This window comes from Cynocephalus volans, chromosome 8 (assembly GCF_027409185.1).
Source record: "Cynocephalus volans isolate mCynVol1 chromosome 8, mCynVol1.pri, whole genome shotgun sequence".
Taxonomy (NCBI): domain Eukaryota; kingdom Metazoa; phylum Chordata; class Mammalia; order Dermoptera; family Cynocephalidae; genus Cynocephalus; species Cynocephalus volans.
The window spans coordinates 144,647-209,974 of record NC_084467.1 but is presented as its reverse complement, the minus strand read 5'-3'; the positions used below and the strand labels follow the sequence as shown (position 1 = coordinate 209,974).

At 61.3% G+C, this 65,328-nt stretch overlaps 5 protein-coding genes across 14 annotated transcripts; 2 read left to right on the top strand and 3 right to left on the bottom strand.

Annotated features, from left to right (window-relative positions):
* Nucleotides 1-9,638: 9,638 nt before the first annotated feature.
* PERM1 (PPARGC1 and ESRR induced regulator, muscle 1) lies at nt 9,639-14,899 on the top strand. 4 transcript variants are annotated; one of them, XM_063103812.1, is made up of 4 exons: nt 9,639-9,714; nt 10,679-12,880; nt 13,500-13,625; nt 13,874-14,899. In XM_063103812.1, the coding sequence occupies exons 2-4, from the start codon at nt 10,831-10,833 to the stop codon at nt 14,005-14,007; spliced, it is 2,310 nt and encodes a 769-aa protein (XP_062959882.1). In that variant the 5' UTR covers nt 9,639-9,714; nt 10,679-10,830; the 3' UTR covers nt 14,008-14,899. The 4 variants fall into 4 exon arrangements, with proteins under 4 accessions (XP_062959882.1, XP_062959881.1, XP_062959880.1 ...); XM_063103811.1 differs by having other exon boundaries at nt 9,649-9,714; nt 10,617-12,880; XM_063103810.1 differs by having other exon boundaries at nt 9,670-9,714; nt 9,863-12,880.
* Nucleotides 14,900-14,990: 91 nt separating this feature from the next.
* On the bottom strand, nt 14,991-22,491 carry PLEKHN1 (pleckstrin homology domain containing N1). Of its 5 annotated transcripts, none has more exons than XM_063103813.1 (16): nt 21,885-22,491; nt 21,708-21,786; nt 19,110-19,271; nt 18,947-19,027; nt 18,793-18,865; nt 18,534-18,661; nt 18,331-18,462; nt 18,163-18,243; nt 17,445-17,520; nt 17,157-17,305; nt 16,877-17,026; nt 16,512-16,658; nt 16,240-16,371; nt 15,854-16,081; nt 15,596-15,644; nt 14,991-15,515 (listed from the first exon to the last, which is right to left on the bottom strand). In XM_063103813.1, the coding sequence occupies exons 1-16, from the start codon at nt 21,965-21,967 to the stop codon at nt 15,382-15,384; spliced, it is 1,884 nt and encodes a 627-aa protein (XP_062959883.1). In that variant the 5' UTR covers nt 21,968-22,491; the 3' UTR covers nt 14,991-15,381. The 5 variants fall into 5 exon arrangements, with proteins under 5 accessions (XP_062959883.1, XP_062959885.1, XP_062959886.1 ...); XM_063103815.1 differs by having other exon boundaries at nt 17,169-17,305; XM_063103816.1 differs by having other exon boundaries at nt 19,125-19,271.
* A 265-nt stretch (nt 22,492-22,756) lies between these two features.
* Nucleotides 22,757-28,505, bottom strand: KLHL17 (kelch like family member 17). 2 transcript variants are annotated; one of them, XM_063105078.1, is made up of 12 exons: nt 28,307-28,505; nt 27,410-27,669; nt 27,196-27,317; nt 26,869-27,090; nt 26,299-26,415; nt 25,878-26,091; nt 25,496-25,640; nt 25,246-25,413; nt 24,701-24,789; nt 24,535-24,608; nt 24,165-24,346; nt 22,757-23,785 (listed from the first exon to the last, which is right to left on the bottom strand). In XM_063105078.1, exons 1-12 carry the CDS (start codon nt 28,405-28,407, stop codon nt 23,557-23,559), a joined length of 1,923 nt encoding a protein of 640 aa, XP_062961148.1. In that variant the 5' UTR covers nt 28,408-28,505; the 3' UTR covers nt 22,757-23,556. The 2 variants fall into 2 exon arrangements, with proteins under 2 accessions (XP_062961148.1, XP_062961149.1); XM_063105079.1 differs by lacking the exon at nt 25,246-25,413.
* Nucleotides 28,506-29,424: 919 nt separating this feature from the next.
* Nucleotides 29,425-42,374, top strand: NOC2L (NOC2 like nucleolar associated transcriptional repressor). 2 transcript variants are annotated; one of them, XM_063104187.1, is made up of 19 exons: nt 29,425-29,482; nt 29,602-29,754; nt 30,780-30,954; nt 31,045-31,170; nt 31,761-31,878; nt 31,964-32,054; nt 33,609-33,687; nt 33,780-33,890; nt 34,402-34,515; nt 35,266-35,454; nt 35,722-35,861; nt 36,712-36,823; nt 38,506-38,619; nt 38,816-38,917; nt 40,141-40,284; nt 40,402-40,515; nt 41,034-41,181; nt 41,572-41,640; nt 41,926-42,374. In XM_063104187.1, the coding sequence occupies exons 1-19, from the start codon at nt 29,457-29,459 to the stop codon at nt 42,030-42,032; spliced, it is 2,232 nt and encodes a 743-aa protein (XP_062960257.1). In that variant the 5' UTR covers nt 29,425-29,456; the 3' UTR covers nt 42,033-42,374. The 2 variants fall into 2 exon arrangements, with proteins under 2 accessions (XP_062960257.1, XP_062960256.1); XM_063104186.1 differs by having other exon boundaries at nt 31,758-31,878.
* On the bottom strand, nt 39,912-60,140 carry SAMD11 (sterile alpha motif domain containing 11). Its single transcript, XM_063104184.1, has 14 exons — nt 59,546-60,140; nt 58,741-58,832; nt 54,722-54,900; nt 54,048-54,098; nt 50,166-50,290; nt 47,117-47,203; nt 46,812-46,946; nt 45,179-45,341; nt 44,424-44,539; nt 44,181-44,259; nt 43,609-44,108; nt 43,265-43,389; nt 42,843-42,953; nt 39,912-42,723 (listed from the first exon to the last, which is right to left on the bottom strand). Exons 1-14 carry the CDS (start codon nt 60,051-60,053, stop codon nt 42,478-42,480), a joined length of 2,517 nt encoding a protein of 838 aa, XP_062960254.1. The 5' UTR covers nt 60,054-60,140; the 3' UTR covers nt 39,912-42,477.
* Between the last annotated feature and the right edge of the window lie 5,188 nt (nt 60,141-65,328).

The window sequence follows — 65,328 nt, the reverse complement described above, 5'->3', positions numbered from 1 at the left end:
CATCTCCCCCATGTCAGACAGGGGCCCCTAGGGGGAATGGGCTCTGGGTCATGTTCCTGCCCTTCCCCCTCCCCCAGCTGTTTTTATCTTGCTTTTGTCTTGAATAATAGAAGCATCTTCTTTTGGATGGAGGGGGTGTGGCTAGAGGGCCACTGGTCACTTCCCCCCAGTGCACCCGTGACAGCCTTCTTCCAGCCTGGCATCTGATGGGCGCCGAGGGTCGATAAATGTTTTCTGAGTGCTGGCATGCTGTGGCTGGCCTGTGTGCCTCTGTGGTGTCTGGGTCTGTCTGCCGCCATGGGGCCAGAGCTTGGGGACTTAACAATGACTGCAGATCATAGGTATTTCAAGTCTGGAGAAAGAATCAATACCCTGGTGACAGTGGCTGGCCAGCTCCATTGAGCTCCAGTCACTGGGAAATCGGGGGTTGGGGCAAGGCTGGTGCTCCCTGGAGCCCTGACTCAGAGAGGCGAGGCCTTAGCTCACCACTGAGGCCCCTGTGGTCACCTGGGCCCCAACCCCCTTCTCCCCTCACCTGGCATCCTGTGGTTCTGGAATGTCTCTTTTTTCCTAGAGTCCCACACCTGTGCCTCGCCACTCTTCTGTGCCTGAAGCCCTGGGGGCTATACCCACCCTTGAATGTACCCATCGGCAGGGAAACTGAGGCCTGGAATTGGAGCCTCCCAGATGGCCCGCAATGACCCCCTTCCTGATGTTCACACCTCAGGGCACTAAGGTTGGCCTGGTGATCAATAGGGTCCTGCAAAGGTGATGGGACCTCATTTTGAGGTCAGGTCACAAGTTCGGTCTGGCTGCCTCTCTGCCCCTTTCTTTCTCCATGTTTCTGTCTCTCTCTGCATCTCTGTTTCTCATGTTGGTCATTTGCTCTGGGAGAAGCCAACTGACCTTTCCTGTGGAGAGGCCAGCAGAGTGGGGGCCTGAGGCCTCCCCGCAACAGCAGTGAGAGTTCAGAGTGGACCCTCCAGCCCCGCTGAGCCCTCGGGAGAGACCGCAGCCTCTGCCGGCACCTCGACCTCAGGAAAGACACTGAGCCAGAGCCACCTGCTGAGTTGCTCCCAGATTCCGACCCTCAGAGACTGAGAGAGATCATAAATGCGTGCTGCTAAGTTTTAGGTTAATTTGTTGTGCAGCAACAAATAACAATAGTGATAAACTCTATGTAACATTAAGAAAATATAAATAGCAATAAACAACTAATACAGACTCCGAAGGGTAAGTAACAAGCCCAAAGTCACACAGGAGTCATGGTGTTAGCAGGAGGTTGGTGGGGCTGAGGGCTGGAACTGGGATCCTGACACAGCCTCCCAGCTGTGGTGCTTCGAGGGTTTCATGGTCTGCCCCGCACCCCTGGAAGCAGTTTCCCAGCCCCTGCCAGCCTCCCCTCCAGGCTGACGCTGACCCACCACAGCCAAGCCCCACCTATGGCCCCTGGCAGAGTTGGGGAGTCATGTCTGTGACTGTAACTGAAGGGACATCCTGGATTGGAACACAGGGTTGGGACTCTCAGATTCCAGATCTGGGGGACCCACAGTATCCTGGTGTGGTGCATTCAGGCCACACTATCCTGCCCCTGACTGCAGAGCTGGGTCGCAGTGACAGGAGCATTAACCCTTTCTGCAGCCAGGTATCCATTGTTACCAACGTACGTGGCCCCTGCTGCCTCAAAGAATTCTCCTCCAGTGCCCTGCCAGATCCAGACAGCCACCTCATGACTCTGGGCTCACCCAAAGGACCTGGTGTCTGTGGGGACAGAAGGTCAGGGTTGGAACTTGAAGCCCTGTGCTTGGCCCTCACAAAGCCTTGATCAGGCACTCACAGGAAGGGGGTGCACACACCTGAGGCACAGAAGGCCTCCTGCCCACCCATCCATACCTTCAGGGTGGGCTGGGAAGAGGGTGTCCCCCACAGCTGTGTCCCAAACTGAAGCTGGCAGGTGGGAGAGCTTTCCCAGCTCTATGCCTTCTCACCCAGGGCAAGCTCCACCACCATTGCCCTGTCTCACAGTGAGGGTTAGGGCTCAGCCACCCTGGGCATAAGGAGGCCCCACAATCCTTTCTGGACCCCATTCACACCCCCCAACTTATAGGCACACAAGGGATCCTCCTCAGATGGACACATGGGGTCCCTGTCCAGATGGGCAAACAAGAAGCCCTCCCCAGATGAGTAAACAAAGAAACTTGTCCAGATAGGCACTTGGGGGACCCTCCCCAGATGGGCATGCAGGGGACCCTGTCTTAAATGGTCACATGAGGGACCTTCCCTAGATGGAAACACAAGGGACCCTATCTGGAATGGCACACAGGGGGCCTTGTTTAGATGGTCACACAAGAGGCCCTTTCTAGATGGTCATATGGGGGACCCCCACCAGCTGGGTACACAAGGGACCCTGTCTAGATGGGCACACAGGGGATCTGGTCCAAATGGTCACACGGGGGGGCCCTCACCAGGTGGGCACACAAGGGCCCTCCCCAGTTGGGTAAACAAAGGACCTTGTCCAGATGGGCACAGGGGGGATCTTGTGCACAATTCAATGGGGAAAAGCCTAGTCTTCAACAAATGGTGCTGGGATACCTGAGTATCTGCACACAACGAGTGAAGTTGGACCTCTTACACCACACACAAAAATTAACTCAAAATGAGTGGTAGGTGTAAATGTAAGAGTAAAAAATAAAACTCTTAGAGGAAAATGTGAGTAAATTTGTCATAATCTTGGGTCATGAGAACCTTTGGCAAAGCATTCTTAGATATTATATCAAAAGCTTAGGCTTCCAGTCAAGATGGCAGAATAGACAGTCTCCAGCGTCACTCCCACAAATCAAGCAACTTACAACTATAAAAATGCAACAACAGCCAAGGTGGGGCTGCTAGAGCTTGGGGAAGAGGAGGAGAGACCTACGGAGTTCATGCAGGCTGGAGAAGCCACAATGAGAGAGAGAAAAAACTGCTCAGAGCATTTCGGGATGCAGCCACTTTAAGGCTAGAGCCACTGAGCACATGGTGCAGGAGCCAGCAGAAGCCGCAGCTGTGCCCTTCGGATAGAGTTGCTTGGAGGCAGCAGGGGAGAAGAGGGCCTTGGTGGCCCCCAGGACAGCAAGACCACTAATATGTTCCCCATGGAATCATGCAGGAGTCAGGACCCAGAACAACTGAAAGAAAAAGAGCCATTTAGAGGCTGGTGAGTCATCGCGAGGGACTGGTGCATGGCCCGTCCCATAGGAAATGTTTGGCGCTCGAGCGGTGGTGGAGACAAGCCCACCAGGGGAACACTGGGACACAGCAAGGACAGCCAATCTGTCCCCCAATCAGCGCAGGACCACTCAGAGGAGACTGGTCAGGAATATAGAATTGCATGGAGTGCAGTTTGATGAAAAGACTCAGGCCCAGATCAGAGTTACTACACAACCCAGGTCCACCAGGTCTCTGGAGAGCCAGAAGTACCTATAAGGTCAACCATTAAACCCTGAGCTGCACAAAAAGCCTTCCCTAGGAAATCAGCAGCAAAGCAGCAATTTAGCTCAACCACACAGCTCAAGTACTGGTTCCCACAGGAAGTTCCCCCATGATAGAAGTAAACAAAGGACAGAAAATTAGTTCTGGCCCAGGCACACCACCAGCACCTTGGGGACTACCAGGGGACCTGAGGTATGGAGCCGGGGACTGGACCCCCCACCCACAACCAGGCACTCCACCAACACCAAGGAGCATGCTAGAAACATCACCTCCATGTGGGTGGCCCACCACAGCTACCACAGAACCACAGTGGCTGCAAAAGTGGCTGGATGCCACAACCACCATGCAGATGGTCCCCCAGCCACTGGAGTGCATTGACACAAGGAGGGTCACCAGCAGAGACCAAAGAAAAGAGGATGTCTCTCTCCACAAAGCCCATTCCAGAGTGACAGAAGCAGCATCTGCTCTATGATAATATTGGGGGAACTGATCACACCTCTTGGCATTGGACAGATCATTTGGGCAGCAAATGAACAGAGTAACCATTATTCTTTCAGAGGGAGAGAAGAAATCTAGGGCAATTAGAGGGAGGAAGGGCAAGGGGGAGGGGGAGGGGGAGAGATTGGACAAGGGGCATAAAGAATAATTATGATTTGTAACAATATATATGCTAGTAATATTTACTTGATCAACATATCTCAACATTGAACCCCCAAAATATGTATAATCAATTATGATTCAATAAAATTTTTAAAAAAGAACAAATTCTCAATTCCCTTATTTCTTAGTTGCCTCCTACTATAAAGCCTGAAAAACCCAGATACTTCTTTTTCCAGACTCCCTTGAAGCTAGTCTTGTACATGTGATCTAGCACCCGACGAAACAACCTGATGGTGCGCTTGCTGGGAGGGCTTCTGAATAAGAGTTTTTTACATGATAAAGGAGAAAAGTATGCAAGGAAAGCTCTCTAGCCAGATAGCCCCTGCCTTTGGAAAGAATAATGTGAAGATATCTCATGTAAATCTACAGCAACCGTCTTGTGATCATGAGGGAAATGCCAAGACCATCTCAGAGACCTCAGAGCCCTGCGATGGTCAAGCCGCTGAATCAACCCTGGACTGCCTGCCCCAGACCTTTTGGTATGTGGTTAATTATGTTATTTTCTTATTTAACCCTCTATTAGTTAGTTTTCCTGTTGTTTGCAGCCCTTAGGTATTCCTGCTAATAAAATCATATTGTTAATGTAGGAAAAAAAAAAAAAAGCATAAATGATGAAACAATAGATGAATTGGACTTCATCAAAACTGAAAACTTTTGTGCTTCAAATGGCATTATCAAAAAGTGAAAAGACATCACATAGAATGGGAATATTTGCAAAATCTACATTGACAAGGAACTTATATCTAGAATATATAAAAGACTCTTTCAACTCAAGAATAAAAAGACAAATAACCCAACTAAAAATGAGTGAAAGATCTGAATAGATATTTCTCCAGAGAAGGTATACAAATGGCCAATAAGCACATGAAGAGATGCTAAACATCATTAGCCATTAGGGAAATTCAAATCAAACCACAGTGAGGTAACACATCATACTCACTAGGATATCTCTAATTTAAAAAGGACAGACAGTAACAGGTGTTAGTAAGCATGTGGAGAAACTGGAACGCTCATACATTTCTGGTGAGAATTAAAAAACGGTGCAGCTTCTTTAGTTTTTAGTTTTAGAAAACAGTCTGGCAGTTCCTCGAAAAGTAAGTATACGGTTACCATGTGACCCAGCAGTTCCACTCCTAGCTATATACCCAAGAGAAATAAAAACATATGTCCAAGGGGCTGGCTTGTGGCTCACTTGGGAGAGCATGGTGCTGACAACACCAAGTCAAGGGTCAAGATCCCCTTACTGGTCATCTTTAAAAAAACAAAACAAAACATATGTCCACACAAAAACTTGTGCACAATGTTTATAGCATCATTATTCATAATAGCCAAAAAGTGGAAGCAATTTAAATGCCCATCATCTGATAAATAGATACATAAAATGTGGTCTATCCACACAATGAAATATTTTTTGGCAATAAAAAATGAAGTACAGATACATACTATAATATGGACAGACCTTGAAAATCTTATGCTAAGTTGAAGAAGCCAGTCACAAAAGACCACATGTTGCATGATTCCATTTACACAAAATTTCCAGAATAGGCAAATCAACAGAAAGTAGATCAGTGTTTAGGTAGAACTGGGGTGGGGGCTGGGGGTAACAGTGAATGACTGCTTATGCATATGGGATTTCCTTGTGGGGTGACAAAAACGTTCTAAAATTGATTATGATGATGTTTGCACAACTCTGTGACTATACCCAAAACCATTGAATGTATTTATTTATTTATTTATTTTTATTTTTGGAGTTTGGCTGTTACAGGGATCTAAACCCATGACCTTGGTGTTATAAGGCTGAACTCTAACCAACTGAAAACCATCCAATTTAAATGGATGAATTGTATGGTGTGTGAATTGTGTATCAATAAAGCTGTTAACTTCTTCCCTCAAAAAACAGCAATAATGAGAACATTAAAAAAAAAAAAAAGGACATGTTATATACAGAGGAACAAAGATAAAATGATGGCAGATTTTTGTTGGAACAATGCAAATGAAAAGACAATGGAACATCTTTAAAATACTAAAAGTAAAAGAATTCCAGAAATAGACCCACCCATACATATATAATCAATCGATTTTTGACCAAGACAATTTAGTGCAGAAAAGAGTTTTCAAGAAATGGTTCAGGAACACTTCTTGAATCTTTACATACCATATACACAAATTAACTCAACATGGAGCATAGCCCTAAATGCAAAATCTAACTATAAAACTTTTTGGAAAAGGGGCTGGCCTGTGGCTGACTTGGGAGAGCGTGGCGCTGACAACACCAAGTTAAGGGTTACAATCCCCTTACTGGTTATCTTAAAAAAAAAAAAAAACTTTTTGGAAAAAGCTTAGAAAATCTTCGAGATCTTTGGCTAGGCAAAAACTTCTTAGATGCAATGGCAAAAGAACAGTGCATGAAAGAAAAATGGATAAATTGAACTTCATGAGGAGTAAGAACTTCTGCTTTTCAAGGGACACTGATAAAAAAATGAAAAGACAAAGCACAGACTGGGAGAAAATATATGCAATTCACATATCTGATAAAGGACTTATATGAAGAATATATTTCTAAAAACTCAAAACTCAATAATATGCTAATTAAGAAAATGGGCAAAAGGTTTGATCCGTCATTTCACCAAAGAATATGCATGGAAGACCAATGGATACATGGAAAGATGCTCAACATCACAAGTCATTAGGGAAACGCAATTAAAACCACAGTGAGATACACCGCACACCTATTAGACCAGAACAGCTAAAACCACATGCCACGAGTTGGGGAAGACACAGAGCAAGTGGAAATCTCATAAACCATTGGGGACCAGTGAGAATGAAAAACTGGACTGCCACACTGGAAGATAGTTTGGCAGTTTCTTAAAAAGTTAAATCCCAGTCTATCATATGACCTCGCCATTCCAACCCTAGGTATTTATTCATGGGAAACGAAAGCAAGAGGTCCATACAAAGACTTGCACACAAAATTCATAGCAGCGTCGTATGTAATAGCCCCACAGCAGAAATAACCCGAATGTCCATCGGCAGATGAATGGACAAGCAAATTGTGTTATATCCAACAATGGAACACTTCTCATTAAAAAAGGTAATAACATAAACAATTATTACTACATGTACTAGTGTAGATGAATCTCAAGATAATTATGCTGAGTGACAGAAGTCAGACATAGTGCACTCTGTTGTACCATACAGACAAGTACATACCGTATGATTTCATTTATATAAGATTCTAGACAATGCAATCTACTCTACGTCAGGTTCTGCGAGATGGGGAAGAGAGAGAGACCCGAGCAGGCGCCATTTCAGCCAAAAAGCTTTATTCTGTTAACGTGAAGGGGAGACTGAGTCAGATCGGTTCCCCCGAACCACGGAAAGCAGGGCTTTATAAGGCTTTGAGGGTTCTGGCAGAGTAACGGGCCATTTCGAAATCAGTGGTGTGCAGGTGACAACAGCCCTTGTGGTCTGCTAACACCCGGGTGGTTAGGGCACAGGCTTCTCATTAGTGTCGCTACCACATCAGTGCAAAGCGCTCCAGCCCGGAGCTTGGCTACTGCAGCCCACGACGTTCCTCTGATGATGATGGTCACGTCTGCTCCTTCCCAGGAGAGGAATCCGCTGCTCAGTTCCCAGAGCAGGAAAGGGAAAGGGCAGGGGGGAAGGGGCAGCTGCTTAACCTGGCTGTGCCCATGTCAAGCCGGCCACGAGGCCTAATACTCTATAGTGACAGAAAGCAGGTTAATAGTTGCCCTGGGCCTGCCCGGGACTCACTGGGGAGAGCGTGGTGCTGACAACACCAAGTCAAGGGTTAAGGTCCCCTTACAGGTCATCTTTAAAAAAATAAATAAATAAAGTTGCCGTGAAGGGAGGGGAGAGAATAATCACTGAGGCACAGGCACCTTTGGGAGTGAGGGAGACACTCACTCTCGATCACGGTGATGGATTCCCAGGTGCATACATATATCAAAGCCAAGCAAACTGTACAGTTAAAATATCTGCAGTCTACTGTGCTTTAATTATACTTCAATAGAGCTGTTAAAAATGAAAAGAAAAAACCCCACATCTGAGGACTGTTCAAGACCGCCTGGCACGTAATAGCTGCTCATTGCCAGTTCGCTCTTATTTTTGAGGGCCTACTGCCTCCAGATCAAGGACTCGAAAGGAACTACACGGCTTCAGGAAAGGGGCCCTGGCGACCCTTCAAGAAGCTCCCATCCCACTCCTTTCCCTCCCGGTGAGAGGGGCGGGACCTGGGGGCACGCGCCTGGCAGGGGCAGCGAGACTGAGCTCCGCGCGGCTCCCGGTGGGGTCCTGGCGCCCTCTAGTGGCGTCCAGGGGCACAGCTGGCTGAGCGCCTCATGCACCGTCCTCCCCGCCGAGTCCTCCCCGTAGTCCCTGCCCACTTCCTGGATCCTTAGGTCCATCTGTCCACCCATCCTTCCACCCACCCACTCCTGCCCACTGGCCCAGGTTGTGGACATAGCATTTCCAAAAGAAATGTTCCAGAATGATTACAGCAGCTTTGTTTGTAACAGCTGCAAATCGGAAACAATCCAAATACAGGAAAATGGGTGGAGACCTGCAGCGGCACATTCACACACGGGACGGGCCTGCCACACGGATGGGCCCCGTGTCCCCACGGTCAGGAGGCCTGGAGGGTGGGGTAGGGCCCAACCACTTTGCAGCTGCAGCAGGGCTAAGTACAGGAGACCCAACTCTGCCACTTCCTGGCTGTGTGGCCATGTGCAAGTTGCTCACCCTCTCTGTGCCTCATGATGCTCAATTATAAAAGCAGCGTCCTCCCAGTGCCCCTCCGAGGATGGGTGAGTTTATGGAAACGTGCTCGAGGGGCCTAGCAGGGGATGGCCCAGCACAGAGGCAGAGTCACCACCAGCCTTCTCCTGGAGACTAGTTCGTTGGGGGTGGCAGCACCAGACCCGTTTCCTGGAGGGAGAGACTGTGCCACCACCTCCTGCTTCTTGGGTCCCATTCCCAGAAGCCAAGGTAGGAGAGACACTGATGGGGCATGAAACCACTTTCTTCCCCTGACCCCTCCCAAGTTTCTCCCAAGGCCCAGGGCCTATGCCCACTTGGGGGGCCCCCCACTTGCCCCCCAGCCCCAGTGGCAGGTTCAGCAGTGCCACTAAGGCAGGGCTCACAGAGCCCCTGAGGTCAGACCAGGGGGGCACACCTGCCCAGGTGGCAGTGGCCACCTCCACGTGGGGCGGGAACATTCCAGAGGGAGAGACGGAAGCTGAGTGATCTTTGGCTGGGGAAAGGGAGGCCACGCAGTGCCAATCACTGGCCAGCATCCTCTGGCTGGCATCTGACCTGACCTCAGCTTGGGCAGCCCTGGATCTGGTCCTGTGTCAGGAAGGCGTCCCTCACGTAGCTGGAGGCCTCTCAAATGCCATCTATTTGTGGCCTGGACCTGATGGCTGGCACCAGACACATGTGACACAAGCACGGGGTATTTTTGGCAGCAGGGTGGAGCCTGTGTGGCCTGCCCTGTACCATGCTGCTCTGGGACAGGTGGCTTAGACGTTCAGCTCCACTGCCCTGCTGGCTGCTGGGACCCAGGTAGGACATGGTGAGCTCCTCATTCCTGTCCTAAGGGGTCTCAATGGCAGACAGTCCCCACAGAGACCCCTCGAGGGGCCAAAGAGGAGGGCGACGGTCAGCGGGTGGGGAGCCATGGTGCCCAGGTCTCAAGGCATCTTCCTTTCAGGACTGTCCTAACCAGAGTGACCTCCTGTCCGCTGGGTCCAGCAGTAATTGACCAAAGGCCAAACGGCAGCTCCCTATAGGGGCTCGAGAGGCTGGAAACTCTCAGCCAGCAGGGCCACCATGGTTCCCTGAGAGGGCAGAAGAAGGGGCCTTGGCAGACAGGCAGGCCTGCGTTGGGGTCCCTGAGGATGGCTCGTAGAGGACCGCTGGGGGTCAGCAGGTTCATCTCTGCTCAGTAACCTCCTGCCCGACCCTGCTGACCCCTGAGCTAGCTCTGGCTAGCACCAGCATGACCTTGGCGAGCTAAGGGAAGGCCCGGCGACAGGGGTCATCTCGGTCAGCCTGTCCCAGACAAGGCTGGTGGAGGGTCATCATCAGGCTAGCCACCGGCTGAGCATGGCAGCCCTCCCCCCATGGCCAGCTGCCACCTGGGGCATGTTGGGACAGGCCAGGGCTGACCATCACCCCAGGGAACTGAGCCCCATGGGTGGTCCTTGAAACCACAGTCGGCCTCTGGTGCAGACAAGCTGGAGGAAGGTTGAGGGAGCGACTGGCCGGGCTGAGCAGAAAATGCCCAGAGATGGGAGGCAGAGCCCCGCCGGGGCGAACGCCAGGAACACAGCTCTCTTAGTGCACGTCACCAAAGCAGAGCCGCATTTGATTTTAGGAATGTAGCAATGTGTCATTACAAAGTTGCCATTTGGTGTGCTCGTGGAAACAGGAGAAGTGGGAGCTGAGGCTTTTCTGACTTGCAGGAGGGAGTCAGTCCCGTTTGGAGAAGGCGGCTTTCCCTTCGGACTCTTCTGCTTTCTTCCAGGGTGGAGATGCGGTGCCCGGGAGGTGGGGGGGCACCCCAAGGGCGGGCAGGGTGGTGTCTGCATGTCCGGGTTGGTGCCTGGGGCCTGGATCCGTGAAGACCTCACCTGGCGCCAAGTCCTGCTGCCCCTCCAGTGCCTCTGCTGACCTGAGATGGACAACTTCCAATACAGCGTGCAGCTCAGTGACCAGGAATGGGCCGAGTTCTCGGCCACCGCCGATGAGTGTGGCCTCCTGCAGGCTGGCTTGGCCTCTGGGGATGAGCTCTTGTCCAGTGACCTTGATCAAGGGGACAGCAGCGGCAGCAGTCCTCCTGAGCCTGCGCCCTCCCTCACTGGGCAGCAGGCTCCACGGGGGAGGGGCGAGCAGGGCTTCACGGAGGGCGACCAGCGGGTCAGCAGTTCTCGGTGTGAACCTGTCCTGGCCCTGGGGGCTGGTCAGCAGACACCCAGCACGTCCGCACTCTCGGAAGCTTGGCTGTCCCTCTGCTCTGGTGCCACCCCTCCTGGCCAGTGCTCACCTCTCCTGGGGCCAGTGTCCTCTGGAGACGAGATGCAGAGGCTTCTGCAGGGCTCTGCCTCTACACAACCTGGGGAGCCCCCTCGGAATCCTGAGTCCCCTGGCTGCAGCACCACCCCCCAGAGGCCCGCTGATGGCCCTGGAGCCTCTCCACGGAGCCCCAGCCGGAGGAAGAAGCGTGCTGTGGGTGCCAAGGGGGGAGGGTGCTCGGGAGCCCCAGGCCCTGCCCCTGCCCAGCCAGGTTCCCTGCTGCCTACCATGGCCAGGCCTGAGGAAGGCCTTGGCCTGGCTGGGTCCAGGGGTAAGTGTCCTGTGGCTGGGACAGCAAAGCAGATGGCAGGAACTGGGCCTGACAAGCTGGAGTCAGACCACGCAGGAGCTCCTAAGCCTGGCTGCAGTCTCCCAGAGCAGGTGTCTATACCTGTCCCTATAACTGAGCACGGTACAGACCAAATGAGAATGACCCCCAGTGCTGAGCTGCATACGGCGTCCACACCTGTCCAGGAGGTTCATCCAGGTGTCTCAATGGCTAAGCCAGATGTGGCTCTGTCTACACCTACTTCTGAGCCTCAACCCAACACAGCTTTGTCTACACCTGCCTCCAAGCCTCAACGCGACACGGCTGTGTCTACACCTGCCTCTGAGCCTCAATCCCAAACGGCTCTGTCTACACTCGCCTCCAAACCCAGACTGGATGTGGACCTACCTACAGCAGGCCCAGTGGTCAAGCCAGAGGTAGACCCGTCCACACCTGTCTCCATGGCTGTGCCACCTACAGCTCTGCCCCACTCTAGATCTAAGTCTGACATGGCTGTGTCTAAACCTGCTCCCAGAACTAACACTACCCCCTCCGCCGTTCCCCAGGCTGGGCCTGATGTGTTGGAGACGGAATTTGTTGTGTCTCCAGGGAGGCACCAAGAGAAGCCCAGAGGGGAGCCCACAGCAGAGGCCCCTGGACCCCACTCAGGGGAGCCCCCCCCAGCCCCTGTCCAAGCCCCCAAGAAGAAGAAAGTGCGATTCTCCGTGGCTGTGCCCACCAAGGAGCCTAGGTCGGGAGAGGCCTTGGACTCACCCCCACCAGCCACGGCCCGGCCCTCAGCCCCCAGGACAGCACCTGGGGGCCGCAGGGGGCCCGGAGCCTGGGATGCTGTGGCAGCTGGGCCCCAGCCCCCACAGCCTCGGATCCTGAAGCACTTGCCTCCCCCTGCCCCCTCAGCCTTGGTGGGGCCCGGGCCCAGGCGTTGCTTTGCGGTGACCCTCCCCGAGGCCTATGAGTTCTTTTTCTGTGACACCATCGAGGAGGATGATGAAGGTGCTGAGGCGGCAGCTGCAGACAGCCAGGCCCCGGCTGAGGCCCAGTGGCCGGACATGTGCGAGTTCTTCTTCCGGGACTGCGGAGCCCAGAGGTCGAGGCACTGCGGGGGCTGCTCCCAGGCCCTGTCCTCAAGAGCCGAGCCCATGCCAGCCCCCAGCCCTGGAGACCCTGTGCTGATCTCCATCCCCGAGGCCTACGAACACTTCTTTGGGGAAGACAGGTTTGAGGATGCGCTGGGGCCGGCTGTCCTCCTCCCACCGCAGACCTCAGAGGCCCCCAGGTCGGTCTCTTGGGAGCAGGGGTCTGGGATCCCATCCACGCCTGGCCCAGCCACAGCGGAGCAGCTCAGCCTGGCGATCAGGCAGGCAGGTGTGTGTTGCTTGGGACCCATGGCCCGTCCAGCTCCTGAGAACACGTTGTCCAGGGAGCTCAGCCAAGAGGGTTGTTGGACGGGGGGCCAGGCACGACCCTGGGTCGTCAGTCATCAGCTAGTTGGTGGTGGGGGGAGGATGTTGGGGACCGATTGGGAAGGAAGGACCCACTCCCAGTTATCCCAGGATACAGTCCAGATTGGTAAGTCCAGGCCAGGTGCCCTGGCCATGCAGAGGTCCAGTTCTGCACTAACCATTGCCCTGTATCCAGGCACAGCCTCTATTGGGGAAGGGGTTGGGGGGGACGCTCCGATTCAGGCTTCCCTGCCTTCGGGATCAGGCGCTCCGTGAGACATCTCACATGTCCTCTGGACAGACCAGGAGATGAAGGACCCCAGAGGCAACTCACCCACAATAGCCTGACTCAGCAGTCACACAGCACAGGGAAGACGTGACTCAGATAGACGTGTCCAGGACAGATGTGTGTAGGACAAATATATATAAGATAGACGTGTCCAGGACAGATGTGTCCAGGACAGACATGTATAGGACAGACGTGTACAGGACAGACATGTCTCTGAGTGGAGCGGCTGGAGCTGAGGGTCTCTCTTTCCTAGAGGAGCTCCGGGGTCCCCTCCCCTCATTGACCTTCAGTCAGAAGGACATGTGCCTGGTGTTTGTCGCCTTTGCCACCTGGGCTGTGAAGACGTCAGATCTGCATGCCCCAGACGCCTGGAAAACAGGTTTGCGGCCCTGGGGGCCGTGGGAGCTGGTGATTAGAAGCCACATGGACCAAGTCATTGTGCAGAGTCCCCTGCCAGCCGGTGGCGGGTGGGGATGAGGGTGTGTAGGGAGCCACAGACTTCTCCCCTTGCTGACCTCTGACCCATTGCCGGCCCCACTGGCCTTGTCCTGCCTCTTGAGGGTCACAGGGGCAGAAGGTGGTGGCTGGCTGGAGCTGCCCCCAGGAGACCTCGCGCTTCTCTTGCAGTTTTGCTGGCCAACATCGGTACCATCTCTGCTATCCGTTACTTCCGCCGGCAGGCAAGGCGAGGGCACCGCAGCCGCAGCCGCAGCCCCAGCCCCAGCCCCAGCCCCAGCCCCAGCCCCAGCCCCAGCGCCTAGGAGCCGACCCAGCCCGGGAGGTGACCACAGGTGCCCAGGATGAGGTTCGGCTCTTATCCTTGACTGCTGACCCCGTCTCTACAGCATCTGGGAGGAAGCCGCGTCCCTGGTGCTGGCTCCCTTGGACTCCATGTGAAGGTCCAGCTAGTGGCCAGGGCCAAGGCTGCTCCCCACCCCCGGAGGAGGAAATTCTGGAAGTGTGGGCAGGTAAAGACCCAGCGGGGAGCTAGACAGTAGGGCGGCCAGGTCGACAAATAAAAGCACAGGCATCCAGTTAAGTTTGCATCTCAGAAATGCGACACTTAGGATGTACCTATACTAAGAAATTGTTGCTTATTTGAAATCAAATTTAACTGGGCACCTGGTATTTTACCTGGTGTGTAGCTGGGGGTGAGTGGAAAGATAAGACACTGGAACTTAGAGGGTGTCAGAGCAGCAGTGGGAGGGGGTCCAGGGAGGGGCAGGGGCCAGGATGCTGGGAGGCCTCGGAGCTGGGTGGGGTGACACTGCTTGCTCACACTGGCTGGGCTCGCAACAGCCTCCAAGGCCTCTCTGACCCCTCAGCCCCAAGGGACTGTGGCTGAGGCCCCTTGGGCTCCATCCTGAGCAATGAGCAGGTGCCTAGATGGGCCCCAGCAGTCCCTGCAGAGTGGGGGTCTGTAGGCGGAGCCTCGAGCCCCTTCTCTGGGTTCCCTGGATAAGAGTGCCACAGCAGAGCTCGGGAGCGTTGGGTGGAGGGACCGGGCTGAGAGGAGTCAGAGACAGGTCAGGAAGGTTGGGTGCCCTGCCTAAGCCGCAAGCACAAGGTCCCCAGGATGGGGAGACTCCTGGCTGCTGAATGGAGGACACGTGGACACAAAGCACCAATAAAGTCTCCTTCTCTTTCTTTCTTTCGCTTGGTGGCATCCATGTCTCCCGACCAGCCCTGCCCACACACCCGGCAATGCTGGGACACCCTCCCACCTCCTGACCTCTGACCCTCACCCTCTGACCTCACATACTCTGACCCTCTGACCTTCACACCCATGCCGCCCTCCCACTCCCAGAGCCTCCATTAAGGCCTCTCCCATTCCTTCCCTGGGGGGCAGAGCTGAGGCTTGGCCCCTGGGGATGTCTGGGACCCCTCTGATGGCCCTTTCTGACCTGTGGTCCAGCCACGCCGGCCGGGGCATCCCTATGGATGAGGACCCTCTCCCGGCCCCCCAGCTGAGGTGGAGCCAGAGCCCAGGGAGGGGCCCTTCTGCTCTCAGGGCTCTGGAGGGAGACCCTTTGACCCTGCTGGGCTCAGACCCTGACTCAGAATTTGATGTGGGCCAGAGGGGTGGGTGGCACTGGCAGGGGGGCCGGTGGCTCTGCAGAGCAGCCCCCCGGGCGTCAGATCCACTGGATGAGCCCCCCCTCGGCCTCAGGCCCTCTGAGCCGCGGCCACTTCTGGCGGGAGGGAGATGAGGCCTTGTCCCAGATGTTGTCGTAGCCTGGGCCCTCGCGCTTCTTGGGGGACCCGTCATCTGGAGCGGGGCAGAGATGCATCAGCCTGCAGAAAGCAGCACCAGAGCTCATCCCGAATGCAGGCAGGGCCCTCACTCACCTGGGGGAGGCGGCGGGGGCTCGGGAGAACCTTTCCTGGCAGGGGAGACCTGAGAACCCCAAACCACAAGTCTGAGCACCTGGGCAGGGAGCTTGGAGACCAGCCCACGGATCTGCCGGGCCCACCCCGCCTTTGCGCTGGCCTGTATCATCCCCTGCCAGCCTCCCCTTCCCTGTCCCTGGCCTTGGCCTGCCCTTCCTCCCCCACAGCACCCCTCGAGCCCAGGCTCCTCACACCAGGGCAGGGGCCATTACTCACGAGCTGAAGAGAGTCTGGGGGCCATGGATCCTGGCCCTTGACAGAGCCTCGGTGCCTCTGAGAGGCTCGTGACTGCAGGGCTCCTTTCTTAGAGAGCAAGTGGGGGCCAGGAAGCCCAGGGCAGCTGGCAAGTCCGGAGCCAGGATCAGTGACAGGCACAGATACGGGGACCGAAGGGAAGGGGCTGGAGGGCACAGGCGCAGGGCAGCTCTGCATCACGCTGAGGAACTGCCAGGAAAGTGGGGGTACCTGGAGGCCCTGGGCTGGGACCCCATGAAGCCCAGGGACCCCTGCCCCAGAAACCCCCTTGGACTCCCATCATAGCATGAGCAGACCTCAGGCTGAGGACACATCCAGCCCTTCCTGTCACCCAGAAAGGGACTGACCTCATCCAGTCCCCCAACATCTGTGATCCTGCGGTGGGAGGTGGCAGGTGGGGTGTAGGGATCTGCGTAGAGTGGGGAGTGTGGTGTCTCTGGAGCAGGGTCTGTGGCCTCCGGGCTGCCCGCCAGGCTCAGCTGCAGGGAAGAGGAAAAAACAGGTGTCCTCCAGCTGCGAGAAGCCTGAACCTCCCTTTCTCTGTGCAAGATGCCCCAGAGACAGAGGCCAGGGAGGTGGACTGTTGGACCTTGAGCCAGGGTTGCTGTCCGGGGCCCACCTTGGTCAGGTCTAGGTGCAGGTGCCGGGGGGCGGCTGGGCCAGGGCCCTCCACCCGAGCTTTGCTCCTGGGTGACCAGCTGCTGCCACCATGTCTCAGCTCTGCCCTCCGCCGGCCCACACTGGTGCAGTCAGGGTTGGTCTGGTCCTGTGGGGACCAAGAACCTTCCAGAAAGTTCCCTGAGGCCTCTCTCCCACATAATTCTCTGAGGCTGCACCGAGCTCCCTCCAGTCTGTGTCCCCTCCCCTGAGGAACCGGGGTCCAAGCTTAGGGCGGGGTGGGGGGTACTGTGAGGACTATGCTCCCCAACATGTACTCACCTCGTGACTTCCTGCCCCTTCCCCTGCTATCCCCCTGGTACTCACAGGTGCAGGCTGGGCAGGGCAGCTTGAGTTGGACAGCACCAAGGACTCAGGGCGGGAATGGCTGGTGCGTGTGGAGGCGGGCGCAGGGCATCCTGGGTCCCAGCTGGTCCGTCCATCTGAGGAGAGCGAGCCTCGGCCACCGCCCACCACCTGGGCAGTCAGGGGGTGAGCTGGGTGGCTTGACCCCTCTCCCCACCTACCCACGTCTGGACCCACCCTTATGCCCCTGTTTTAACCACTGCCCAGGACTTCAGCTGTGGGGGGACCTTCTGACCCTCACTTGTGTGGGCACCTGCAGCCCGGGGAAGCTCTCAGGGCTGGGCAGCAGGGCGGCCCCGTCCCTGCAGGAGACAGTCCGGAGGCAGAGCAGCCAGTGGCTGTAGTCCTCGTAGCTGGCACACAGCACCCGGATGGTGTTGATGAGGCGGCCTGGCACACAGACACCATGAGGGGGCCTGGCGGGACGGGAGCAGCCCACAGAGCCCCCTGCTGGGCATCCACCTGGCCTGCACCCGCCCCTCCTGATGGCCAGCCAGACAGCAGAGCAGAGCCTGGGCTCAGGACCCACCTTCAATCAGAAATGAGCGGATCTGCTTCTCTTTCTCCTCCAGGTTGATGTGGATGGCACTGAGCGGGAGCTCGCCCTGTGGGGGCAGCGAGTGAGAACAGGGCTTTCATCTGCGGGGCAACCCTGAGCCCCTGCCCGGCCCCATCTCTCCATCTTGCCCCCCAGAGCTAGGTTGGCCACTTGGACAGCTGAACACTGAAGTCGACACCCCAAGGGAGGCAGGTGGCTCCTGTCTGTCCTGGGGGCATCCACCCTGGCTTCCTGGCGGGGCCTCCACATGGCAGATGCAGACAGATGCTTCTGGGGACTGTACCCTGGGGTCACCCGCAAAGACGGGGTGGGGATCATGGGAAGCCCCCATGTATGTTTCTCACGACTGGAGATTACTGTGCACGCTCACTGTTGACATGCTTTGCACCAGAGTACGAGCGACCATACACCCCTCAGGCGCCAGGACAGACACTGCTCAGAGGCACACGAGTGACTCCCAGCTGGTGGGGGAAACCCCCGGGGTGACATGGGATGCTGGGGCAGAGGCTCCTCCTCCACATCACAGCTGAGACCAGGGTGACCAGGGCAGCGGGGCCAGGAGGGTGGGGCCACACACTCTGCCCCAACAGGCCCCGAAGTACAGGTTCCTCCTGAGTCGCTGCCCCCTCCCCCACGCTCAGGCTCAGGGCACCTCCCTGGGGCGGGCCCATGGTGGGGAGGGGCCCACCTTAAAGCAAAGCCTGTCTGGTTCCTCAGAGAAAATGGCCAGGGAAGTCGGATACAGCACGAGGAGCCGGTCCCATTGCTCCTGCAGGGGTCAAAGGGGGCGTGGGGGCTGGGGCTGCTGTGTGCCCAGGCCTGGCCACCACCCGCCATCCTGCACCCTCCCACCCACCTGTGAGGGCAGATGCTGCAGCTTGACCCTGGAGGCACAAATGGCACTGCCCACCGATTCGCGCCCGGATGCCGTGCGCAGCCGGGTCAGGCGCCGCTGCAGAGTCCAGGGGAGCTCGTCCCCGGGGGGGCCCTGGTGAGGAGGAGGTCAGGCAGGCCAGGAGGGCAGGCAGGGGGAGGGGTGCGGGGGCTCCTGACACTGACCTGTGGTGGTGCCGACTGGCAGTGCTGCAATCCCCTCACGAGGGCCATCTGCTTCTCCAGGTGATAGAGCCAGCAGCCCAGCTCTGCCTCGCTGGGGCATAGCACAAGGAGGGGTGCAGGCAGTGGGCCTGCAGGTGAGGGCGGTGGGGGCTGGAGTAGGCCAGAGCCTGGAGCCCCCAGAAGCCCACAGGACTCCAAGGGTTCCCCGAGGGCTCCACGCAGACTCCAGGGCCTGAGTCGGGAGGCACCCCCCGCATACCTGTGATCTGGAAGCCATGCTCTCTGGACCCCTCCAGTGGGCACACGCTCACCTCTGTCAGTGGTAACAGCCCCTGCCGGGGCACAGGGGAGAAGAGGCTGCAGGGACTCATAGTGAGACATGGCCACCTCCTGCCCTCTGCCACCCGCCTCACCTGGAACGTGAGTCCTTCAGAACCGTGGGCCTGGAAGTACAGGTGGGAGTGGAACAGCTCCAGATAGCAGTCACTGATGTCCTGAGGGGAACAGGCAGCTGTTTGAGCATCTGGGGGCAGGCCCCAGGTTGGTGGAATGTTGGTCCCCTGAGCATGCACCCACCTGCCTGGCCCCCACCTGGCTGTGCTGGAACCGCAGCTGGACCTTGGCGTAGTGCACGACCTTGCCCAGGTTCCTCACAGGCACCCTGCGCCGACCCTTCTTGAATACACTCAGGATTGGCTGCTCCAGGTTTTCCCGCTGACTCTCCAGGCTTGGGATGTCCTGGGGGGCAGGCAGAGCTTAGGGGAGGGGGCCTGACCTGGGCCAGCAGCCCCAGCCAGTGAATAAACAGCCACAGACCTGCAGGCATGGTCTGTCCACCCACAGCCACAGGATACACACGCTAAGAACACATACGCAGATCTTCCCCGCCAGTCAGAGCCACCTGGTCTAGTGCTAAACACGGTGAGGCTTGGGCTCGTCTTCATATTCAGCCTCCTGAGACTTGCCAAAGGAGTTTTGGGGAATCTGGGCAAGATAATGGGCAAAACCCTCCTGTGCCTCCAGTATCAGCTGGCAAATGCTTAACAGCTGGTTCTACAAAAAAACAAAGAAACCAGCCAACCAGCCAAGGCCCTGACTGGTAACAGCTGCAATTTCCTTGGTGTAAATATTCCCAACACTTGATGTCAGTGACAGTGAAGCTGGAAAGAGCCGCTCCAGCAAACCACTGCGTGTCCCTGAACCACACTCACAGTGACTGCCAAGGTCCTGCAAGGACAGGGGTTCTCTATGACACCCCCGGCCCCCAGCAGGGGTCCAGCCTGTGTCAGGGCTTTGCACTTGCTCTTCCCTCTGCTGGGACCACCAGCCCTGTCTCCCTTATCACCTCGCAGGGCCTCATGAGGCCTTTTCTGGATTCTCTTCTGAAACCCCAGCCTCTCCTGATCCTTCCGTGTCACCTTTCTCCTTCGTTTTTCTCCTCAGCGCTAGCCACAGCCAGACCCCCAGTATCTTCTACTAACTTGTCTGCCACCCTCCTCTGCCATGCGAACGGGAGTACCATGAGAACAGGGGCTTGGTCTGTTTTGTCCACGGCTGTATCCCCAGAGCTTTGCACAGGACCTGGGATGTGCTGGTGGCAGAGGGAGGGTTGATGTCCCCACAACACCTACCAATCCTGGCACACAGAGTCCTCTATAAATGGGGGATTTGATTGTCAGATAACCTTTGGCTGGAAAGGGCTGTGACCCACGGGCTCAGGGGTCAGTTGGGCAGGAGTCACACTCCCTTTGAGAGCTGGCATGGGCCACCTGCACGGGATGCTGTGCCCTGGCCAAGCTGAACTGCCCCTTGGGCAAGCCCAGGAATGTGAACAGACAGCCACACAGCTTCCTCGGCCCCCCTGCTCTGGGTGGGGCCTCCTGCACCCACACCCAGTGTGGGAGCTGACGCCCGGATGGCACCCGTGAGAAATAGGCCAGGAATCGGGAAGGGCCTCACAGCTGGCCCTGTGGCCTGCGCTCATCCTTGGGGCCCAGGGGAGGACTCAGCTTGGAACTGTGGCAGAGCCAGCTTGTAGCCTGGGTGCAGAATCGACCACAGAGCCCAGGCACAGGGCCCAGGGAGAATTCACTCCATGACCGGCTCAGAGCTTCTCCCCCTGCCCCACCTCCTGGGGTTCAACGTGTCCTGTCTCCTCTCTGGCTATTGTGTCCTGGCGAGGGAGGACTGGTAGGGCCACCATTCCTCATGGGACTCCAGCAGGGTCACACTGTGTGTCCTGGGCCTAGATAGAGGGAGCTGTGGTCTGAGATGTGACCACATGGAGGGATTCCATCATGGCCCAGCCTGGCACTCTCTCCCTGTCCACTTCTCTGAGGTGGCACCTGCCTGCAGGGAATGCTGGGACCTCAGTGGGCAGGACAGGGAATGGATGGCACAGGCTTCCTAGTCTGATGGGAGCATCGTGGAAAGTTGGGCTCTGGAAGCCCATGCCAGCTGCAACGCCTGTGGGCACCATCCCCCAGGAAGGGGCTGAAGTTGGGTGGTTCCTGTCCTCCCTGCATCCCAGGTTTCTCCTTGTGTTCTCCCAACCCAATGCCAGCCACATCAGGAAAAGGGGTTGGGCATCTCTCCCCTCAGCTAACCCTTAGTCCCACAGGAGCGGGGGGTGGGCATGGGGGTCGTCTTCTACTCCTTCCACAGAAGGGTGGCCCCGTGTGTGCTTGGGAGCCACTTTCTTGCCATGTGGCCTTAATTGAAGGCCGGGGGAAGGAGCAGGGTGCTGCAGCCCGAAGCTGTGAGTACACAGGAGCAGCTTATTGCAAGACACCCCTGGGAGAAACCGAGGCATGCAGTAGGTGACAGCCTGGCCCACTGTTCCCCCGAAGCCCCTTACTGCCTCAAGTGACACCAGCAAAGTGACACCCTACCCCTGCAACCACACAGAGACGCGCATGCTGGGCCCCCGGGAAGCCCCGCCCGGCCCACACCGCCTCAGCCACTGACTCAGTCCCGGGCTCAGTTTCGCCTCTGCCCAGACTTTCGGCCGGACGAGCTCCCCGGGGCGGGGCGGGGTGGTGTCCCCTCCTGTCCGGGCTCTGGACCCGAATCCCCCTATCCCTCTGTACCAGCGTGGGGAGCCCCGGGCTGCTGCGCAGAAACGACACGCGCCCCGGCGGGCACCGCTGCACGGACAGACCACGCTGTGCTCACCGTCCCGGGGATGTAGTGGAAGATCTTGTCGGCAGCGGTGTCCCCGTCGGGGCCTGCCAGCTTCCTGGCGCTGTCTTCTCTAGGGATGAGGGAAGGCGGGCTCAAGGCCTGGCCCTGGAGGCAGGCGAGGGGACCCGGTGCCCGGGTGGTGGAGGCCGCGCCCCCCCCGCCCTTTACCTATTTCCCTTCAGCGAGGGCTTTCTGGAGAAGGAAGCCCGGAGCCTCCTGGGGGCCTGAGGGACGCAGTGGCTGTTCCCCATGGGTGGCGGCGCGGCGGCTGGCAGGAGCCAAGCAGGTCGACGGGTCCGGGTCCCGCTGTCTGGAGCCTCCTGGCCCGCCTCCTGCCGGCGGGCGGGGCCCTGGGATGTCCTGCCCCCTACCCAAGGGCCGGCGAGGGTGGAGCCTTTCCGGGAGGGACTTGGCCCCTACCTGAGCCCGACCCCTCCAGCTGTCTGCCCTGGGTCCTCCAGAAGGGCAGGCCAGGCTTGGGCAGCCCCTCTGGTCCATCCTGCACAGGAGATGCCACGAAGGCCTGGTCTGTGAGCACCTCGCCTGCCTGTGTTCAGGCTGGGGGTGCCTGGGTGCTGAAGCTCAGCAGCGGACCCCCTTCTAGTTGCCCTCACCCTCCCCAGCATGAGCACACATCCTGTTTCCACCTAAATTCCCGTCTCTGAGTCAACAGTGACTGTAGGGGGTGTGTGCTCACTCAGCCGCTGAAATAGGAGTTTGTAACTGGGGAATCCAGAAGTGTCCTCTCAGCCTCATCTCCTGCATGGGGCCAACCCGCAGCTCAGGCCCAAGTCAGGGTCCCCAAGGCCTGACCAGAATCCAGGAAGAAGGCCATATGCCCCCAGGTGCCCAAGACAGCAACGGTGAGGTGTGGGCTATGCTGTCCACACCTGTCCTCTACATGTGCCTCCATCCCAGAGTGAGAAAGGGACCTCTCAGGCTGGCAGCAAACGGTACTCATGGTTGGATGCTGGCCCACACAGACACCACAATCCCTGACCCACCTGGAAGCAAAGGTGCAGCTTTGCAGCCCCCACACCCCAATGCAGCATCTCAACTGCTGCACAACCACCCACAGACCCTCGGCTTGGCTCCCCCGCCAGACAGGACTCTAGGCTACACTACAGCCCCACAAGGCAGAGAGGACAAAAGGGGCCAGAAATGGACGCTCAGCCTCAGGCCCACGAGCCCAAGAAACATTTATTATTGTCCAAGCTGGCTCATATTGCTATTGTAGGGTCTGTGTGCACTTCTGTGCCCAGCTCCACGTAAGATCCAGAAAAGACACCACACTACATGGGACACAAGAAGGAAGCCTGCTTCGCGCCCTTCCAGGGGACAGCGCCTGGCTGGGCGAGGTGAGTGTGGGGAGCAAAGCACGGGCTGGGGGTCTGAACCTGCTGAGAAAGCCCCTGCCCCCTCCTACTCCACCAGCCCAGGCAGGTAGCCCTGCACCCGCCCCGCGGTCTGTAGAGTCCGACTGGGCCGCTGAGCCCCGGGCACCGTGAGGCTCCTCCCCTGTCACTCCTCGCGGCCCCCAAGGCAGGGGGTAGGAGGACATCCGGGGGCAGCTTGATCCCCGGACATTCAGGGGAGCCAGATCCTCCGAGTAAACGCAACACCTGGCAGGTGCAGCTCTACTCCTCCCCCAATAAATAACGAATAAATAAACGAGTAAATAAATAAACGGCACACACACGAACACCGAGGGACGAACAAAGACGCGGACGCACGCGCGGGAGGTCTGTGGTAGGGGCCATGGACCCCGCCCCGGTAAGTGGAGCCGCCCCGTGGGGCTTAAGGCATGTGGGCGGCCGCGGGGCCTCTGTGCAGTCGGAGGTCAGAGGCTGGTGGACGACACGGACAGCGTGGGCGAGGAAGGCGGCGGGAAGTTGAGCAGCTCCAGCACCGCCACGCCCACGCTGCTGCGCCGCGTGAACATGCAGGACGCAGCCACCCACTTGTTGGTCCTCGGGTTGTACTTCTCGATAGAGTTGAGGCTGGAGCTGCCGTCGTTGCCACCCACGGCGTACAGCCAGCCGTCCATGGCCACCAGGTCGTGCGTGCTCCTGCGGGCAGGCGGGCGGACCGGCTGGGTGAGCCTCAGGGGGCGCACCGCAGGGCGGGGCTGGGCTGGAAGGCGGGGCCGTGGGAGGAGCCGGCGGGGGCGGGGCCGTGGGAAGGGCCGGTGGGGCGGGGCTCCTGGAGCTGGAGAGGGCGGGGCTGTGGCTGGAAGGCGGGGCCGTAGGAGGGGCCAGCGGGTCGGGGCCTTGGGAAGAGCCGGCGGGGCTGGAAGACGGGACCGTGGGAAGGGCCGGCCGGGCCACGGGGGACGGTGAGGGCCACCGTAGCCTCCGGTCCGGTCTGTTGGAGGGGGTGGAGGTGGGAGGGCAAGGCCGCTGCACTGGCGAGCCCCCCCAACCGCCCCCGCCTCCCTGGCCCGCGGACCTGCGGATGTTCATGGGCGCCACGCTCTCCCAGGCGCCGGCCTTGGGGCTGTATCTCTCCACCGAGTTGAGGCAGCTGGTGCCGTCGTTGCCCCCCGCCACGTACAGGGCGCCCTCCAGCACGGCCACGCCCGCCGAGCTGCGCCGGCTCAGCATGGAGGCCACAGGCGTCCAGGCGTTCACCTGCCAGGCCATGGGTCAAGCTGGAGTCGGATCCTTCATGGGCATCCCTCCGCCCACAGCATAGACCCTACTCCCGAATGGGGTGTCTGTGGGACAAGGGTGGGATGCAGAGGGCTGACCCTTTAGGGGACGTGGGTGACCCCAGGCAGCACTGGGGAAGGGGTGACTGTGACTGGGAGCGTATGCACCTGGGGCTCGTACTTCTCCACCGTGGCCAGGTGTGAGGAGCTGTCGTAACCACCCACGGCGTACAGGTTCCCATCTGCAGGAAGTCAACATACCCGTGGTGCTCCCACTGGGTGTGTGGTTCCCAGGGTTGGGGGGGCACCCCAAGAAGCAGGCCCTGTCACCCACCGAGCGTGGCCACACGCACATATCGCCTCCGCGTGCTCATGGCAGCGATGGACATCCATGTTCCCGTCAGGGGGTCATAGCGTTCAGCACTGTGGGCACCAGACCGCTGCTGACCCTCAACCAAGGCAGAAAGGCCGTCCTAGCCCCAGGACCTGCCTTCCTCTGTAGAATAACTGAAATCCTGTGCTGACGAGTCATGCATGCAGACTCTGGGCCCAGAGTCTTGCCAGAGTGGACACACAGGGCCTTCTGGGTGGGTACCCACCACTGGCTGACTGAATGATGCTGGGTGAGGTCACTTGGGCCCAGCCCCTGGGATGGTGGGAAGGACCCCAGAGAGGAAAAGAAGGAGCAGCTGGGCCAGCACAGCCAAGAGCCCACCAGGCCTGGTGCTGCCGTGGCCTGAGGTGAAGAGGTCTCGAGGGCCCTGGTGGCCTGAGTCAGGTGAGATCCCCTTCATTCCTATGGTCAGACGTGATATAGCCTCATGTCCCGCTGCTCAGCCAACCCCAAAAAGCCACGGGGGTCCCAACCGTGGCTACTACCTGTTGAGGCAGGAGGCCCCATCGTAGCCACCAGCTGCATACAGAAGCCCGTGCAGGGCGGCCACCCCCAAGCAGCTTCGCCTTGTGCCCATGGACACCTCGGGCTGCCACATGTTGGTCACAGGGTCATATGACTCCACGGTAGCCAGGTCTGAAGTCCCATCGTAGCTGGTGGAGGGGTCCGCTACCAGTCAAGGCTGACCTGGTGAACAGCTGCCCAGCCCCTGACCCAAGACTGGCCTATGCTTACCCGCCTACAGCATACAGCCGGTTCCCGACAGCAGCCACTCCCACCCGCGCCCTCCGCGTGGACATGGAGGCCACCACATGCCAGCGGTCGGTGCGTGTGTCATAGGCTTCACAGTCCCCATGGATGGCAAACAGGCTCCCGCCACCTGGGGAGGGGGAGGTGACCAGGCAGGAGGAGGGGCCAAAGGAGGCAATGGCTGGGGGCTCCAGGGGCAGGTGGAGATGGGGCTTGGCGAGGGCCACACTGGTGGGTCACATCCCACAGGGTCCTGGAGAGGCCCCTGGATGGAGGAGGAAGGGGCAGGGCAGGACCTGACCAGCACAGGCGTGGGGAAAGAAGGCACAGAGCATGGATGTGAGAGCAGGAGAGGGGATGGGCATACCCACAGCAAAGAGCACCGGGCCGGCGCCCTCACAGCGCCGAGGCCGTGTGCGGCTGGTGCCCAGGACACCCCTCTGCTCGGGCAGCAGGTGGAACTTGAGGGCCTCAATGAGCAGGTCCTTGCAGTCTGGATGGTGCCTCACCAGGCTCTCTGCATCCACATGGCCCAGCAGGAAGTCGCGGCTCAGCAGAGGCAGCCGCACACACTTCATTAGCTGGGGAGCAGGGGACACCAAGGTCAGGCGAGCAAGACCCCCACTTCAAATGCCCGTACCACTCGTGTAACAGATTCTTTTTGAGATAGGTGCCTGTACCACCCCCACAGAGTCCCTGAACATGGGAGAGGCCAGGGTACATCCAGGCTCTCAGCCACCTGCACCCCCTCCCCAGATGCTGCAGAAGCCCTCAGGGCCCAGCTTCACCCTCGGGACATGCTGCCTCCGAGAGTCCACGTCATGCTTGACCCAGCTCAGGACCGCACGGTAGACATCCTCCTCGGAAGGCACATTCAGGCTGTCGCTGGAGACCAGTTCCAACACCTAGGGGTGGGGGGCCTCAGACCTGAGATCTGGGGAGGGTCCTATAGGCCCACGGAACTCTGAAGGTACCTGGGAGGGAGAGTCTGGCCCCAGGGGCTCAGTGTTCCTACAGGGAAGGGCCAAGCAGGGTCAGGAACCACAGATTTGATTCCGCAGGGTCCTAGGTCCAGAGTGGTCTTGGGGATGTGGAACCAGGGACTGGGGATTGTAGGTAGGGACACGGTAGGGACAGGATAGGGTCAGGAGTCAAAGACGAAGGCTTGGGTGGACTCAGAAGACGGGGATAGGACGGGAGTGAGCACTAGGGAATGGGTGGTGGGGCTGGGATGTGTGCCAGAGGGTGGGAATGAGGGTTGGAGGGCAAAGGGCCAGGCCTTAAGGGCCAGGTGTCCAAGGGCTGTGTGCTGGAGTCTGGGTCCCATGGCCTGGGTCGAGGTCCGGCTGGCACGTTACCTGCTTCAGTGGCAACAGCATGAATTCCTCGGTCTTGGCCACGTCCACGAAGTGCTGCAGCACGTACCTGTGTGCTGCCTTGAGCAGGTCACTGCAGGAGTGTGTGTCGGCAAAGCCACGGATGCCCAGGCAGTTGGAGGGGTCCAGCTGACTCAGCAGAAACTTGCAGCAGGCGTCTCGGACGCCATTCAGCTGCAGGAGGCTGGCGGCCGGCAGCAGAGTCTGTAGGGCAGGACAAGGGAGCCAGGGAAGCAGACACATAATGGGGGAAGTGGGGAGAGATGCAGGGAGATGCGGCGGGGGAGGGGGCTAGCGAGGCAGGCCCACCTGCACATTGCCCTCGCCCACCACAATTTCAGCCGTGTATGCAAACTGCACCAGCTGGTCCAAGGCCTGAGGGTCGATGTCATGCAGCGTCACGTGAGTCTGGCGGCTCTCGCTCATCTCATCTGTGAGGACAGTGGGTCAGGCTGGTGCCAGTCCTGGGAGAGCCGCAGAGAGCCCCCCAGAGCTGCCCAGACTGCGTGGGGGCGGTACTTGCTTGTAAACATGGCGTGGAAGTAGGGACTACAGGAGGCCAGTACCACTTTGTGTGCGCGGATCTCCTTGGCGGCCACGTGCAGGACGATATCGCACAGGAGGCCGCGCTGCCGCATGCGGCTCATGGCCACGAAGGCGTCGTGGTAGTGCCGCTTGGAGTTGTGGGCCACGCTGTGGCCCTCGCGGGTCAGCAGCTGCACGGTGCCCTCCATGGCGGCTGCAGGCCGGGCCTGCCTGGGACGGGCACGCTCTGCCTCGGGGCTGCAGGTGGGCAGGGCCGGGTCAGGGCTCACCTGTAGGGAGGTGCTCACCCACTTGAGACCCCTGGGCAGGGGTGGAGCAACCAGGGGGGTCACCCCTCCCCCAGCCCATACCCGGCCTCCATCATGACCACCTCCCCACTCAGGGCCACCCTACGGGGCTCAGGACCTCCCTTCCTGTCCAGGGAGCCTCTGTGGAGTCCCCAAGGCTCTGCTCTGAACGTGCTCCCAGCGGGCGGGCTGTGGGGACCTGATGCCCTGACTGCTGAGCCTGGCCGGCTTTCTCTGCCCGCAACTCCTCTCCAGGAGCCACACCACGCCTGCCAGCACCCGCTCCCCATAAGGACCAGGCTCCTCTTCCTGTCCGCCAGCAGAGTCCGGTGTCTCAGCATGCGCGGGGCACACGGGAGGTGCGTGGAGTGAGACGGGCCACGGCCGAGCGGCCGCTCTTAAGCGGGCCCCTGACTCCCGCCCGGCAGGCGTGACCTCCCTGGGCCCCCGGAGCGGCTCCTACACCGCCTCCCCCCACGCTGCGGAGGGGTTCAAGGGCGGCAGGAAGGGGACAGAGCCTCCAGGACCCGCCGCCGTCGGGCACCCCGCCCCGCTCCGTCCTGGCCCCCAGCCCCGCCCCCACTCACGCCGGCGGCTGCGGCGGCGGGGGCGCCTCGGGCCCGGGCCCCGGGCTGCCGTGCTCCGGACTCTGCGTCCTGCCGGCCGGGCGCTCGCTGCGCGGCTGCATTGGCTCGGCCGCCGGACCCACCGCCGATCCGCGGAGGACGCACGGACACGGACGCACGGCCGGCCGGAGGGCTGCTCGGCGGCGGCGGCCCGCTCGGCCTTGCTCGCTCCGCCGCCCGCCGCCGCCGCTGTTTGTCGTCGCCGCCCGCCCCGCCTCCCCGGCTCTTCCTCCCACGCCCGCCTCCAGCAGCCCCCGGGTCCCGAGGCAGCCGAGACCGCGTCCGGGAGCCGGGCTTGGGCCCCGTAGCCGCGGACAGGCCGCTTCGCCCGTCTGTGCCCCGGCTGCGTCCCCTCCAGGCGCCGGGCCTCGGGCAGATGGCGGGAGGAGGGCGCCGGCCTGCCCCCGCCTCCTCCCCGGCCTCGGGGCCTTCGCCCTGGGGCTGTCCCCTCGGACTGCAGGGCGGGGCAGGGCAGGGCGGACGCGGGCCGTGGGCGCTGGAGCAGAGGCGCGTGCTCCCGGCCAGCCGGAGTCCTGGGGCCGTGCCGCGACGAGCACGCGGTCCTCGCGTCGGACTCTTTGCGTCGGGCGAGGCTGGCCCGGCCTGCGGGCTGCCGGCTGCGTTTTGCAGAAGGGCCTGTCCCTACCACGGCCAATTCTGTTTTCGTTTACTTTCCCCGGTAGCCCCTCGGCTTTTCGTTATTGATTTGTGAGCGCTCTTTGCATAGGAGGCTTCGCCGTTGCGTGTTCTGTCTGCTGTCGGTGCACACGACCTCACAGCACCGGCCCGCTCCGTCCTGGGTGGGCTGTGGGCAGGGCGCCCCGGCCTCGTCCTCCCGCAGTGGGGGACGTTATTACCGCGTCTTTCGGAGCAGGACACAGAGCCGTGAGCGGCACGTCGGGATCGCGACCTGGGCGGTCCGGTCAGGCGCTCAGAGAACGCGCGCGGGCGCCGGGGATGCGAACGCGCCCTCCCGCCTAGAGGCCGCCAGCGCTAGGGTAGGAGAACCGCAGAGCCACGCGGCGGGGCGGGGCGGGGCCAACCGGAGGAAGTGCGGCGCGCGCGCGGAATGCTGGGGCCGGAAGCGGGGCGCACGCTGTGGGTGGGTGTCATGGCGGTGGCTCGCGGCCGCAAGAGGTGAGTCGGGGTCTTGGAGCGCGCGGCCTCCAAGCGGGAGGCGGTGGACGAAGGGGCGCTCCGGGGCGGCGGGGCTGGGCGAGCCAGGCTGGGGGCCGTGACTCCTGCGCGGCCCGCAGGCGCCTGGCGGAGTTGACGGTGGACGAGTTTCTGGCCTCCGGCTTCGAGTCCGAGTCCGAGTCCGAGCCCGAAGGAGCCCCGGGAGCCGAGGCGCGGGCGGCGCGCGCAGCGGCACGGAGCCCGCGCGGGCCAGGCGGGAGCCCCCCGGCCAGGTGAGCGGACGACGCGAGCGGAGCGCACTGCCTCTCCGGCCCCCTCTCGCTGCGGTGTCGCGGGCCCCTGCTCCGCACACTGTAGGTGGCGGGCGGGCGTCGCGAAGAGTGCACACGCCTCTTCGTGGTCTGGGGTGGATCCTGTGCGCGGCCCATCGGGAGAGGCGAGCGCTGGGGCCGAAGGAAGAGCGGGAACAGAGCCGCGTTAAGAGGAGCGAGGCCTGCGGAGCAGCTGGTACTTGAGTGAGGGTCGGAGAGCGCGAGCCGGGCAGACGGCGGGGACAGGGTCAGCAAAGGCTCCGGTGTGGCTGTGGCAGGGAGTGAGGGGAGCGTCTCAGGAGATGAGCCCAGAGTGACGGCGAGGACCAGCGCTGTCCGCTGTCATGAGGCCTCCGGCGAGGTGGTAGTTGTTTCAGGGTTAGAGAGGTGAAGGGATGTCACGTGACGTGCGACACAGGGTTACCCAGTTGCTGTGCTGAGATGAGGTTGTAGGTTGCAAGAGTGGAGACAGGAGAGGTCGTCACAGTGACTGAGAGAGTTGACGCAGAGGTTGTTACGGTGACTGAGAGAGTTGACACGTAGAGGTCGTTACAGTGGTTGAGTGCGTTGACACGCAGAGGTCGTTACGGTGGTTGAGAGCGTTGCCACGCAGACAGAGGTTGTATTTTGCCTGAACGCCTGGAAGGGTGGTGGTACCAACAACTGATGGGCATAGTGGGGCTCAGCACGTCTGGGGCAGAGCAGAAGGTGGGTGTCACGTGCGGAGTTTGAGATGCCCGGGTTGAAACAGTGTAGAGAGGCTGTGGGTGCGTGAGTTGGAGTGTGGAGGCGATGGGTCTGGCGAAAACACCTCCTGGGACCCCTCTTGCCTCGGTTGTGGCTATTGTGGAGGGAACATACTAACCTGCATAGTCTCTCTATGAGACTATGAGGAGGCCAGCCAGCTGGCATTGGGAGGGACAAGAAGACCCCTCCCCCTGCCCCTATTGGCTTTCCACTGGTCTTGCTGCCCCCTTCCTTCTCAGTCGGCATAAAGGCCGTGCCTCTGAGCACAAGGACCAGCTATCACGGCTGAAGGACAAAGACCCCGAGTTCTACAAGTTCCTGCAGGAGAATGACCAGAGCCTGCTGGACTTCAGCGACTCGGACAGCTCTGAGGATGAAGAGGAGCAGCTCCACCAGCTGCCAGACATGCTGGAGGTGAGAGCAGGTGCAGAACTGGGCAGTGGGTGGAGGGGCGCCCGTGGTCTTGGCACCTGCCCCGGCTCAGCCCTTCTGTGTCTGGTGCAGGAGGCCAGTGAGGAGGAGGATGGAATGGCAGATGAGCAGGGCAGGGACAGAGAACTGAAGGGGAAGAAGAGCAGCTCTGTTGCTGTGACCCTCGCCATGGTCGAAAGATGGAAGCAGGCGGCAAAGGTGAGAAGGGGGATGGGGTGGGTAGCTGAGGCTGTGCAGGTGGGAGGAGCCCTTCTCCCAGCATGGGGCATTGGAGTCACACTTAACACAGAGTAGTCACAGGTAGTTCTTCCTGAGTGCTACAATGCCCGGGATTACGTCCTCTCCATCAGGCAGATGCCAGGGGCTCTGTCTCCTCCCTTTCTCAGTTCCTCTCTCACAGTTTCCGTTCCCCAAAGTCAGTCCGTCGTGGGTGGGTAGTAGTGTCTGTGCCTTTGCCAGTTGGTGGAGCCAGGGCTCTTGTGAACGGGGAGAAGATGGAAAAGGGTAATTCCAGATTCCACCTGGAGCTGGCTGTGGTCCAGGACCTGGGACCTTCGGCTTTCCCCTAAGGCTCGGAGCCAGACTTCCTGCCCTCCCAGGAGGGTTCTAGACTTTGTCTCCATTTTTGTTACTAGCACGTGGCTCAGTGATTCTGCCCCCATCTCTGTCCTGATTCTGAGGATGTGGGTGAGGGGTGTCGTTCTCCCATAGGTTCCTGCAGCCCACCTGCCTCTAGCTCAGCCTGTCGCAGCCCCCTCAGCATTCTTGTTCTTCTTTCCCTTTAGCAGCACCTCACTCCAAAGCTGTTCCACGAAGTTGTGCAGGCCTTCCGAGCAGCTGTGGCCACCACCCAAGGAGACCAGGAGGGTGCTGAGGCCAGCAAATTCCAGGTCACGGACAGTGCTGGTGAGTGGGGGCTAGGGCCTGGGAAGCAGGCTCTCTGTTGCACATTCTGTTCTGTGAAGAACAGCCATGGTTCTTTTTGTTACAGTGTTCAATGTTCTGGTCACCTTCTGTATCAGGGACCTTTTTGGCTGTGTCCAGAAACTGTTGTTTGGAAAGACACCAAAGGATAGCAGCAGGTGAGAGAAGGGGTAGGCGTGGGTGGGATGGAGGGTGTGGTGAAGGCCCTGTACTGAAGGCAGAGGCCTTGTGGCTGGACCCAGAGACATGGTGGGGCCTGAGAGGGCAGGGGCATGAGGGACCCTTGGGAGAGGCCGGGTACTCAGGGCTAGTTGGGGTGGCCCCACTCTCTCTCCTTCCTGAAGTTTCTCAGGACATGGGGCATACGCTTGGCTTTGCTCTTAGAATTCCCTAGATCAGGCCGCTCTTTTCCTTTTCTGTGTGGATGTATAAGTTCTGTCCATACTCTGTGACTTCTGCTTTATTTGGCCTGGCTCCAGGAGGCGATTGTGTCTGTAGGCAGGGGCCTCAATGCTGGGTCTGGGGGCCTCAGCTTCCGGGTTAGAGGTGGATTGGGCAGAGGAGGCTGTGGGAGGTCTTCTGGGAGGAGAGGAGCACGGCAGAGTGTTTGGTGGAGCATGGCTCACACTGGGGCTGGGGGTGCAGCCACATGACTTCCAGGCAGTCAGGGCCTAGAGAGTTGGAGGGGTCCTGCCGTCAGCACCTGGAGCGGTGGGGAGCGCAGTAGTGTCCATGGGGGTGGGAGCACCTACCTGTTGCTGGTGGCAGTGGTCAGGGTGTGTGCCACATGGAGGTGGTGCTTGCTGACGGGGCAGGGAAGCCAACAGGTGGGGAGGACAGAGGGATAGCGGTAAGATGAGCAGGCGGCAGGGAGCTGGAGCAGGGTGGCAGTGGCGGTGAGGCTCTCCTGCCATGGTGGCTGCAGCACCACAGGCAGCCTGGTCCTCAGGGGAGTAGTTACCAGGAAGGGGTAGGTGGGCCTTGGGGAGCAGTACTGTCTCTGGTGCTGGGGGCACAGCTGCAGGTGCATGGAGGGTTGGCTGACGATAGGAGGAGCTTCAGGGCCCCTGCATTGTCCTTTGTGTATCTCAGCAGATCTAAGTGAGCCCCTGTTATGTGCTGGGTTCTGTGGACGCTGAGGGTAGTGCCTTTGGGGCACTCGCAGAAATGTTGCTGACTGTTGGGAGGTGTTTCAGTTTCTTAAAAGAGGTCTAGGGTTGGGAGTTTTAGGTGAAACTAAACTTATAAATGTGGAATGTTCATTGTTTTTAACAACATATATGCGGAAAGAAGCCAGCCTGCAGCAGTTAGTGGTGCTTGGGTTGGGCCCCAGCGGCCTTCAAGTGCTGATTGCAGGGTTTGGGTGCCTGGTCCCGTGGTGATGGACTGAGGGAACCCAGAAGAGGTTTATGTCTGAGGGAGGGAGCTGGAGACTGGGTGTTCCTCTATGGACTCTCAGGGAAAGACTCTTGGCTCTTCTGCCAGGTGTGAGGCCTGTGGGAGGGGCTGGCGTGTCAGTTGGGGCCACCCTTGAGGGAGATGTGGTGAGCCCCCTTGTCCATCTAGCTGTAAGGGGCCCTTGAGCTGTTGATGGGGAAAGATGGGCTGTCTCCTTGCAGGGTCATGGGCCCTGCGCCTGGTCAGGGTGGGGCTCGGCACCTTGCATTTAAGCAGCAGGGCCTCGTGGCCGGGGCGGGGGCGTCTCTCTGCAGGATGCTGCAGCCGTCCAGCAGCCCGCTCTGGGGGAAGCTCCGTGTGGACGTCAAGGCGTACTTGAGCTCCGTCACACAGGTGCTGTTCTGGTGGGGTGGGGTGCCTTGGCCATGTCGGGTAGTCCAGTCCTCTCCCTTATCCCAGGCTGAGTGTCCCATTCGCTTCCCTAGCTGGTGGCCTGTCTGGTGGAAGCAACAGTGTCAGCGGCCGTCCTCCAGCACATCAGCGGCTTGGTGCCCTACTACCTGACCTTCCCTAAGCAGTGCCGCATGCTGCTCAAGGTGGGCGGCACCCCATCCCCACTGTGTTGGCACAGTGCTGTGCACACTGCCACCCCGCAACACGTCCCCACTCCTAGCCAGAGCAGATGTGGCACCTGCGCCCACAGCCCTGCCCAGGGACCCCGTCTCCCGTGGCCCCCTGCCCTCACTGGCAGCTGGGGGCAGTGTGAGAACTGCTCCGCTGGGGTAGTTGGTTTCTGGCGTGTTCCGTAAAAGCCATGATGAGATGTGCTTTTTCCCTTGTGTCTTAGTGCGTGTGGACGTACGCGTGTGCATAACCACAGACAAAAGTTCTTGTGGTCCTTTGCTTATGGGGAGTGATATACTCTGTGCGTGTTTTGGTCTCTCTCTAACCCGTCTTGTTTCTCATGGCTTCCCTGAGATGCTTTGGGCAGGGCTGTCTCCCTGCAAGGACCACAAGAGCCTCTGGCCAGCTTAAGGAGGAGTGTGTGGCCCCAGGGGCTGCCCAGGTCAGGGGCTGGGGCTGGCAGTGATGTCCCACCCTCCTCAGAGGATGGTGGTTCTGTGGAGCACGGGTGAGGAGTCCCTGCGCGTGCTGGCCTTCCTGGTCCTCATGAGAGTCTGCCGGCACAAGAAGGACACGTTCCTGAGCCCTCTCCTCAAGGTAGCATGGGGCCCCCACATCTGCCTCCACAGGGTCTGAGTTGGAGAGCTCAACCTGAGGGTCGGGCAGGCTGTCTGGCAGTAGGCGCCCCTCGCCAAACCCAGCACTGTGGCTCTGGGTGGGCCTGGGCCCTTGGCTCACAAGTTCCTCTCTGAGAAGCCAGGTGGGGAGGGGACAGGAGCTGGAGCCCTCAGCCTTCCTAGGCTCTGCCTGGACTCTGTTTTGCACAGCTCTCCCAGAGGGAGGGGCCTGCTCTCGGTGGTTGGGGATGTTGGTTATGGAGAAGAATAGAGTTCCGTCTGAAGTCACACCAGGCTCCTGGCCCTGCTGCCTGGCTTCAGTCCTGGAATGGCTCACCTGCACACAGAGATGCTCTGGAGCCTCCATTATGGGCCCAGCAGGCAGTAGGACCTCCCCTCCTTCCCTCCCAGGCTGTTAGTCTTCTCCTTGCCTGTTTTGCAGCTCGTCCCTTCGTCATAACTACTCTTCCTCTCAGACTCCTCTCCTCTGTGTGCCTCAGACTGTGTCGGAGGCTGGTGGACCTGTGCATGCAGACTGAGCAGTGGCAGGGGCCTGGGCTGGGGGGGCTGTACAGGGCAGGGGTGTGCAGCAGCTGCAGCCAGGTGGTGGTTCCTGCTTGAGGCCATAGCTGAGGGAAAGGCCCAGGCGTTGCTGGTGGCTCGGAGCCAGGTGGTGGGTGTGCACGTGGCCCTGGGAGTCCAGGGGCTCTGACTGGGGTCTCTCTGGCAGCACATGTACATCGCCTATGTGAAGAACTGCAGGTTTACCTCTCCCGGCACCCTACCCCTCATCAGCTTCATGCAGCGGACCCTGACGGAGCTGCTGGCTCTGGCCCCCAGCGCCTCCTACCAGCATGCCTTCCTTTACATCCGCCAGCTTGCCATCCACCTGCGCAATGCCATGACCACTCGCAAGAAGGTTCAGGGTTGGGCCCCTCAGGCTCCTGGAGGGAGGTGGGTGGCGCGTCCCAGGAGCCCCACCCAGTGAGGGCCTAGGGCCTCTTGGAAACCCTTGTCTGTCAAGGGACACCACTCAGCACCTTGGTGGGGGCATTCCCTTGCTGCTGGGGGCGGAGGGTGGGCACAAGATGGTGCTGTTGGCCAGGACCCTGGGCACGGCAGTGAGGGGTTGACCGGGAGGGATGTGCCTCCGTCTGGCTGGACCTGGACCTCCTTCTTTTACCAGGAGACGTATCAGTCTGTGTACAACTGGCAGTATGTGCACTGCTTGTACCTATGGTGCCGCGTGCTGAGTACTGTGCGCCCCAGCGAGGCCTTGCGGCCCTTGGTCTATCCCCTCTCCCAGATCATCATTGGCTGTATCAAGTGAGTTGACTAGTGTTACACAGGGCTGTCCTGGAGGGGCCAATTCTCAGGGACCGTCTGCCTCTGGTGTCCAGGGCCTCTGGGGTCTACATCTTGGTAATCTCTTAGGAAGAGCCCGAGGTCCCCCCCAATACCCCCACCCGCACCCCCCAGTGTGGGAAGCTGCTCTGGACTCAGGACAGCTAGGCTTGGCAGTCGCCCATGAAGTGAGCTCCTCCCAGAGTGGTGTAGTAGGCTCATGTGCAGTTTACAGGGAATTTGGGTTCATCAGCACGAGGCTTTTCAATGGAGCCAGTCTGGGCTAATGAGCTGTATTTCACATGTGAATAGTCAGGAGGATCGGGGCTGGATGGGGCCTGTGGCAGGATAATGTAGGAGCAGGGCTCGCGGCCAGGGGCCTGTGTGCATCTCTGGCCAGGAGGGGGCATCTCTGTCCTCTGGAAGGGAATCCTCACCTGAGCCTGGGAGACATAGGGCTGGAAGGGAGGCAGGAGGCCCAGGTGAAGGAGCCCCAAAAGTAGGAAGCAGGAGAGAGAGGGAGGCAGGACTGAACATTAAAGTGAAATGAAGCAAAACACTGGGTGTGGTTTGTCCCAGCCCCACAACTGAGCAAGGAGGCAGGTCCTTACGGCTGGGACTTAGTCAGGATCTTTGTCAAACGGCCCTGTTCTGTCTGGAGGAATCTGATGTTGCCTCGTGAGGCAGGTGTGGCCACCTGCCAGGCAGAAGTGAGGGGAGGCCCCCTGCAGTTGGAGCCCTGTTAATGGGAAGGGGGCAGGGAGGGAAGGCTGGCTGGGGTGAGGTCCACTAGAACTGGGGCCTCCACTCACTCTTGCCTTCTATGCCCCAGGCTTGTCCCCACCGCCCGCTTCTACCCGCTGCGCATGCACTGCGTTCGTGCCCTGACACTGCTGTCAGAGAGCACCGGCACCTTCATCCCCGTACTGCCCCTCGTCCTCGAGGTGAGTGGCCTGCAGCCTGGGCTGGGGCATCTGGGCCTGGGGGTGGGATTGTCTGCTGTGAGGTGTCCACGTGGCTTCCCTGAGCTCTGGTTTCCTCCCATCTGTGGAATGAAGGTTTTGTGAGGATGTCACTCTACTTGGCACCTTGCCACCTGCCTGAGCTTGTGGCTAATGTTGACAGATGTGTGTCCAGTGGGGACGAGGGTGGCTGCTCCTGGGGGTGGGCCTGAGGGTGCCAGTTTTGCAGGTCATGGAACAAGCCATGTTCTCTCTTCTGAGTGCCCTAGGCTGGACAGTTGTGTGCATGTGTGTGCATCTGTGTGTGTGCTGCTCTGGTCAGGAAAGGCTGGAGTCTGAAGTTAGAGCAGCATATTCAGGGATTCACTGTTTCTATCTCTGACCCAAGAGGTGTGGCCTGCTCACATCACAGCCTTGCTCAGGGCTAGGGCCTGGACTGGGGAGGGAAGGAAGCCCCAGGCACGTTCCGGTCCACATTCCACTGAGGCAAGGATGCTATGCTCTTGTGCTCTTGAAAAAGTTTTTGGAAAAGGGCCGGCCCATGGCTCACTCGGGAGAGTGTGGTGCTGGTAACACCAAGGCCACGGGTGTGGATCCCTATATAGGGATGGCCAATTAGCTCACTTGGGAGAGCGTGGAGCTGACAACACCAAGTCAAGGGGTAAGATCCCCTTACTGGCCATCTTTTGGGGGAAAAAAAGTTTTTGGAAAAACCATTTCCACTGGCATCCAGTGCTGAACTCTGAACCCACCCCCTCTCCCGAGGCCTGTGCCTTGGCGTCTGTGCTGTGGGCTTCCTCCCCTGCCAGCCAGATCGGGACATGTCTGTTCACTTCTGAACAGCCTTGTATTGACCCCTGCCTTGGCTAGCTGCACCTGCACCCAGCAGGTCCCTCCCACACCCAGGGGCACAGGCAGCTCTCTCCTGCAGGCATTGAGGGCAGGAAGGATCTGCTAAGAGTGGTCTGGGCAAGTCAGTCCCCACCCAGCCCTTGCCCAGGCTGGAGGAGTGGTCATGCCCCCCAGGGAAGCACTGCATTGTCAGTCACTGGATCTCCCTGGCTCCCCTGCTGAGGGCCCCTGTGTGAGGGTCTCTGTGTGGCTGGGGAGGGTCCAGGCTGAGTGCTCCCCCAGGCAGCTTCAAGCCGAGACTCCTCTGAAAGGCTGAGGCAGAGGTGCATGACCGGCGGTTACTTGGAACATGCAGAAGAGGGAGCCGCCCAGGCCCTGCCCTGTGTCCCTCTGTCCCCTCCTGAGCTCTGTGTTCCTTCTGCTGCCACATCGTCCTCCCAGCTGCCAGATGCAGCTCGTGGCCGGCACAGCTGTGCTGAGGCCAGGACTAGGCCTTGGTACTGCGTGGTTGGGAAAGGTGGCAGTGGTAGTGGCTCTGCAGAGGGACCCTTCTTGGTTTCCAGACACGGGTCCTTACAGCTTCCCAGTTTGGGGGGAATAGGTGCAGTGCTCCTGGTCCTGCCCCACTGACCAGGGCCCACTCTGGGATAGAGAAGGCCAGAGCCCCAGAAGGCACTCTTGAGGGGTCTCTGGGGCTGTGAGGCCAGCACCGTGTCTGGCCACTTATCTCTTGTCTCAAGATGGATCTCGTTGCACTGATGCCTAAAGATCAGGGTGCAGCCATGGCTGTGCTGATGTGGCCCTCGGGGCAGGTTTTCCAACAGGTCGACTTCAACAGGAAGCCGGGGCGCATGAGCTCCAAGCCCATCAACTTCTCCGTGATCCTGAAACTGTCCAACGTCAACCTGCAGGAGAAGGCATACCGGGTGAGGTGGCCTCCTAGGGCGGGGCGTATGGCTTCGGGTTCGTGTGTGACCTAACCGGGTCTCCCAGGGTGGGGGGACAAGGGGCTCCTTAGTCCCAGCCCCAGCAAGCGTCAGTGTGGCTTCTGGGGAGTGGGCCACTTCAGCACGGCTCCCACCCCCACACCTGATGAGCGCGGTCCCCTCCTTGCTGCCTTAGGATGGCCTAGTGGAGCAGCTCTGTGACCTCACTCTGGAGTACCTGCACGGCCACGCACACAGCATCTCCTTCCCCGAGCTGGTGCTGCCTGCTGTCTTGCAGGTGTGCATCCCTGCCCCACTTCCCATCCCCTGCCCCACTTCCCATCCCCTGCCCAGTCTTCTTAGGCACCTGCTTTATGGCCAGCTTAGTCTTTTAACAGGCTCAGCTCCCATGTCCACAGGGGCGAAAGGGAGGCGTCCTTGTCCCATCCATACAGGGCCAGTAGCAGAGCCTGACTGGCTTAGGGGCTCCGTGCTAGCACCGCCTGGCAGCTATACCCCTGGGGCCCTGGTGTGGGAGCCTGTGTTGGCCCTGCATGAGGGATTCTTAATCATTCAAGAGGTTGTGGGCAGGCTGGGTGACTCACTGAAGACCCCAGGAACATGCCGGCCCCTCCCCAGGCTGTTGGCCAGTCACAAGGCCATCCCATGACCACATCCCTCGTTAGTCCTGGGTATGAGGAGGTGGAGCAGGCTCTCAGAGGTGGCAGGAAGCCCCTGCCAGCCCGCTGCACCCAAGGTCAGCCTTGCTTTAGGTGGGGAGGGGTTCCTCTTCCTTCTTAGAAGCTCCTTCTGGGCTTCCAATGGGGGCCAGTTTGTTCTTGGCCCACCAGTTTCCCATCTCAGTGTCCTGCACCTCTCATGGGCAATGGGAGGGGGCCTCCCATAGCTGTCTGGCCCTGGTGGGTGGAATCAGCTCTGCTACTCTGGCCTGCTGGGTGGCGGGACTGCTGCTCACACCTGAGCTGCACCTGTCTCAGGCCCATCCAGACAGGTGTACGTGTGCTCACGCAGTCACACACACGTCACCCACAGCAAGTGGCAGCAATCTCCATCCCTCCTGTGTCCTCGCAGTTGGTGATGCCTGTCAGTTGGGGCGTCTCTATTTCTGGGCTCACAATCTCAGGGATCGGGTCTAGAGCAGGGTCAGCAAGCGTTTCCAGTGCAGAGCCAAATGGCAGGCATCTCAGGCTGCACAGGTGGTGCGTTCCCCACAACTGTCAAACTGCTCAACTTCTCGAGGTGCAAAAGCAGCCATGGAAGGACCCAAATGAGCAAGTGTGGCTGCTGCCAATAAAACTTTATTTAGGGAGATGGGCAGAGGCAGGGTTTGGCCTGGAGAGTGGGTTGAGTCTGCCCCGCCCCCTCCCCATGTGCACTGAAACAGACAGGACCATGTCCCCTCCCTGTGGTCACCACGTGTGGCTCTCCATGGGCTCTGGGCCAGCTGTGGGGTGTGGAGCAGCCTTGTGCCTCCGTGGGCTGAGCCCCTCCCTTCTGCAGCTGAAGTCCTTCCTCCGGGAGTGCAAGGTGGCCAACTACTGCCGGCAGGTGCGCCAGCTGCTGGAGAAGATTCAGGAGAACGCAGAGCATACCCGCAGCCACCGCCAGCGGGTCTCCTTTGGCGTGTCTAACTGGCTTGCAGTGGTCAGTTGGGAGCTGGGGTGTAGCCCCTGGGGGTGGTGCTGGCTGAGGTTACCCATCACGGCGTGGCCAGGGTTTGCCCAGGGTGGGGCATGAGCTTAGGCTCCCCTTACCCCTCAGGAAGCCTGGGAGAAGCAGGTCCGGGAAGAGGGGACCCCGCTCACCAGGTACTACAGCCACTGGCGGAAGCTGCGGGACCGGGAGATCCAGCTGGAGATCAGTGGCAAAGAGCGGGTATGGCCGGGGGTCTGGGGGCTGCGGGTGTGATTGGCTGGATTTCGCACCTAGCACGCTGGCTGTGACTTTAAGACCATGGGTGTGTTTGGGAATAGTGCCAGGGATGACAGCAGGGGTAGGGGGCTGTCCCCAGCTGCAGCCTGGTTAGTCATGCAGAACTGGCCACTCCCCCTCAGGCTGATGGGCTGGAGGCTCCAGGGGAGTGAAGTGTCTAGACTGACTCTAGGGACAGATTTATGCTGAGTGGCATGCTGCAGCCGTCTGTGGCTGTCCTGGGAGTGAGGGCTGCAGATGTGGCGGCAGAAGGGTGGCTAGCAAGTGGCCATGCTGGGTCCTGGTGACGGGGGCTGGGCTGGGAGCAAGGCTGGAAGAGGGAACACTGAGGGGGAAGGGACGGGTCCCAAGGTCTGTGAAGATGGTGGCCTGGCTGCCCTGTTAGACACATGCTGGGGATGGGCCCAAGACTCAGTGACCCGCTCATCCCCACCTGCGGTTCTGGTTCCGGGTCCTTCTAGTTGGAAGACCTGAACTTCCCAGAGATCAAGCGGAGGAAGGTGGAAGACAGGAAAGAGGAGGACAGGAGAGAATTTAAGGACCTGTTTGACCTGGACAGTGCTGAGGAGGAGGAGGAGGAGGAGGCGGCCTCAGACTTTTCAGAGAGAGGTGGGCCTGCATGGGGCCTCGGCTGCCGCTCCCGGGGGCCAGGGCAGGTGGGCGTGGAAGGCCCCTAGACACGTCACCCCACTGGGCTCACCCACGTGTGGCCTGGGTGGGGCAAACCAGTCTCCTGGGCTTGTCACTGGCTCTTCCTTCTTTCTGAGATGGGGGATGCTGATCCATGGTCTCCAGGCCGGTGGGGCCCCTGCCCCCACCTGCCTGGTGCAGATGCAGAGAAGGGTGTGGGCGGTTCTGTTGCTCCTGTCAGACCTTGTGGCTCTCCGTCTGGTGGGTGTCCAGGCAGGGGTGAGCCCAGCCGATCCTCCTACCTTACCTGCCCCCCCCGTGCCTTTGCTGGTGGGAGTCACACAGACGAGCTCTTCTCTTGGTCCCCAGGGATGCCTGGGTCCCTGAAAGCACGGCATGGGGTGGACGAGGACGAGGAGGACAGCGGCAGCTCGGAGGGTGAGTGGCTTCCCAGGGAGGCGCTATGGCCCTTTGGACCCATCTAGCCAGAGTGCAAAGCTGTCACGGACTCCAGAGGCAGGGCCACAGGAGGTGGCTCTAAGCCAGGCCCCGGCCCCTCCCTGGGGATGCCAGGCCAGCTACTCTGTCCCACCTGCACTGGCAGCCAGCAACAGCGGCACCGATAAATTAATTACTGCCATGATTAATTAGTGATGAGTAACCTCTAAGGCCAGTTTCTTCCTGATAAAGCAGAATTTATGTAGTCTCGGTCTCTCCCTGCAGATGGAAGCCCAGACACAGAGGCGGGGCTGGACTTGGGGGAGCTGTGGCGGCTGGCCCAGGGACCAGAGGACGAGCTGGAGGACCTGCAGCTCTCCGAGGAGGACTGAGGGTGGTGGCCTGCGGGCCTGTGGGGGCTGGTGTCCACACAGCAGGGGAAGGGCTGTGGATGGTGGGCGGGGCTTTACTTTGACAGCATGAGACCAACCGTACCAAGAGCTGTGCCGGTCCCTGGGGTGGTTGTGTGGGGCACAGTGGAGACTGTCCACTGGGAAGGAAGCTGACCTCATGTCAGGATGATGCTAGCATACACAGACCAGCCTCAGCCCCAGCCTGAGGCCCCACCTTCTTGTCTTTGGTTTGTCTGCAGGGCCTCAGCATCAGGTTCTGCAGGCACCTCCAAAAGTCTTTGGAAACTCCTTTCTTCTTAAGTCATGTTTGCCTTTTTAAAATTCTGTGTTTCTGTATCCAAACCCAAAGGGAAAACTAAGCTGTTGGGGGAGGGGCCGCTGCATCGGGGCAGTTGGTCTGGGGGTTTGAGTGGCTGCTGCCAGCTCAGCACAGAGGCTGCGAGGGGTCTGGGGCCCCTGGGAGCAGAGTCACGGTCCCATTCTCCTGCTTGGGTGAGGCTCTGCCGACAGGGGGATGTCCTCCCCCATAGGGGGAGGTGGCTATTCCTGGGGACAGGGGCTGGTCTCCAGTGGCAAGCTCCCGCTCGGGGGCCCTCAGGGTTGGCGGCTGTAGCGGCAGAGCCACAGGGAAACTGGCCATGTAGAAGACGCGGCCCAGGCGCCTGGCCACCTGTGGGGAGAGGGGCCTGGATGGGGCGGTCTGAGGAGCCTGGCCTCTGCCAGGTGCTTCTATGGGCCCCTCCCCCCATCCCGTTCTGAAGACCCCGCCTCCTCCCCAGCCGTGCTCACCTGGGCCCGGATCTTGAGGGCAGGCCCCAGCTTCAGCCCCATGGTGGTCAGCAGGTGCTCCTCCGTCAGCAGTGGCAGGGTCTCCCCATCTATTCCCTGTTCCCTGAAGACCTGGTGCAGGGGTAGGGAGTCAGATCTGGCTTGCCCCGCTGGATCCTTCCTGTTCGGCAAGGTCCAGAGAGCACAGCCAAGAAGAGCTGTTTGTGCATCTTGGAGAGAGTTTTCAAATGAAGGAAAATCTCCTTTGAATTGTGCATGTGTTAGTGACAAGCCAGGGGCACAGACAAGTCGTGGGGTGGGGAAGGGCACTGGGGAATGGTCCTGCCCCCAGCTGCTTTCCAGGGAGAGAATGGTGACAGGCATCTCAGGGGCCCCCCATGTGACAGCCCAGCCATGCCCCAGGGTGCGTGGCTGCCCCTCACCCTTGCATACTCTCCACAGCCAGACAGGCCCCCCACGAAGCTGCAGACATCCTCCACTGTCCACTTGCTGACGTCCTCGGGGGCTGGGGCCTCCTCCCCATCCATGAAGAGCTCCCCCAGAGGGCCTGCGTCGGGGAGGGGGTGTTATCAGAGTTCTGGCCCGTTCTTTCCCATGCCCCCAGCCGTGTCTGCTGACCCTTCCTTGCCTTAATTGCTTAGATATAAATCAACAGTAAAAGTTTTTCTCTCCATGGATCCCCCTCCTCCGTAAGATCCTCCCAGGGGTGTCCAGATTGTGTCTAATGCCTCACAGAGGGGCCAGGCAGGCAGGTGGGGGTGCGCACCTGTATGTAAGTAGGGGCTGACGGCGTAGGGGAAGCCCGGGGGCAGCACAGACCCTGAGAGAAGCCTCTTCCCTTCGACACTGGCCGCTCCAGCTGAGGCTTGGCCCGGGATGGGGTCTCGGCCCCCAGCAGCTGCCATCTCGGGGTCCTCTCCGTCGGAGTCTTTGGGCGGCTCGTCCTCGGAGCCGTCTTGTGCCCAGAACCCAGCCCCTATCATTTCCTTGGACTCACTGGGCCGGGCTGAGGCAGAGCCGGGGCACCCCTTCCGAGGGGCTCGGCGGGCAGGCTCCCGGGGCGGGGTGGGGGGTCCGGGGCCCGGGGGGCCCTGGTGGGGCAGGGCCAGCAGCGGCGCCGAGCTGTGTTTCAGCACCAGCATGGTCCCCCGCCGCTGAAGCTCCTCGGCGCCGTCGGGGGGTCGCAGGGAGGCCTCGGGCGCCAGCAGCTGCGGTCGCGCGCTCTCCAAGTCTTTCTGCCGCAGCAGCTCCGCCGACATCTCCAGCCTGGGCCGGGGAGGGCAGCGGTCAGCCAGGACGCCCGGGCCACCGCCTCCCCACGGGCCTCGAGGCACCTACCGGGCCAGGTTCTGCTTCCGCAGGAGCTCCTGCTGCCGGGCAAACATCTCCGCCTGGACCGGGGGCAGGAAGCCGTAGCCTGGCGGGAGAGGCACGGACCACGGGGCCGTCATGCTCGCCCTCCCGGCACCGCTGTCTCCATGTGGGGCCGGGGCGGGTCCTCGGGAGTGCTCGCGGGCGCAGGGTCGTGGGCCAGCCCCGGGGGCCCCGCAGGAAAGGGGCGGCGCACACCCCCCTCCTCACCTGGGGTCTGGCACAGAGCCGAGGGCACCCCCAAAAAGGGGGGCCTGATGTGAGGGCCCAGGGCGATGTGAGGGGCATTCTGGGGCGACAGCAGCGGGGGCGGCTGCGACAGCTCCCTGTGGACGGCGGGACCGTGAGCCGCGCGCGCCTCAGGCCCCGGGCCCCTCCCCGTCCCCACCCCGGGGCCTCGGCTTCCCGCCCCCACTCCCGCCTCCGCTAATTGCCGCCCGCGGGCGGTCGATGCGCCGCTCGTTACGGCTCCGGGTCGCCGTCGCCCCCGCCCCTGCCGGCGGCGCCAATTAATCTCGGCGGCGGCGCTGACCCGGCGGCGGCGGCGGCGGCGGCGGTAATTACCGCTCGGGCGGGTGGGGGTGCGGGCGCCAGCACCAGGGACCCCACGCTCCGCCCGAGACGGTGGCCCCCCGGCCCCTCCACAACCACCCGGGTCTCCCGACCTCCACGCTCCGGAGTCCTCCGGACTGACTTCGGGGTTTCCAGGCCTCTAGCTGCTCCCCTGCTCTGCCCTCTGTCGCCGCCACCGCACCCCGCATCTGCCCCAACCCCCCCACCTGTGGGGGAGCAGAGCCCTCTGCTGTCCTAGTGGTCCCCCGTTGGCGGCTCAGCCGGCACCTTCTGCCCGGCAGACCCTAAACCCAGAGCTGAGCACAGTGCAGGGCACACTCGGGGCACCGGTGCCCACCCCGAGAACGAGCTTGGAGAACACGCGCGCTTCTGCCGGATGCAGCCCCCGGTACCTCTCCGAGAAGGACGCGGCGGCAGCCGGAGCGGGGCCCTCCCGGTGCTGAGCCAGGCCCTGCTTCCGACGCTGACCGGCTGCGGACGAGGGCAGGTGGACCTCCAGGCCGCCAGGGCTCCTCAAAGCTGCAGCTGCCGCCTCCTGCCGGACCCTCAGGAGCTCTGGGGGGGGACAAAAGCAATGACTCTGAGGCGGGGCTGTCCCGGACGCTCCCCCATCCTGGCGAGCTCAGGACACTGACCGGGACACCGAGGAGAAGCGGCGCCAGGGGTAGCCCGTTCCACACCCCCGGGGGCTGGCTGGTCGCTGGGACAGAGACAAATCGCAGCAAGGGCCACAGATGCTGGGGGGACGGGCAAGGGCGCAAGAGAGCGCGAGAACGGGCGGGGTGTCTAAGCACAGCGAGGCGGCAGGACAAGGGCCCCCAGGTGGCCCCCGCGACATCCAGGCCCTCAGCGCGTGTGGCGCACGCTGCTCCCCCCGGCTCTCCATCCTGCTCCCGGCCGGGCCTCCCGAGGCTCCGCCGCCGCCTCTGTTTATAAATTAATTACCCGAAAAGCGGAGGTGGGTCCTGCCCGGGCCGGGTGCCAGCCCGCAGAGCCCGGCCGGCGCGGCCGCCTGCATCGATCCCAGCGGGGCCCCGCGCCCCCGCGCCCGTCCGGCGGCCTCGGTTATTTGCAGGCGGCTCCGCGGCGGGGGCGGCGGCGGCTGTGATTGACAGCCCGGCTCCCCGAGGCCAGCCGGGCCGGCCCCAGGCAGGGCAGGGAAAGCAATTAGAAAGGAAGATTTTTAAATTATTAACATTTGGTGAATTATTCAGGCTCCTGATGCCTGAGCTGCCCTGGGGGTCGCTGCCCGTGTGAGGAGAGGAAATCCTGCCCTCCTTCCCGGCGCCCCCCACCCACCTCCAGCTCCCCTAGGCAGCCGCTGGGACCTGTGAGGCCAGACTGCAGCTGGGCAGGGAGCTCCTGCATCCCCAGGACGCCCACGGACGATGTCCCCAGAGGTGGAACGGACAGAGAGACAGGAGTGGGGCACGGGCAGGGCAGCGCCTCAGGCTGGGGCTTCCCCTGAGCGGCCAGTGAGGTCCTGGTGGCCCCCGCGCCCCTCCCACCACTGTCCTGCTGGACTAGGTGCCTGGCACCATCTCCCTGCGACTGGCAAGTCAGCGTCCACTAACGCCCCGGTGCTGATTTCACAGTGGGGGCAAGGACAGCACATAGACCTCAGGGGCTGTGAGGACCCACGTCTGGGATACGGGGGTGGGTGGGCCTGCTGAACCCCCACCTCCCTCTCTCATTTGGGCTCACCCAAGACTCAGTTTCCTTGTGTGTAAAATGAGTCACGTGTGCACCTGGGGGAGTATGACCCCAGAGGGTGAGTGGGTGGGAGACTTGGAGCAGTTCCTGGCAGAGGGAAGACAGCCATTCCTCATTACCCACCTACAAGGGGCTGGATGCCAGTGAACCCCCATTCAATCCTGGCCTTGGTGGCAGCAGCCAAACACCCAGAGCCTGTTCTGGAGGTGAGTGAAGGATGCCAGGGCCAGGGAGAGTCCAGCATACACGGCAGAGGTGACTGAGGGGCATGTTTTGCAGTGGGGGTGTCATGCCTGGGGAAGGGACACATACCGTGGCTGGGGAGGCCCAGGTGGTAGAGACGCTGAGGGTCTTCAAAGGTGCCGGCCTCACTCAGGACTGATACGAGCCGGCGGTAGTGGTCCTCAGGGGCCATGCTGGGCCCCAGTTCTGGCAGCAACAGAGTCTCTGTTGGGCGAGCACATGGTGAGTGGCTTCTCCTTCAGGGACTGCCCAGGGGAGAGGCAGGGCCTTCCCTCCTAGAACCCTACTCTGAGGTCTAAGGGACCCTCTGGGACTCAGTTATCCCCCTCCCTCCTCCAGTGACCTGGTCCCCCACCCCCAGGTCAGGCTCCCACCTTGGGGGGACTCGCTTCGGGCCTTCTTTTCAGAAGAACAGTCACTGCTGATGGCGGAGCGGCCCAGCCTCTTGCCCAATAGGTCACCTGCGGGAGGGCAGAGTGAGCCCACCCTGCATCTCAGGGCGTCCAGGGGAGGGTGCTGAGAAGCCTGGGGCCAGGAAGGGAGCCCTGGCCTCAGCTCAGCCCGAACCATACCCACCAGTACTCGGGGGCACCCTTGGTCCTGGTGGGTCAAGGCCTCGCCCTGCCTGGCAAACCCAGCTGGCCAGAGGCCCTGCCCCAGGCCCGGGATGTGTAGACATGATGGGAGATTCATGTGTGCTCTCGACCCTACAGGTACCCTGGGGACCCTACAAGCCAATCTAGTCTATTGTGCAAACTAATGAGCCCTTCTCAGCATCCTGCTGGAGAGGGGTAAGATGCTTTTGATTTGACCAGAAGCCACCTTCCCCTGCAGCACAGCGGCGCTGGCAGGCTGTGCAGGGTCCTGTGCCAGTGTGGGGCAGGCAAGTGGAGAAGGGCCCCTCACACCTCGACCTCTTCCCACTCAGGGACTTCGCAGGCGGCAGGCCCCCGAGGCCACCTCAAGGTCCCTCCCCTCCTCGGCCCTCCACCTGGTCATACCCACCACTGACCCCAGAAGCCAAGCCCCTCTTCTCTGTCCCAGGCCTGCCCATTTGCCCAGCCAGGCTCTGAGCTCCGGGGGGCACCCACCCGCCATGCACAGCCCCAGCCTGCCAGGCCACAAGGCAAGACGCAGCAGCAGGAGGCCCAGGCTGGTCCTGATGACCCCCTCTCCTGATGTTCTGTCTTGGGCCCCACAGATCACACCCCACACCCAAAACCGTGCTCATCTGTCTGCCCAGCATGACCCAGTCCCAGCACCCTGAGGCCCAGCTTTCTCCTGAGCCTCCTGACTCTGAGGCCCGGGGTCTCTGCTGAATGCCACAGTGCTGGCCTCTGGTGGGCAGAGTGAGGGGCCACCCTGTGTGTGACCCGAGCCCACCACGACTCCTCAGCAGTGGGGGTCCCACACATGTGCCCGTCCCCCGTCGCCCCCAGCCCCGGAAGCCCTGCTGTCAGCTCTAGAGCCTAATTCCGTTTTCTTATTCCCTTAATCTGTCATTTTTATCAGGCTGGGAAGTGCGGCAGCGGCGAGAGCGCCGATCAATCTCTACATTACAGCTGACAGAATGGTGCTAATAACTTATTGATCTCAGCCACCTTGCTGCCACTGGCCTGGGCAGACCGGCAGGCCCAGCCTCAGGCCTTGCCCCAAAGAGGACAGTCCCCACTGCCTGGATGAGGGGTCCCTGCCTCCAGGACAGATTGGGGTGGTGGGCCCAGCAGAACAGTAGAGGGCACCTGCTGCGCTTGGGTTGGGGGCAGGCAGAGCCGCAGGAGGCCCCCGAGGGAGACAGGTCAGCTTCACAGCCTCGGGTGTCAGGGCCCAGAGGAAGGGGGTCTGCAGCCATGCCAGGCAGGGAGGGGTCCTGGCCCCGATGCACACCCCAGCCATGCCCGCCCCTCAGGGTTCGGCAAGGCCCTCACTTCCCAGCAGTGTGTTTTCATTTCCATTTTCGACAGTGGAAACTGCCCCCTCCTTTCTGTTGGGAGTTGGGGGCTCCTCTCTGCTCCTGGAAAGCCCGAGTCACAGCTTGGGGAAGGTGCCCGTGGCAGGAGACACACACTCAGACGCCTGGGCGGCCTCCGCAGAGGCAGACACAGTCACCAGTCCTTGGGGCCCTTCCCGCCCAGGTCCCAGTGCTGGCGTCTGTGTTTGGGGAGGAGTCAGAGCTGGGGCCTTGGGAATAGGACCGACATGTAGCTCCTGGGACCACAGGAGGCAAGAGGAGGTGACAGCAGGTAAATGCCCCAAGGGCCAAGAGGAAGCCTCCAGGGAGGGGGCAAGACCCTGACACGGAACAGCGTGCACTGGTGACGACTGTGCGGAGCGTGTGACCCAGAAGTGCCCGTGGCACACTGTGCTCCGTGTAAAGTGAGGTGAGGCACTGACAGGTGAGCATGCCGTGGTGACATGTGGGTGTGTACGGGATGCCCCGACATGGCACGTTTGGGCACCAGGGCAGGTGGGGAGCAGGCGTGTGTGCACGCGTGTACACACGTGTGTGTACTGAGGAGGCTCACATGCACAGGCGGCGGGGAGGGCCTGCAGCCTGCCCAGAATGTCTCAATCACTGCGGGGTCCCTTGGCTCCACCCGATCAATGGGGCAATTAGATTTTATCAGCCGCCTGCTCAGCCGCCTCCAATGCAGCTCCAGAAACAGCCCCCCACCCTGGCCCCACAAAGGCCTTCCCAGATGCAGGCTCACCTGTGGGCACCACAGGGGTGCTCAGGAACTCCCCACCCAGCCTTCCCGACAGCTGCAGCCACCACTGGACACATCCCTGCCCAGGGTCTGCAGGACGGTGGGGGAGCCCCCAGCTCCGTTCACAGCCAGGCCCCTGCAGCTGAAGTCGGCCGTGCCCCACTCGCCGCACCTCCATGTTGCTCCTCTGGGTGCCTGGGTACCCAAGCTGACCCCTCCTTGGTGACCCTGGAACTCCTGGGCCAGCACCCTCCTGCCCACCCCCAGGTGACCAACCCCTTCCTTCCTGGAGCCCTGGGGACGTCAGACCAGAGCCCAGCAAGCCATGTGGGGTGAGCCGTTCTGGGCTGCGCACTTCTGAGCCCCTGGGAGGCTGCACCTGGGTCTGCCCCTGTGAGGAGCGTGTGGCAGGTCCTCACCCACTCCAAGCCCATCCCAGCAGCAGCCACGGTGGAGCCACCGCCTCTGCCTCCCGTCTGCCCGGCTGGCTGGGATTAACACAATTACCATCACACGGAGCCCCGGGGGACAGCCGGCCGCACCTCCCGCCTCCTCCGCTGGCCTCCCTGGCTGCCCGCCAAGGCCAAGGCAGCTGGGGGTGGCGCGTCCTGAGCTGGCTGAGCAGAGATGTGGGGGGGGGGGGAGGCGCTGTCCTCGGCTGAGCAGCCGTGGCCCCGGCAGCCTGTGCTCGCCCGCGGGACTCCACACTCCTCACCTGCCGGGCCCAGGCCGATTTCCACGCTGCCTCTCTGGAATTCACAGCGGCTTTGGAGCTCGGGCATAACGAGGTGGCGACTGCGGTGGACGCTGGATATGAGGGTGGGAAGGTTGCTGTCCTGGCTGCGGCAGAGCAAGACAGGAAAGACGGACCATGAGCAGCCACCCAGGGAGTGCTGGCCTGGGCGCGGGGAGGGCCTGGCCGAGCGTGAGTGTGCACAGTGCTGTGTGCACACCTCTGTGTGCGGCCCCACCGAGCAGGTCAAGGCGCACCTGCGCACACCCACCCAGCAGGCAACGGGGACCTGGCACTCGGCCCCATGGCTCCTCCCAGCCTTGCCCTCCTCCCTGACCTGGAGGGCGGCCAGGTGCCCACCAGGCAGAGGGGGGTCCTGCTCCTGCAGGACGGGCCAGGAAGGACATGCTTTCCTACACGTGCTGCCAGCTTTTCAGCAAGAACGCGGCATGTGCTGTTTCCATGAAAACTAGCAACCACCCCAACCCCCAACAGCTTCAACTAAGGAGACTGAGGTTCAGGCCAAAGTCCTGCAGCTGATGAGATGTGTGTGCACACAGCACCAGCAGACATGCTACATGCACACGCGACACACGCACACGCAACACACACTGTGGACCAGAGTCTGGTTTGCCGGGTGTGCTCAGGACACCCTGCTGTCCCGAGGCTCCCAGCTAAGAACCTCAGTGTGGACTTGGAATAAACACGTATTTAACTCTTCTGCTCCCTGTTTCTCTTTTTGCTAAGTCAGCTGAGCCCACAGCACAGAGCCCCAGAGAAAAGGGGGCACAGCTGCTGTGTGCCTGTGGAGCTCGGCCCCCACCTCTCCCTCTGGGGGTCCTGTGAGCACCTCCACAGCCAGCACGGAGAGGGTGTGGGAGGGGCCCGGTCCCCCGCCCCACACCCTCCTGGGGCGCCCTCTGGGCCCACCTGTAACGCAGCAGCCGCCTCCGCAGTGCTAATGCTGGTGGAGCCGCCACGCAGTGACCTGGGAACCGACCCTAAACCTCGTTAAATAGCCCCCAGCCCCCCAGCCTGGGCTGGCTGGAGCTGGGCTAATCCAGGGCTGCCCCTAAGCAGATCAGTTTCAGCACCAAAGACTCTAGAGCCTTCCAGGAGACCCAGATACGGGTCTTCCCCACCCCCACCCTCTCCCCAGGAAAGAAAGCATCCCGTGCACGCAGCAGGGAAGGTGGGGTGGGGTAAGCACCTTATGGGATTAATTGGCAGTGAGTCTCACTTCCTTCCATCACCCTCGCGGACGTGGGGGTGTTGGGGCCAGAACTGCTGCCCTCAGCACGGGGAAGCGGGCCAAGGGCCAGCCTGGCCGCAGCTGCCATGAGCTCCCCATGCCACCCGGGGAGACCCCCTTCTCTCTCTGGGCAGGTGAGGACAGGCCTGGTCTGTTTGCTTTGTGAAGCCCCCACTCGGCACCTGCAGCACGGCGAGGCCTCGCGACCAATCACACGACAGCCATCAGCTCCTATACGCACTCGGGGTGCGGCGCTGCAGTCCGTGGAGGTGATGAGCAGGAATCAGGATGCCACCTGCTCACCACACCCCAGCCTGGCCTGGCCCCTGAACACTTATTCTGGTCACTTGGTCACTCACTCACTGAACAAATTATGCTGGTTTTATGTGAAAAACCACAGGAAACTTGGCACAGCCCAGACCGGAGACGCATGACCCCGCACTGGCATCACCACAGCACGAGGCTCTTGCAGCCACAAAACACCCTCTGCGGCCCACCAGGCGCCAGGGATGAAGCCCACGAGGGTCTTGGGAGGTGGGTGGGGTGAGGAGAAGCTGGGTGGGGGGCAAGCAGGAAGCCAGGAAGGGGCTGCAGGCAGGAGGGTGCATGGGAAGCCGGAGCCTGGCTGCTCAGACCCTGTCCCCCCAGCTCGGGGGCTGAGGAGGGCAGGGACCACGTCCCCTGCCTGCAGACAGGGGCTCCATGGAGCACCCTCCGGGGGATCATAGGAGCAGAAGGGGTAGCTCCTGGAGCTCTGCTCCCAGGAGGTCCACTGCACAGCCAGACAAAGTTACGGGGTTGGACAGACAGACAGACCCACAGGAGACTGGAGACTAGGGACCGGTGGGCAGCACCAGACAGCAGGAAGAGACAAAGACAGCAGAGCGGCGTGGCGGGGCCATCTGGGCTCTGCTGCCCACAGCCTTGCATGGCCAGGTGCTGGGGCTATGTCGGCAGGCGAGGGCAGGGGGCTCCTTCCCATGGGGATCCCAGCTGGCCCTCCCCTCTAAGGGCAATCTCTCCTTTGGTATAATGCAGGAAATCCTTCTAGCCTTTTCTAAGATCTGTGCAGGACTGAAAGCCCATAGCAATGCAGACCTGGCCTCTCCTAGGGCTACCAGGCTGCGTGTGGACAGCTGCCCCTCTGCCCCCGCCCGATTCCCAAGGCCAGGTGGACGTGAGGAGGGGGCTGCAGGCAGGAGGAACTGCTCCTGCCGCAGGAGGAACAGCCGTTGGGTCTCCCCACAGGCCTCGCTGACAAATTTATCCTGTAGCATCCCAAGTAAAAGGCTCATAAAATGTCATCAATGTTCATGACGGTTCATAAAAATGATCAGTTGAGCTGGCAACCCCAAAATGAGGTAGAAATAAGTTTAAAGATGTTTTTATTGTAATTTGGCTCCAGGATCTGACGTTCTTAGAGACATAAATAATAACACATCTGGAGCCAAGCCGGGACCTGCCCCCGCCCTGCTGTGCGGCTGGCCAGGGAGGGGACCCTGCCCCTCACACGTGCCTGCTGCGCTCCCCTGGAAGCCATGGGGTAAGACTAGAAACCACAGCAGGGCTCTGTTCCCGGACTGACTTTCGGCCCCTCTGGAGCTGGCCCCACCTCTTCATCCGGTCCCTTCATTTTATTTTATTTTATTTTATTTATTTATTTTTTTTTTTAAAAGATGACCGGTAAGGGGATCTTAACCCTTGACTTGGTGTTGTCAGCACCACGCTCAGCCAGTGAGTGAACCGGCCATCCGTATATGGGATCCGAACCCGGGGCCTTGGCGCTATCAGCACCGCACTCTACCGAGTGAGCCACGGGCCGGCCCGGTCCCTTCATTTTTATCTCCTTGCAGCGTCTTGGATTTGCGCCCCCACCTCCCGCCTGCTTCCACGTGGTCTAGAGAAAACCCCCAACCGGCCAGGGTGGGGGTGGGGATACGGAAGGACCTTTTCAAACACAGCCAGTCACTCCCCTGCTCAAGAACTTTCACTGGCTCCCCTGCCTGGAGGACAGTGCCCAGCAGGCCAAGCATCCAAGGCCCTTTAGCACCTCACGGAGCAGACCTGCCAAGTCCACCTCCTCCTCCGTCCCACGTCCCCTCTCCCTGTTCCTCCACGTCTGCAGACATCCCCTTTCTCTACTGAACTGCTGCACGTCCTTCAAGACCCCACCCGCACAACACCATTCTCACCTCCTGGCGGGTCTCTGGGAGGGAGATGGGGAGGTCACAGCCTCATCTTCGGGCAGATGGGCTCAGAGGGCCAGTCCCATGTGGGATGGGAGTGTGCTCTGGCTCCAGGGCTAGGTTGGCCAGAGTCCACTCCTGTGCTGCCACTGGGGCCTGGGCACGAGCCTGCCTCTGGCTGAGCCTGGGGTCCCTCCAGCTCAGTTGGGTGCAACGGCATCTGCCTCCCGGCGGGGTCAGAACCGCGCAGCACACATCAGACCTGGGAGGTGCTCGGCCAACTCGCTCCCACCAGCTGAGACGGCGCAGACTAGACAGCGGACCAGAGCATGGCAGAAGCGGGGACGGAGGGAGGGGGGCTGGAGATCTGGAAGCAGACCAGGGGGACCTCAAAGCAGGGCAAGCCCACCAGGCGGGGACTCCTACCTGCAGGACGTCTCTCGGAAGGAGATGTTCACGTCCCAGTGGGTGTGGACTCTGTGGGGAGGGAAGCAGAGGTCAGCATGGGTTCCTGCAGTCTCTGACCCCAGCTCCCGGACCAGCACCTGGACGGCAGCGTGTGTGGACCTGTCTCCAGTGCCCTGCGGGGGTGGCTGCTGTGGGCTCCACTCCATCTGGGACCAGCTCAACCTGCTTGCAGCTCCCACCAGGACAGGACCCCAGGCTGGAGCTGCTTAGGCCTCAGCAGACAGATGAATAAGGGAGAACAGAACTGAGGCCCCCGTAGCCCTCCCTCCTGCTGCAGCAGCTCAGAGTGGCCCCCACACTGTGCTGGGGGCACTGGGGCTCCCTCTGCACACTACCCATTCGACCGAAACCAAATTCCTCGTTGCTGGAGCTGCTCTGGCTGGAAGGGGACTAAGTCAGGGAGCAAACCCCCAGCTGCCACCAGCTCAGATGGCTGAGATTCTGCCCAGGGTTGAGGGGGGCCTGGGTCCCCGTGGCTGCCAACCCGCCTCCTGCAAACGGCCACCGCTCATTAGAATCCCTGGGAAGACCCTAGGTCTGAGGGAAGGCAGTGGGAGCGGGTGTGGACGTGATCACCCCAGCAAGCTCCCCCCTGCACCGGAGCTCATGCGCCCCTGGCCCGGCCTGAGCACCTTCTCCTCATGACATGGATGTGGGGGTCGTCGTGCTTTAAGCCCAGCCGCTGCACACAGGCCAGGCCACTGCCATCACTGTCACCATCACTGGCGGAGAAGCCAGCGGTCCGCTCTTTCTTCAGGAGCCGTGCTGGGGGCAGAGCTACTGTCCTCTTGTCTGCCAGCCGGCCCCTGTTCTGGGTGGGGTGGGAGGAGAGGAAGGTTTGGTTGGACCAGGCCCAACCTCCTGGGTCTCCACCCCGGCCTTGGCAGACCCTCCCGCCTCCAGGATGGGCCCCAGGGTCAGAAGGAACCACAGCTGGCCAGACTGAGAAGAGCTGAAAGGCAGGGCTTCAGTCAGGGAGCCTTCCCCGGCCCACCTGGCCAGGGTCTAGCCTTCCGCTGCAGCCTCCCTGGTCGGGCCGAGGCCCAGAGGCCCCCGCACTGCCAGCTCCCTCCTTAGGCCCCGGCGTCTCCTGGGGTCTGTGCATGCAGCTTGGGCAGGGCTCTGAGGGCCAGTCCTGGTGTACGTGCACCCAGCATGGTGTGCGGTTACCTCTGTGCATGTGCTGGGAGATCCCACTCATGTTCAGTGTGAACCCCCAGACTAACACCAACATCACCGAGCAAAGTCCTTTTCCTATTTTGTGAGTGCCATGCAGAGTCCAGCTCAGGGGCTGCTTGAGGCCTGTGGAATGGGCGACTGTTGTGCCTGCTGACCCTTGCGAACGGCAGGCTTGGGGTTTGCAGATCACTGGCAAGGGGCCCTGACCAGCCCCGACCCTTTGTCCCATAGGCTCTGGTGGACAGAATTTTCCACAAGCCCATTTCTCCTCTCCCCTGCACCCATGGTGTGACTGTGTGGAGCTGCAGGTGCCTGGTGCTGGGAGAACAGAGCATAGGCATGCACGGGCCCGTGCATGCTCAGAGCATGCGTGCTCAGAGCTCATGCACACACCAGCGACACATGCTCAGCACTGTGCATGGTCCCAGCCCTGGGCATTTCTTGGCTCTTCCTGTATCTTTACATCCTGCCGCCCCCAGGGGAAAGAAGGAAAGTTATTGATTACTTTCCAGTGGGCAGAGGCTTTTTCTTATTTAATAACAGGCTGCCAGCTCGGGGAGGCGCAGAGGCCTCGAGAGCATCTAATTCCCTGTTCTCTGTCCAGTCCCCAGAGCCTCTTCAGCACACCCATGAGCTTGAGGAGGAAGGTGTCAAGGAGGGTCGCACACCACCCAGTGGTACCCTGGAACCAGCGCTTTCCAGGACCAGAGGTCAGCCACTGAGGCCACCGTCCTTTCCTCTAGATCCACCTCTAGCATGACCCCAGCCTGGCCCAATTTGGGCAGTGCCCCATCCCCAAGGGTCTGGGAGCTGAAATATCCCCCCGCCTGGGTTGAAGTCCCCCCCTCCAGGGTCCAGAAGCCACCACCTCACCCACACCTGTCCTCACGAATCCACAGGGGCTGCCCCCGGACACCCTCTGTCATGCCCTCTGCAACATGAGCTGAGTGAGACGGACATCAGCGCAGGGTGAGGTGGGCGATGGGGCCTGCAGGATGAGAGGGTCCACTCTGTGGACCTTCTCTGGTTCTTCTAAGCCCTGCCCTGGCCTTGGCCCAGCAACAGCAGAGCAAGGCGAGGCATAGATGGGAGCCCCTGCATGTCCCCAGCCTCTGCAGGCCTCCGCACGTCACTCCGTGGGCTCCGGGGAGGGGGGCATTTCCAGCAGTCCCCAGCCTGCCTGGAGTGTGCTCTGCGGCGAAGTCCTGCTCAGCTCTGCTCTTCTCTAGCCTGTTGCAGCCCAAGCACCAGGACCAGGGAGGCCTGACACCCTCTCACCCTCTTCCCTCCCGCCTTCCTGCTTTAAGTAAACGTTCTCTTAAGAAGAAAAGGGAATACATCTCCCTCGGCGTCTCATCTGTGGAACGGAGAAGGGGGAAGTGAGGGCCACAGACTGCCACTTGCAATGAGGCCAAAACTGGCTGGCTGGGCACGGCCGGGCGACGTGCCAGCCCCAGCCCGTGATGCACAGAGCCAGGTGCGAGGACACGCCGGCTCCCCAGCCACACCCCGAGGGCACCCAGAGAGGCAGGCCTGGGGTGGCTCCAGGAGGAGATCCCATCGGGGGAGCTGAGGACTAGGATGGCTGCCCTGGCCCTGCCCCTGCCCCTGCACAAGGACAGGGAACTCAGGCCTCCCCCAGCCAGCTCATCCCTGCTCAACAGCACACAGACTTGGAAACTCGGCCCCCAACCAAGGGCAGCCCCCTCCTCAGACAGGGGGACCAGGTGCACACCATGCTGTGCCGGTGACCGTGAAGTGTGCACACAGCTGTGGGCCTGGCCATGGGAGTGAGCAAGAAGCCTCTGTGCGAGGGAGATGGGGCCCATGGAGCTCCTTCCTGGGGGTGTGGTGCAGGGACAAGCCTGGGAGGGACCAGGCTCGGGAGAGGCAGGCCCAAGCCTGAGCTGTCCCTCATGCAGGGCAGGGTCCCAGGAGCCCCAAATGGGTGGGCAGCTCCCAGTTGTGGCCCCATCCCTCTCTGAGTTTCAGATTTGCCATTTGAGGTGGGGGAGGAAATCCACCCTTGTTGAAGCAATGTCCTAGGGGTATTGACTCTGGGACCTGCAGGGCCCCTCCCACCTAAACAAATCCCAGGCAAGCCTGGGGGTACCCATAAGACCCCTCTCAGCACCTCTGAGAAAGGGCGCAGAAGTGGAGTGGGAAAGAGGCCTCTTGCCCAGGCAGGTGTGGTGACAGTGGGCAGGAGGCAGGCTCTGTGCACACCTGTCTGTGCACACTTGTCTGGAGAGCGTGTATGCACAGGTGTGCCTGTGTGTGCCATGAGCTCATGTGAACTCAAGTGTGCGTGGAGACCTGAGGCTGTTGGCCCGTGCCACATAGTGTGTGGAGTGGGCACACGGGCGAGGCGTGGTTGTACCCCCTCCCCTGCCAACATGGGTGTGTGTCTGAGCTCCTGTCTATCTTTACAGGAGTGTCTGTGGCTTCACAGCCTGACTGGGACACCCGCCCTCAGGGCCTACAAGGAGCCCAGGACATCCCCACCCCCACCCTACTGTCAGTCCAAAGTAAACAAGCCTCAGGCAGGCAACCTGGGTCCTCTCAGGCCCACTTTGCACCCCTGCCTCTCCTACCCCCTTCCTGGAAGAAGGTCCTTGCAGCAAGAGGGTGGCACCAGGAATGAAAGTCCCCCCCTCCCAAGCAGCCGTGGCGCGAATTGGCTCTCTCCTGAGGGCTCCACACTGGTCCCTCTCAGAAGGCAGTTTCCTTTTCAGATCAATCTTCCACCTTTGCTGCCTGGGGACATGCGTACCTGATCTGGGAAGGCAGCTCCCAGCACCCCAATTTCTCCTGGTCCCCCAAGCCAATGAGGACATTGACACATGTCTACCTAGGGTTGGGCCTGGAACCAGCCTTCAGCTCCTGTCCTCTGGACACTTTGCAAAGGCCCACATTGCAAAGACCCTGCTCCCCACTGGGCTGTGTTCCCAAGACACTGTTGGATGTCCAGGCCCTTGCCAGGAAGGGCTCCAGCCCTCGGCACCTCAGAGACACGTCACTCCACCTGAGCTTGTGACCTCCCCAGAACGCACATCCAGGCCAGCCAACACTGTCACACCCCAGAAGAAGCACCTCTCCCAGCTGGGCCAGAGACTCGGTGACCCCAGACCTGTAACAGGGCAGAGCCTCCAGGCCCAAGTTGAATGACAGTATCGAGGAAGAAGACCCTCTAACCCTGGGCTGTTCCCAGGACATGAAGGAAGCTGCTCCAAGACGCGGGGTGGCAGGATGGGGCTCCAGGGGCCCCAGGATTCCCACCCCTTCCCAGGTACAACATCTGGGAAAGCACAGAGCAACCCCCCCCACCCCACCCCCGCCATGTGCCCTTGGGAGGAGCATTCCAGCGCACCGGCAGGGTTGCGGTTAGGACTCCCAATCCCAGAAAACGCAGGTACGGGCGCCACAGGGGAGGACGGGACCCCCAAGCCCCAAGTTATCCCCCACGTCTCACCACGGGGGAGGATATTCGACAGCCCGGACAGTCGCAGATCGGCGGGTGCACCTGCAGAATCCCCTTGGACATAAGCGTCTTCAGACTTTTCCCTGCGAGGAGGGCAGAGGCAGAGGCGTGAGGGACCGGGACCGGCGCGGGGACACCGGCGCACGCGGGCACCTTCCGAGCCAGCCTCCGCCCCAGCCCCGCGGACGCGCAGGTGAAGTCGGGGCGGGCGCCCTCCCCCGACCAAGGGCGCCTTCTGCCCGCCCGCGGCAGCCCTGCTCCCGCGCTCCGCCCCCTCCACGCAGGCCCTGCGGGAGCCGGGAACCGGGAGCCGGGCCGAGAACGCCGAGCCCAGGAGCAGGTGAGCGGCGCCGTCGGGACCCCGCGCCGCACGCTCCCGGGTCCCCCACTGTCCCCAGCCCCCGCTCCCAGCGCCTCGCCAATGTCCCGGCTCAGGCGTCCCCACGTCGCACCCTAGCAGCCAGGCTCCCGCAGGCGCCCAAACGAGCCGCCCCGGGTCCCGCCGCACGTGCGCCCCCTTCTCAGCGCGACCCGGCGGCCCCGCGCCCGGGCAGGGGAGGTCGCCCCGCCGGCCTCCTGCCTGCTCTCCCGAGTTCCCCCAAACTTCCTGGGCTCCAGGCCCGGGAGTCCCGCAAAGACCTGCCGAGCGGAGGGAGCGGCGCGCTCGTGCCCAGCCGTGGCCCGCGCTGGGGGGACGTGGGAGGCCGGGGCTGGAGACCGAGGCGACCCTGCGGGCATATCTCCCTGGCAGCCCTGGAGCTGCAGCGCCCCCTCCGGCCTGGGCCGGCGGCCGCACCTTTGTGGCGGATGCTGCGCTTCCAGTCCTTGGCCGTCTCGCGGCCGCTGACGAACTGGAACTCGTTGGGCGTGAGCCACTCGCCGCGGTGGCGGATGGACGGGCCCTTGCTGCCCTGGCACAGTTTGCGCACGTAGAGCAGCGCGCGGTTGGCGCCGCACTCCACCTCGATGCACGGCTCGCCGTTGTCCAGCAGCGGCTGGAAGTCCGGGGCGGCGGCCGAGAAGCGCTCGAAGGCCAGCGGGTCTCGGGGCAGGCGGAGGTGCGGGCCGGCTTCGTGCAGGCTCAGGTGGGCGCGCGGGGGGCGCAGCGGCGGAGCCAGCAGCGCCTCGTAGCCGGCGGCCGAGGCGGGCAGCGCGGCGACAGGGGGCAGGGCTGCGGCGGCGGGCAGCGGCGCCAGGTAGCCGGGCAGTGGCGGCAGCGGCAGAGCGGCCAGGGTCGGCTGGAAGGTGGCCAGGGCCAGGGCCAGGTCCTCGCGGCTCGGGTGCTCCTTCTTGACGGCGGGCATGGCGCGCCCGCCGCCGGCGCAGCTGATCCCGCCCGGGGCCGCAGTCGGGTCGCGGTAGCCGGGGACCCCGGAGGCGCCTGGCCGCGCCGTCCCCTGCCCGCTACTGCGCCCGGGCGCCTGCGGCCGCCGCCGCCGCGCCGCCCACCCGGCCGCCCCGGAGCGCTGCCCGGCCTGCTGGCGGGGCCCCGGCGGCCCGAGACATGCTGCCGCCCGAGCCGCTATCGATCCCGGATCGACTAGCCACGCGCAGCGGCTCCGGGGCCCTGGGGCTCCACGGGGCGTCAGGGGTCCCGCGCCCCGGCCACCTGCGCCCCCGCCAGCCCGTCGCTGGCTCCTCTGCCCGCCCCGCCCGGGGGTCCCGAACCCCCGCCCCGCCGCGCCTCCCGGGCCGCGCCGGCCGCGCACCCGCGTACACTGCGCGCGCCCGCCTGGCGGGGACTTGGGAGACTCCGCCGCCGCCGCCGCCACCGCCACAACTTGGCCCATTTAAACGGCCCCGGCGCGGCGGGCGGGCGACGCGGGCTCCAGCGGGGGGTGCGTGACGGCCGACGGGGCTCTCACGGGCGGCGACGGCGGCACAGGGCTGCGCCCCCGGCCTGTCCCGAGCGGGCCAGGGTCGGAGGAAGGGAGACCCTGGGGGACGGAGGCCAGCGAGGCGGAGCGCGCGCGGACCGCGCCATCGTGACCTGTGACCGTTGTCACTGTTTGGGCGCAGCTGAAGTCCAGGACTCCACGTGGGGCGGGGGCGGCGGGGTTGGCCCGGGTCTGTGGGGTGTGAGCCGGCGGGGGGCGGGCGGCGGTGTCGGAGGGTGGGTGGTCTCTGCGCATCTGCAGAGGTCGTGGATCTGTGCTGTGTTGCCTCGGCAAACGCGTCAAGGAGGTTTTGTGTTCTGTGAATAACACAAGGACAGCGTTTCCCCCTCGGTAATTACCCGCGTGCCACGCACGGGTTAGTTCACCTGATCATCCTACCGTGATATTCCCTTCTTATCCCCATTTTACAGATGAGGAAACTGAGACAGAGAGGTCAAGTAACTCCCCTGACTCCAGGCAGCAGTGTCAAGTCCAGGATGTCTGACTTCGGGACAAACAGTGTCAGAGCCATGGTGTGGGGCATGGAGGTAGGGTGGACCCTAACCAGGGTGGGGGGTGGGCACGTGTGGAGGAGGGGCTGCGGCAGACCTGGGAAGATGCACACCAGCACCTTTCTGTTCCCCTCTGAAGCAAGTCTGGGGAAGAGGGACGTGACACACCCACGTCCACCTTGGTGCCTGAGGGGAGCGGGTCAGCCTGGGCCCAGGCCGTACTGAGGGCAACTGCCCCCCTGGTGAGCTTCTGTGCCCTCCTGCACCTACCTGCCTGCCCCAGCCGTGCTGAGTCAGAGTGTCAGGAAGAGAGACTGGGAAACCCGGAGGCTTTGGTAACAGCAGGGGAGACAGGCTTGTCTTTCTCTGGTGTGTCATGTTAGACACACTAGAAAGTAGCCTCGTATCCCAGACTCTGCCCCAGTCCGTGCCCCTCTGAGATGCACCTGGCAGGGCCGCCTCCTGGGCCTCTCCCTGACCAGGATCCAGGGGGCTGAGCTGTGTCATGGGACGATCTGCACAAGCACCTTCTTTGAGGGGGTGGCTGGGAATGAGGGAACAGCCCTCCCTTCCCCACCAGACACCAGCACCAGCTGGGCATGAAGCTGACCGCTGGCCACCACTCGGCCTTCCCTCACCGAGGCAGCCGGCCCCAAGTCCTCTGGGGAGTGAGGTCTGGGCCCGGACGTGCTCTGCTGTGACCAGGAATGGGTCAGAGAGCCCTGTGCTGCACTTCCCTTCTGCCCCCTGCACTTGGGGCTACTCTTTCTACATCTGTCTGTGGAAATGTGGTGACTGCTGCTTACTTTGCCACCCTTGGCCCCATTGCCCGGCCTGAGGCCTGGACGCCAGTATTCTCCCGACCCCAGGTGTGACACCACGTCATCTAGTGGACACAGGAGACCTCCCTGCTCACCAGCCACAGCCCATGAGGGGCCATCACGTTAACGGGTGGTTGTGGCACACATGGGGAGGCTGTCAGGTCTGGCTGGAGGCAAGAGGGGTGAGCCTGGTGTGCCCACCTTCTGTCCGCAGCGCTGACCCTACTGCCAAAAGTGCCCCCCCAGGACTTCTCATGTTCACATGCACCTGTCTGCTGAGACTCAGGCTTCCTGACCCTCCTACTGTGGCCTGGGGCAGGGGGGCACAGCCCCTGACAGCAGCACATCTCCAGACCTGAGCAGCCACCACGCGGCCCCTTGTCTTGTACCAGCCTTGCTCACCCCTGGCCTCTCATCATGCTCAGGCCCACAGTGCAGTTAAGGAGGGGCACGGGGGCAGACTCTGGGTTTCTGGCTGGGTGTGGGGGCCAAAGCAGCCCACCCTGCCTAACCTCCTTGCCACAATTTGGCTCCACTCCTTTCTGGAGGACCAGAGTCCCTTCTGGGGGACCCCTGTCCTCACAGGGCCACTCTCTGACTCCCAGGAGGAGCCCCTCCAGGGGCTGGTAGGGCCTTGGCTGATGGGGAAGCCCTGCCCCCCTTCAGGAAGTGGACTCCTCGGACACCCTCCCTTCCCCCGGGGGTCTGCCCCTTCCTCGGGCTTGTCCTCTCACGGCTCTGAGCTTCTCAGTCTGCAGGCAGAGGCCAGAGGGACAGAGTTTTGGCGCTGGCATCACCCCCAGCGAGGCGTCGGAGCCTGGCTGAGCGCAGGTGCCGCCGCGGGCACGGCCCCGCCGCCGCCCCGCCCGTCGCCGCGCGGCGCCGTCGCTGCTCAGGGTCCCCCCGCTCGGGGCCCTCGCCGCTGGGCTGAGGCCGGAGCCGCCGCTGCCGCCGGGGAGGGGGAGGAGGGTCATAAATAACCAGCGGCGCGGCGCGGCCGGCGGTGCAGACGGTGACCCGAGACGTCCGGGGGGAGCGCGGGCCGCCTGCAGGCCCCATGGCCCCCAACCTTGGCTGCGCCAGCCCTGACCCATCCCGGGGCGCCCAGCCCCCTCTCCGGCCGCTCCTCTGAGAGCCGCCTCTAATCCATTCCTTCAATCAATCACCCTTTATTGAGCAACAGACGTGGTATATACCCCAGGAGGAGACGACGGGGGTGTGCTTGGAGGAGGAGAGCGTGCGCAGGGGACCACAGGTGCAGCTCAGGGCAGGTGCGGGTGAGCAGAGTCCGGGCCTGGCCCAGCCTCAGTCCTCCTGAGCTCTCCTGCTTTGGTGAGTGACGGGCTGGGGAACAGGCCCAGACCTTCCCAGAACAGGAAGACAGGCGGGGACAGATATATGGCCCCACTGGTGTGGCACAGCTGACGCTGACCTGTAAGGAAGCTGACCTGTGCACACCTGCCCAGCCACCCATGAATGGGAGCATTCTCAAAAGCTCACGCCCACAGCACCCCCCATGCGTGCTCACACCATGCACTCCCATGTGCCAGCACAGCATATCCCAAACCTGCATGCACAGGACAGGTCCACAATGCACACATACCCTGGAACGTCCGCACAGATGCAGACAGCTTCACCACAAACACAAGTGCAGGCAGTAGGTGTGCTAACTCGCACAGACAAATCACAGACACCCCCAGGGCCAACGGAGACCTTAGGCACCAGCACCACATGGGCCAGGTACGCACGTTCACCTGCCAAGACAGCATGTCCAGCACAAGGGTTCAGTTTGCAGTGCGGGTTGGACTAAGGAGGGTTAACCTGGGAGGTCAGGGGTTAGTCATAAGTCCGCTGGGGCTCCCTCTGACATTCCAGCAGAAGTGGCTGGAACCTCCAGAAATGTGTCTGCTCCTGACTGCTGGTCAGAAGGGGGAAGGGCTGCCCAGCTGGGACATGCCCGTGCCTGTGGCTGGCCATGAGCTGGCTACAGGCACATCATCCCTCTCAGAAGATAGGAAGGTGTTTCTGAGGCCAGTCTGTCCACTGACCTCAGCTTCTGCCCTTCAAGGAACAAAGAGACAGGGCCTGAGGTCACCTCACCCCTCCCATGGGTGTGCAGTCTGGGGTGCTCTTTCAGAGGCCACGTGTTGGGATGTCACCTGTGAGCATGACGCCTTCACACACAGCCCCGGGCTGATTCCTGGGGGAGCCTTGTGACCTGTGAGAGGGGTCAGGGGTGTTGATGGGACTGAGGAGACTCAGCTGCTTTGGGGCTCCCTTCAACTTTTCTTTATGTAATGAAACTTACACCCAAACGGGATATACAGGGGTCTGCTGTGCAGTTGCTGCATATTTTAGAATCTTATCTACCTTGGGTCCCAGCAGGACCACAGCTCTGAGCCAGCTGCACTGAGAAGGGGTGGGTGGTCTGAGACCCCACAGTTAGGGTACCCTGGAAGGCCAACAGTCACTGTGTCAGCACCAATTTCTTTGTCACGTCAGGGATTTTCAGAGGTAGCAAGCTGAGGTGGACAATGAGTCTCTCCCTGTTTTCCACTACAAGTCCAGCTCAGGCTTTCCAAGGTCACAGACTGAGCCCACCCAAGGCCAAGTCCTGGACTCCCATTGCCAACGGTTCCCTTCCCTGGAGGGCAAGTTGTGTCAGAGCATCTCTTGAGGTGGGTGGGTGTCAGGTGAGGGCTGCCTGGGTGTGAGGGTCCCATTGTCACCGTGACTGCTGGGCCCTGTATTTGGTTCATGAGAACAGGAACTCTGTACTGCACAACCCCTGGAGTTACACACCATCACCCTGGTGCAGTTCTGGAAGTGGGTAGACCGGGGCTGGGCAGCCTGGGACTGGCTGAATCCCTGAGCAGAGCCCATGTGTAGAGGCCAGGCCTGAAAAACCACAGGCAGGGGAATGGGCAGTGACTCCTGGGTCCCGCCCAAGGCCACAGTCTGGCGCTTTCCGCAGGGTCTTCAGCAAAGTCCTCGGTTGACCCTGGGGGCTTCCAGCCTACAGGCTGGCTTCGAGGCCCCTGAGGGGTGGGAGAAGACGCTGCTGGCAGGACAGGCTGGTCTGGGTATTTTCAGCTCCTGTGTGGAGGAGCAAGGGCATTCCCAAATGCGAGTCCTTGTGTCCTGCCCAGGACAGTGCAGTCTTCATTTTGATGCTCTGTGAGCTGTGCGCTCTCTAGGAAGACAGACTGTCCTCCCGGCCTGTGTGGCTTTGCCAAAGACTGAGGTTTTGCCCCACGTAAACAGCTGAGTAATTGTGTGTCTGAGGCCCAGCAGGTCTGTACCAGCTCTTGAGCCACTGGGGCCTCAGATATGTGACATGTTGATTCATAACTGGTAAGGGCCAAAGAC

What these genes read in the sequence shown, in the direction of transcription:
- PERM1 (XM_063103812.1), top strand. Translation starts at nt 10,831, where the DNA reads ATGGACAACTTCCAATACAGCGTGCAGCTCAGTGACCAGGAATGGGCC. An exon ending in CCTGGCGATCAGGCAGGCAG is followed by an intron (nt 12,881 to 13,499) that starts GTGTGTGTTGCT and finishes TCTCTTTCCTAG; the next exon opens with AGGAGCTCCGGGGTCCCCTC. An exon ending in CCCAGACGCCTGGAAAACAG is followed by an intron (nt 13,626 to 13,873) that starts GTTTGCGGCCCT and finishes CTTCTCTTGCAG; the next exon opens with TTTTGCTGGCCAACATCGGT.
- PLEKHN1 (XM_063103813.1), bottom strand. Translation starts at nt 21,967, where the DNA reads ATGGGGAACAGCCACTGCGTCCCTCAGGCCCCCAGGAGGCTCCGGGCT. An exon ending in CTGAAGGACTCACGTTCCAG is followed by an intron (nt 18,866 to 18,946) that starts GTGAGGCGGGTG and finishes GTGCCCCGGCAG; the next exon opens with GGGCTGTTACCACTGACAGA. An exon ending in ATGTTGGGGGACTGGATGAG is followed by an intron (nt 16,082 to 16,239) that starts GTCAGTCCCTTT and finishes CTTTCCTGGCAG; the next exon opens with TTCCTCAGCGTGATGCAGAG.
- KLHL17 (XM_063105078.1), bottom strand. Translation starts at nt 28,407, where the DNA reads ATGCAGCCGCGCAGCGAGCGCCCGGCCGGCAGGACGCAGAGTCCGGAG. An exon ending in TGGGCGAGGGCAATGTGCAG is followed by an intron (nt 27,091 to 27,195) that starts GTGGGCCTGCCT and finishes CCTGCCCTACAG; the next exon opens with ACTCTGCTGCCGGCCGCCAG. An exon ending in TGCTGTTGCCACTGAAGCAG is followed by an intron (nt 26,416 to 26,868) that starts GTAACGTGCCAG and finishes CCCCACCCCTAG; the next exon opens with GTGTTGGAACTGGTCTCCAG.
- NOC2L (XM_063104186.1), top strand. Translation starts at nt 29,457, where the DNA reads ATGGCGGTGGCTCGCGGCCGCAAGAG. An exon ending in AGTGCCGCATGCTGCTCAAG is followed by an intron (nt 33,891 to 34,401) that starts GTGGGCGGCACC and finishes CACCCTCCTCAG; the next exon opens with AGGATGGTGGTTCTGTGGAG. An exon ending in ATCATCATTGGCTGTATCAA is followed by an intron (nt 35,862 to 36,711) that starts GTGAGTTGACTA and finishes TCTATGCCCCAG; the next exon opens with GCTTGTCCCCACCGCCCGCT.
- SAMD11 (XM_063104184.1), bottom strand. Translation starts at nt 60,053, where the DNA reads ATGCCCGCCGTCAAGAAGGAGCACCCGAGCCGCGAGGACCTGGCCCTG. An exon ending in AATCGGCCTGGGCCCGGCAG is followed by an intron (nt 47,204 to 50,165) that starts GTGAGGAGTGTG and finishes GCCCTCCCGCAG; the next exon opens with GTGACCTATTGGGCAAGAGG. An exon ending in CCTGGGCCTCCCCAGCCACG is followed by an intron (nt 45,342 to 46,811) that starts GTATGTGTCCCT and finishes GTCCCCCCCCAG; the next exon opens with AGCTCCTGAGGGTCCGGCAG.